This window comes from Gobio gobio (genome assembly GCF_949357685.1).
Source record: "Gobio gobio genome assembly, chromosome: 13".
NCBI classification, from domain to species: domain Eukaryota; kingdom Metazoa; phylum Chordata; class Actinopteri; order Cypriniformes; family Gobionidae; genus Gobio; species Gobio gobio.
Window position 1 is genome coordinate 11,043,227 of NC_137106.1, and position 72,089 is coordinate 11,115,315.

The 72,089-nt window shown below is 39.0% G+C and overlaps 1 protein-coding gene across 2 annotated transcripts; it reads left to right on the forward strand.

Annotated features, from left to right (window-relative positions):
• The first annotated feature begins 866 nt into the window (after positions 1 to 866).
• tmem260 (transmembrane protein 260) lies at positions 867 to 59,032 on the forward strand. 2 transcript variants are annotated; one of them, XM_079832511.1, is made up of 16 exons: positions 867 to 950; positions 8,353 to 8,384; positions 11,061 to 11,212; positions 32,822 to 32,999; positions 34,151 to 34,264; positions 36,589 to 36,768; positions 36,918 to 36,958; positions 39,381 to 39,467; positions 46,302 to 46,410; positions 46,513 to 46,685; positions 50,785 to 50,956; positions 51,096 to 51,235; positions 52,155 to 52,331; positions 55,038 to 55,091; positions 56,405 to 56,489; positions 58,193 to 59,032. In XM_079832511.1, exons 3-16 carry the CDS (start codon positions 11,094 to 11,096, stop codon positions 58,445 to 58,447), a joined length of 1,884 nt encoding a protein of 627 aa, XP_079688637.1. In that variant the 5' UTR covers positions 867 to 950; positions 8,353 to 8,384; positions 11,061 to 11,093; the 3' UTR covers positions 58,448 to 59,032. The 2 variants fall into 2 exon arrangements, with proteins under 2 accessions (XP_079688637.1, XP_079688636.1); XM_079832510.1 differs by having other exon boundaries at positions 868 to 1,432.
• Positions 59,033 to 72,089: the final 13,057 nt, after the last annotated feature.

Genomic DNA, 72,089 nt, shown 5'->3' on the forward strand with positions numbered 1-72,089 from the left:
TCATTTCAGTGCTGAAGCCTGATTGAATGAGTCACACACACACAAACACACTCAGGAATGAGTAAAGACTAATTAAAGGTAATGTGCACAAGGATTTTAGTAAGGGCAGATGTCATTTCATTTGACACTAATTAAAATAAGGCTGTGAGGAATGAACGGTTATGGTCTAGTCTGATTTAAATTTTGGTGATCAAAGATGAGTTTTAAGGGATAAAATGATTGACTACAGCAGGGGGACTTTAAAGTTGTTTTGTCCAATGTAATTACTCCAGTGTTACACATTACAATGCAACCTATATGCCATCTACCATGACCGTTAAAAATGAACATAGTTACAAGCTGTAATTACTGTTATTAAACCATGATAAAATAATATGCAATTTCCTTTAAACAGCATACACTTTCAGGAATATTTGTGCCACTTTCATTTTTTATTTTGATGATATTGATGGATAATACCATGTTTTATTGTATTAACAGTTAAGTAACACTTTTAAGGTAAGTATGTTTATAGTAAAGAAATCCGTATAGCAATCATAATAGTAGGCACTTAGTTTACACATAACCAGATTATAATGGGATTAAAATGGCCCCATTTAAATAAGGTTTAAATAAATAATGTTAGGGTGGGGAAAAAAACGAAAAGAAAGAACAAAACATGGTAATACATGGGAACTTACTAGCTACAGTAAAACGTAACTTATTAACGTTAGTTATTGTCATCAAAGAGAGATTAAAAAGGTTATTATCTTGTTTAATGCAGATCGCGTATTTATTTATTTAGATTTCACAAGAATCACAAGAACTGCAGCAACTTCGGTAATTTGCCGGAAACTACAGTTACTATGGTAATTTTTTCCAAGCGCCCTCCCAACCAGGAAATGAAATCCGGCACTAGTATCCTCGGCTCGAATCCAGGCGGAAAAAGTCAAAAGATCAGCAGTGCAGAAGTAAATGCAGTCAGTGAAACCCGATTGTGCTTCCGAGAAGACTAAAAACGCACAATGACGCGATCTTTATAAGCTTTAGTTCGGCGCACACGCAACATTGTTAAGAGCAACATTTGCAATGCTATCTACATAACGCCTGCCACCGGTATAGTGGGTAACTTAAACAATACCTTTGTTATTTTAACACTTTACCCTCGATAATACAGCTTCCGTTTATTGTCGTACAGTTTAAACATGTATTTATCGGTATATATTGAGTACGCTCCGGATTGCAAACTAGCTGCGCGAAATGAATGGTTCCCGATACACGTTGAGTAAACTTGTAACACACCCGAAGTTTCAAATAATTAACACTAACGTCAAACCTTAGGCTGAAATGTCGTCGGACAAGTTAACGTGGACACTGACGGGAGCGACAGTGGCGTGTGTTTTCGCGGTGTATGTCGCCTCCGCTCCGCGCGCTGTGCCCGGTGGAGACTCAGGTAGGACGACTGCAGTCAGTCACATGTGTTTGTGTTTATGTCACATGCAGCCTATCACAGAACAGCATATTGCAGGCTACTATCACATACGCCATATGACATGAAGCTTTTGGAAGTATGAATTGCATGAGACCTATTGAGATTAATAATCTTTCTAGACACCTGTCTAAATCCATCACATAGCCACCCAAAAATCATTTGGACACTCAAGCCACATCTGAATATCATCACATTATGTAACAAAATATTAAAGGGATAGTTCACCCAAAAATGAAAATCAGCCCATGATTTACTCACCCTCAAGACATCCTAGGTGTATATGAGATTCTTCTTTCAGATGAATACAATCAAAGTTATATAAAAAAAGTCCTGGCTCTTCCAAGCTTTATAATGGCAGTGAATGGCTTTTTCTGTTTTGAAGTCAAGTGGTTCACGAGAGACTGGCGTATGACGTTGAACGCTCGGGTGAGAATAGGCCTATGTTAGTTCTTGCGGGAACCAAGTTTTGTTTCGCTCTATCCTCTGCGCTTCAGAGCTCTTCACCGGTACTTACGCTACACCTTCGCCCTAAGTCATACACTCTAAAAAAAAAGGCTCGTAATCATAGGGGAACCTTTTTTAGTGCTATATAGCACCAATTTTGGTGCTTCAGTGGTTCTTCAGTGGTTCTTCAGCTGTGCTATATAGCACCTTAGTCAAAGAACCGGTGAAGAACCTCTGAAGAACCGCTGAAGAACCACTGAAGCACCAAAAGTGGTGCTATATAGCACTAAAAAAGGTTTCCCTATGATTACGAGCCAAGAACCATTTTTGGTGCCATATAGAACCTTTTTTTTTTTAGAGTGTACGCTGGAACGCCAGTCTCTCGTGAATGCACGTACGACAGTTAGCGGAAATTACAGATTACATTTTGTAAAGTTAAATATGGATATTTTTCTCACACAAACGCATGGCTTCGCTCCAGAAGGCCTTTATTAACCCCTCGGAGCCGTGTGGAGCAGTTATATGATGGATAGATGCACTTTTATGGACTTCAAAACAGAAACAACCATTCACTGGCATTATAACGCTTGGAAGAGCCAGGACATTTAAATAATATATCTCTGATTGTAATCATCTGAAAGAAGAGTGTCATATACACCTAGGATGTCTTGAGGGTGAGTAAATCATGGGGTAATTTTCATTTTTGGGTGAACTATCCCTTTAATATTTTGTTATGTAATGTGAAGATATTCAGGTGTGGCTTGAAACAGTGAACATATTTTAAAACAGTGTTTACAAAGTGCTTTACAGTTTACAGAAGAGAAATACACAGGAAATGATAAAACAATATAAAAAGCATTGGACGCTTTTTTTGGTTGTAATTCAAAATGGCTCAGAAAAGTTGTTTTTGACCAATGTGTTTACAGATGGCATTTTTATTTTTATTATATTTTGGCATTATTCACTGCAGACATTATCCTCTGTGAACAAATGGGAAGGTTATTTACTGCTGGGTCAGACTAGAGGAGTGTGTCTGTGTCCCTCTCAAATCTGTCAAGAGAACAGAAATACTAATCCCTCTGGACTGACGTCAGAGCATTAATCACGAGAGAGAGAGTACATGATGATATTAATGCACTGCAGAATTGGTGAAAACATGCAGCGCTCTGCTTTCTTGTAATGTGTGTGTCATATTGAATGAAAGAATTGAACTGGTTAATATAAAATAGTCAGCAGTGTACTATTTAGATCAGGGGTGTATTATTTTACACCAAGTTACTTTGGCAGGTGTAGCACTACTAAATGTGCAAAATGAAAGGGATAGTTCACCCAAAAATGAAAATTCTGTCATAATTTGCTCACCCTCAAGTTGTTCCAAACCTGTATGAGTTTCTTTGTTCTCCTGAACACAAGAGAAGATATTTAGAAGAAACAAAGCAGAGAGAGCAACTATTGAGTACCATATAGGGGAAAAAATACTATGGTAGTCAATGGTTGCTCTCTCTGCTTGGTTACAAACATTCTTCAAAATATCTTCTCTTGTGTTTAGCAGAACAAAGAAACTCATACAGGTTTGGAACAACTTGAGGGTGAGTAAATGATGACAGAATTTTCATTTTGGGTGAACTATCCCTTTAAGTAAAAATATCACTTAACTGTAAAAAAAAAAAGATAAATAATTTGTGACAACTTATGCTTTTACATTGCTTAAACTCATCCAAATAAGTTTTTCAACTTTTTTATAAGTTATACAAGATTCAACTCATCATTTTAAGTCATTTTAATGTAATTTAAGTTGCAATGACTTAAACATCCTTTGAGGAAACAAAGTTGATGTACTTAAAAATGTAAGGCAGCAACTATCCTGATATCATAATTTAAATTCTTGAAAAGGTTTTCTAATATTAATCAGTTTAATATTTTAATATTATTGCTTAGAAAAAACTGTCACTGCTTACTAATATGTGAAACACCTTTTGTCCCAAAATCCTGTGATATGACAGTCTTGTGGTGCAAACATGCATAAAAAACAAGACAGGAAATTATATCCCTGCTGACCCTCATAACTGTGTGATAAGGTCAAGAAGTCCTTGAAAATATCAGATCATTTGACCTTTTTATGCAAGGCAAGGTTAGCTCAGGTTGTAAAATGTCATATGGTGGGACTCCCCCCAAAAAAACTAATATTTATCTGTAATAGTTCATGAAAAATACATTAAGAATTTACTTTTTTTTTAATTGATAGTTTGACAACATGACATTAGTCATTCAATTATAATTTTTTTAAAGATATAAAACATTTTCAAAACCATAGGAAGCCAGCAAAAATACAAAGTACATTTTTAAGAACTTATGTGTTTTAAACTAGATTTCTTTATTGTGTTTTATAATAGTTAATAATTCATGAAAATATATGAAAACTTGGGTTATCATTTGAAAATAACGATTAACAATTAAGTAAAATAATAAAAATTTTTTTAAAGCTGCAGTCCGTAACTTTTTTGGGTTAAAAATTATCCCAAATTTTTTTTTGAGCAAGTACATAACCAGCCATATTTGATATTTGACCACATGATATTAGTCATTCGATTATTATTATTTTTTTAAAGGTATAAAACATTTTCAAAACCAGCAAGAATACAAAGTACATTTGTAAGAACTAGGCATGTGTTTTGAACTAGTTTTATTATAGTTAATAATTCATGAAAGTATATTAACTTACTATTATCATTTGAAAATAATGATTAACATTTATTCAAGGTTTAAGTAAAACAATTTACACATTTTTAATTGATAGTTTGACCACATGACATTAGTCATTCAATTATTATTATTATTTTTTTTTTAAAGGGATAAAACATTTTCAAAACCATATAAATCCAGCAAGAATATTAAGTATCTACATTTTTAAGAACTTGGCATGTGTTTTAAACTTTTTATTTATACACTCTTTTTCGTCAGTGACCCATGGATGCAGTCTTGCACAATGCTTTAAAAAAAGTTGTCCTATAAACAGCCAGATTCACTAATTGGAATACAAAAATAAATGTTTTTCTTCTGGGGGGTGCAAACAACAAGCTGCTGTTCTGTGAGCTTTACAGCATGTGCACGGGCAGGGTGGCTTTCGGAGGCTTTCGGGGGGGAGGCGGCGGGGTGCAAGAAGCTGTTTGGGGCTTACGGAGAGAGAAAAAAAACAGCCAACCCCTTAAGCGTGGCGTTTTGGGACATTGCAGGATGCTGGTGTGATAGCGCCAGCTGAATGCTCGGCAGAAATTCTCCAGGTCTCCGTCTCGCAGTCCTAATCCCTTTAGGTGTGCTGCGCCCCGGAGAGGCTGAGCGGGCGCCCCGCGGGACCGCTGTTGTCTAGGAATGCGAGTGTGGAAATGATGGGGATTATGAGGGGAAAAAGGCTGCTGTGGGTGCCCGATGGTGTGCTATCACAGAGACACTTCGCTCCTTCTGCCGCTGTCCTGCGCTCAACTGCGTTTGTGCCCCTTTCTCTGTTTAGCCCTCCCTCCATGGGACAGGGCTCTCTATTGGGGTCTAGACACAGCACTGCGATGCCATGAATGAAATTGTGATGCATAACATGAGAAATTTTGATTACAGGGAGATCCACATGCTTTGAAATGCGGTAGACCTGGCCTCACCACACGTGTATTTATTTCTATTCTAAATGAGACTGTGAAAGCAGAGAAAATTCAGCTGCTGAAGTGTGAGGGGTCTGCACCTTCAGATAGAGGACTTCAACATGACAACGAAAACAGACGACCGCTAGTGATACGCAGGAAGTGCCAGCTAACAATTTCAAAATTTTGTGATGCACTGAACATTTCATATTGCATCAGAGAGCACAGATTATAGGATTTTACAGTGTTTAGACAAGTATTGCATCAGGCAGCATTGCTTAGATTTATACAACAGGGCAAAACATTTGGGATTAGTAGGCGAAAGGACTTTTTGCCCATTGATCTCTGAACTGCACTTTAAATACAGATTATTTTGTTTGTTTGTAGATATCTAGATTTTGGTTGTAAATTGCTACCCTTTCCTCCCTAAACCCCTCTGTGTCGATACTGTAATGAGCTGGGTTCCCACAGTCATGGAAAATAACATCTATGAATTTTAATATTCATCTCAAGGCTTGGAAAAGGAATGGAATTGAATGAAGTTTGAAGTCATGGCCACACAGTACTGTTAAAAAGTATCTTATGCTCACCCAAAACTGCATTATTTCAGGACTCTTTGATAAATATAAAGTTTAAAAGAATAACATTTATTAGAAATAGAAATGTCTTTACTGTCACTTTTGATCAATTTAATGCACCCTTGTTGAATAAAAGTATTCAAAATTGACCCCAAACTTTTGAATGGTAGTGCAAATGTAAATAATATATTTGAAATATATATATATATATATATATATATATATATATATATATATATATATATATATATATATATATATATATATATACAGTAAATGTAAAATGGATGTAAATTTGATTCTCAATTGGTTGGTCATAAACCAAAGTTCAATGGTCAGTTGAACTTTGTTACGGTATTTTGGCACAAATCCATCTGTGGCGTAGTTCAAGCCATACCTAAATTAGGCAGTTGCCAACATGGATGGGTTGCGTGAACTATAAGCAATAGACAAAGTTTTTCAGCCACGGCTGGTTATGATTGGCTAACGTCATTGCATAGGAAACAATATCAACGGCCACTCGCTATTGCACGCGAGTAAGTGTTCTGAAAACATTATAAAACCGTCATTTTGCAATGCATTATGAAATAGTTTACTTTTGGTTTGCGATGCAGCCGCTGTCAGGTCCAATACAGCTGTTTCATTTGTGAACTCTACACGGCTTCATTTGCAAAACAATCTGCAGTCAAATTCCCAGAACAAACATATCCTTTCGAGACATAAACCATCCACTTGTTCCTGACACTCGGATCCTTAATGGGTTCTAGTGAAGGGTCAATCATGAATGATTCGTTCATTTTGAACAACGAGTTGTCTCAGAGAGTGATTACTTCGTTTTGTGTTGATTCCTCACTCTCATGTCGTTCCAAACCCGTATGACCTTCGTTCATCTTCGGAACACAAATGAAGATATTTTTGATGAAATCCGAGAGCTCTCTGACCTCTCCTTAGACAGCAATTTAATTACCACTTGAAAGGTAGTAAAGACATTGTTAAAATAGTCTTTGTATAATGTGACTCCAGTGGTTCAACTTTGATTTTATTAAGCGACGAGAATACTTTTTGTGCGCAAAAACAAACTAAAATAACGACTTCATTCTAGCCTGTGTCAGTCTCTTACGCAGTTTTTGCGCACAAAAAGTATTCTTGTCGCTTCATACAACTAAAGTTGAACCACTGGAGTCACATGGACTATTTTAACTATTTTCCTTTCTGGACCTTGAAAGTGGTAATTAAATTGCGGTCTATGGAGAGGTCAGAGCTCTCGAATTTCATCAAAAATATCTTAATTTATGTTCCGAAGATGAACGAAAGTCTTACGGGTTTGGAACGACATAAGGGTGAGTAATTAATTTCATTTTTGGGTGAACTACCCCTTTAAGTGACTGAATGCCAGTGGGCGGGGCCTATGTTGCAATGATGTATAACTATTCGTTGATGTCTTGCTCTGGAGGCAGTCATATGTAAATGTATTTGCCCATGTGACATCACAAATCCCACAATATCCAAACAAGACGTTTTTGGAGCTTGATTAAATAAATGCTTTGTTTATAATGAAGAGGATGTTTTAAGCTCTGAAACTTGCAGGATGTTTTAATGGTACAAAGACCTCTTATATGTCAATAGATCAAGGCAAATTTGATTTATCTTGTCATGACCCATTTAAGGGTCTTAATAGAGTAATAAATAATCTATTAATTTAGGTCAAATACAACTGGAAACATGCTGAACAATCTGTCTGATAATCATGAACGCCTGGAAAGGTCCTGGAAACTGGTCAGAAAGTGTTGGAACCCTGAATGAGTTTTATATGTTGATGGTTGACAGGAAAGATCACAGTCACTCGTAGAGTTTTAAAGGGAGCTTTTTGTATGCGTGTGGCTCTGCACAGAGGGACTCCCAGGCGTTCATGTCCGTTTACGCCATACAGCGACGGATGGAGCTCTGCACATGCACCTCGAGTCACGGAATATGGGAAGAATGAATAGATTTGCTTGTGTATGTGTGCGTCTGTCTGCTCGGGGATCAGGGGAGCCGTGTGCGATGGAAGAGAATGAGCGTGTCGCTTAGGAAATGTCACACTGGGAAGATTTTGCAGGTTTTGATCCGGGCAAATTAATGCAAAACCCAGTGCAAGTATTTGATTTGGGAAAACTTTCAGGAGCGGACTTGTCTCTTAATAATAATTATTGGGTTTACATTAATTTCCCTCTCTGTTTTTCTACCACAGGAGAGCTGATCACTGCTGCTTGTGAGCTGGGGGTAAGCATTAGCTGCATTGTTTAATCAATCCACTCATTAACTCTTATAAGCATTAAGGAAGTTTAATTAAGTATGGGGGGAGAAGAAAGATGATTAATTTACTTTTCAGGCCACAGGTTTTTTTTATCCCCGCTTCTTTTCTATGTACTTCTTTTTTTTTTGACTAAGTTAGGACTAGAGAATGCTATAATTTGCAACCCTGTTCTTCAAATCCAATTAGACTGAATGGTTAGGCGATGGCTTTTGTAAGCTTCGCCTTATGTACGGTATAAGGCTTATTATACTCAACCCCTCTCCTTTTTGTGCATGCGTGTGTGCGCGTGTGTAAGCCGCAAAGAATGAACTAAATCGGGTTAACAGTTATAATAAGTTTTATTATTTAATAAAGTTTATTACGCCGTCACGATCCTTTTAGGGAGGCTGTGGCGGTGTCACTATGCCAGTAATCCCTCCCTCTGTCCGTGTGGCCTGCCTGTCTGCGGCTCTCCCCAGGGTCGGAGGGCTCTCTCCGGGCCGCAGGCCGCCGGCCCTCCCTTCCTGCTCCCTGGAGCTGTGGATCTTTTCTCCTTTAAACTCCTCATAGCAGGACTGCCCCCTACCGTGCTTTATGCTTTTTTCCCACCATGCCACACGCGCTTCCAGACCCGGCGACGTCTCTGCGTTGCCTTCCACACCGTCGTCGGCCTAGTGCAGGCACCAGTTCAGGCATTTCTGCCACACACCTCACACGTCACTTGCGCAGTCACACACACCTTGCTGGCACTTTCAAGCGTGCCCTTCTCGCCCCTGCCATCTGTTTGCCATACTGCCTCTCTCTTTCTTTTGTCCTTTGTCTCTGTGCCCCCTTCCAAGCATCTCTGTTCTTCTCTGCCTTGACCTCTCTTTCTTGTCTTCAAGCTGTCCGTTCTTTCCTCATATTGAATTAGCATCTTTATTCTACACTTTATATTCAGACATTTAGCAGGGTTAGGGAAGCTACTTTACAGATGATTCTACTCGTAATTTAAAGTTGCTCAACTGAAAAAGAAATATGCTACAAGCTAAGTAGCTAACAATATTATATTATATGGTATTTGTGGTATTGCATAAAATGGTATTGTTTTTTACTATTTCAGTTCAATGAATTGAATAAACGAATCAATTCACAAAAAATTAATTTGATTTCCTAATACGTGCTTAATATGAGAGAGTAGGGTCTACACGAAAACCCATTTTTAGTAGTCGACCAATAGTTGACTTAGTCCAGGGGTTCCATATGCAACTTTATGGACCCCCAAATACTGTATAACAATCCCCTTGTAAGGGACCCACTTCCTAAAATATTTATATCTCACAATTTTGAGTTAACAGCTCACAACTCTCAACTTGTGAGTTTATAAAACACAATGATTTATTTCCATCACACTTTAGTTTAGGGTCCAAATATCACTATTAACTACTTTTGCCTCAGTAAACTTCAAATTACTGCTTATTAATAGTTAGGGTAGTTAGGTAGTTGAGGTAGAATATGGTAATGTAGAATAAGGCATTAATATGTGCTTTATAAGTACTAATAAAATATCCTAGTAATATGCAAGCTAATAAGCAACTAGTTCCTATGAGAATTAGACCCTATCTAAAATATTACCTTTATTTCTTGCCATTTCAAATTTTTATTGCAAATCTGACTGATATTTTATATCTCACAAGTCTGAATTTTTCCCTTAACAATTCTGAGTTTACATCTTACAGTTATGATGTTTATATCTGCCTGTTTAATGAATGAAAGTGTCTGTCTGGATCACAAAATGTTTTCGTACATTCCATTTGGTATTCATATTACGTTCTCAAACTGTGTTTTGTGATCCAGACAGACCCTTTCACCCACAAATTAGGCAGGTCACAAGTCCCAGATTGGCCATCGGAAGAACCCTGGTGGTTTTTTATGTTACAATTAAACTATGTTTCCTAAAATCCTTTTTTCCCTATCTTTAAGTTTTGAAGACCCGCTAGAACTCTACTGCAACCCCCTATGGGTCGATCACCCCAATTTGTAAACCCCTGGACTAGTCAATGAATCCATGTTTGTTAACGCAAAGTAAACTGGGTTTGATTTGTTTTTATTTGTCAATAATATGTAGTTGAGTTACTTTTAAGTTTAAGTTACTTAGTCACTACCCAAAACACTGACTTATCACAGTTCCACAAATCTGGCTGACAAGGACTTCAGCCTTACGAAATTGTTTAGAGGGATCAGTTGACTGGGACCCTCTTTCCTGCTTTGATCTTGAACTCACACTAGCTTTTAGACACCCACTTGTCCACCGAATTTCCAATCCATCCCTCAAACAACCTCTTCTCAGAGACGCTTCCTTGCTTTTCGCTCTAGTGTGCAGTGTTTCTCAGCCTGCTGCGCCTGTGTGTGTTATCAGGCCAGTAGGAGTGAGACAGCCTTTAATAGCTCTAGTCCTTATCGCTCCTTAGGGGACTTAGTGCCTAATTGCTGGGAAGGCAAGGAGACAGGAGATCAGGATTTAAGGGAGGGGGAGGACAGTGTGACGCTGTAACCCGCAAAAGTAAGGTCTGCCTTTGAAAGCTGAACTGTATGGTGGTGATGTGGGGTGTTCTTTAGATTCAGTTGCTGTTATCAGAATGTTCCGCGAGATCAGAACAGTTTACAGCTGTGTTTTCCCCCAGGTGGCCCATCCTCCAGGATACCCTCTCTTCACCATGTTGTCTTCTCTGCTGCTCTCAGTGATGCCTCTCAGTTCTCCAGCACACAGTGTCAATGTCCTGTGTTCTGCCTTTGGGGCCGGGGCTAGTGGAGCCCTCTGCTTCACTGTCTGCAGGTAGGCCACTCTCAGATCATTAGACCAAAGTACATCAATAGTTACCATGTATAAGGAACGGGACTGTCTTCTGTTCATATTCTACTACACATAATTAAAGGATGCGTGATGCTCAGGGTTTTTAGCAGTTTCAGAGGTGTTTACAGCTAGATTTTGCATATGCACAAAAGTTTTCAGATTTATAAAACCACGCGTACGCCAAAACCTGGGGCAAAATTCCCTTTCTCCACAAAATTGCATCTCCGCCCCGTCTCCTCCCCGAAATAACCATATATGGAGCTTAGTTGATGAAGATAGTTAACTCCACATCAGCTACATAAATTCAAGATTAGCATATTCTGTCATGATCAGTGTTGGGGAAAGTTATTTTGAAAAGTAATGCATTACAATATTGCGTTACTCCCTTAAAAACGAATTGAGTTACTTAGTTACTTTTTAAGAAAAGTAATGCGTTACGTTACTTTTGCGTTACTTTTTCTCACCTGGGCTGGGCTTGTTTTTTATAACAAAAAAGTTCTATTTGTGTGCAAATGTAAAGACCTCTTCATACCAAAATGTAAATAATAAGCCTCAGGCTGAGGTAAAAATGCAAATTCACGTGTAAAAAGTATAGTAATCTCGTAATTTTTGCTCATGGTTTAACTGAATCATCAACGGTCAGCAGCAAGAAATTGGTCAGTAAAGGTAGATTAAATGCATACAAATATTTGTTTTATTTAACATTTAATTAATAACCATCATGTTTACACACAAAGCCCCTCCATTTACTCTCCTTTTTTTTCAACATGGGGACAGGAGAGCTGTCAGTCAAATAAATGCGAAAAAGTAACTTGCGTTACTTTTTTGAAAAATATATTTTGTTGTAAATTTGAAAATGAATGCGTTACTTTACTAGTTACTTGAAAAAGTAATCTGATTACGTAACTCAAGTTTACCCCAACACTGGTCATAATGATCTATAAATTGCTCGTGTGGTAACTGTTGTAAGAGAATATATGCTGCATGAAGATAGGGTATAGTTTAATTTAGTTACGGTTATAACTTATGTTGTCAGCTTGCTTTTATGACATGGCATTTTTGTTACATACTGTATTGCAATAAATGTGAAAAGTCGGAATGGACAGCTTGAGCAGACACCCAAATGTGCTCGACTACAACAACTCTTCCTCTTCTCAACATGGCCTTTGTTGCGTGTTGCTGGAGGTGGGATTTATGTAAATTTTAGGTTTAGTGATGTCACAACCCATGAATAAGCTTGTTGTAGTCCCTACCAGACATTTGTTGTAGTCCTTAAAATGTGATTTCTTTAAAAGAAAATATCTCCCTTTGCTTTGAACTTTGAGCGTCGTTACTGCAGAAGTTTAAAAAGTGAAATCATAATCAACCACCCCTTTAAGAAAATATGAGATAAGGTATGTGCAATCACATTACATTGCTAAAAATCATTCAGTATCCTTGCCTTGTTTAAGAATAACTAAATCAAAATAGTAATAAATACATTTCAGATAAAGTTTTCAGAGAAGAGTTATTCTCAATCTTTTCCTCTGGCCAAATAGTATTTTTAATTTCTTTAAGCAAATCAAATTTATGCAATTTTGCCTATAAGGTAAACATATTTTAGAATGTTTTATATAGGTTTAATTAAAATAGATTTTTCCCGCAGTGTAAATTAAGTGTCTGACTGTAAATAAGTCACTGACAAAGCATTTTAACAATAAAACATGCATATTTTACAGTTTCCTTCAAATTCTATTCTTCAAATACAATGGTGTTTTTCACATTATTGGAAAGACCAAGAAAGTGGAAATCTGTGCATGACACCAACAGGAGAGCTTGTACAGTACTGTGTCATTCAAACCGGCCAATGGACCGTTCGATCACCGAGATCAGCGAGTACTTCTGCGTGTCATTATGCGGTCTATGTTGCTGAGCCATCCGCTTAGACAGAGTCAAGTGCGCATCATTGATTCTTATTTGCGTGAAAATATTTTCTCAGAACATGAGTTCTGTTTTGTTGTTTAGAACACAATTTAAAGCAGAATTATCATGCGCCAAGCAATCCTCGCTGTAGTTAAAGGGTTAGTTCACCCAAAAATGAAAATTATGTCATTAATTACTCACCCTCATGTCGTTCCACACCCCTAAGATCTCTGTTCATCTTCAGAACACAGTTTAAGATATTTTAGATTTAGTCCTATAGCTTTCTGTCCCTCCATTGAAAATGTATGTACGGTATACTGTCCATGTCCAGAAAGGTAATAAAAAATCATCAAAGTAGTCCATGTGACATCAGTGGGTTAGTTAGAATCTTTTGTAGCCAGTGACGCTGCTGACGTGTTATCTGTTTCACCCGAGCTTCGTTTACAGTCTGAGGGACTCACGTCAGCAGCGTCACTGCGGAGTCGTGAACGCGGATTGACAACAGACCCGGAAGAGAAGACAATGCTGAATAAAGTCGTAGTTTTTGTTATTTTTGGACCAAAATATATTTTAGATGCTCCAAAAAATTCTAACTAACCCACTGATGTCACATGGACTATTTTTATGATATTTTATTAGCTTTCTGGACATGGACAGTATACCGTACATACATTTTCAATGGAGGGACAGAAAGAAATCTAAAATATCTTAAACTGTGTTCTGAAGATGAACGGAGATCTTACGGGTGTGGAACGACATGAGGGTGAGTCATTAATGACATAATTTTCATTTTTGGGTGAACTAACCCTTTAAAGGATTAAAACACTGCATTCCACATGAAAAGTGTTCAAAAGCAGTGCATCCACTACAAATATTTGTACATTTATGTAAAACATTTTGTAACTTCTGGAGAATGATTTCATTAAATTGCAGTTCTTAACTCCATTAATGAGAGTGGATTATCTAAACATCTATGTCAGATGTAAAACATAGTTTAAGTCATTCTGTTAATTAATTCGCTCGCACCAGTAAAAGAGTGTGTATGCACTGCCTAGGGCCCTATCATACACCCGGCGCAATGCAACGCCAGGCGCCATGTAAATAGCAAATCCACAGTTGCAAGCGCAACTGGCTTTTAAAGGGAATGGGAGATGAGACTCTGATTGTTTTATTGCATGTTACGCCCAGGACTCATTAAGAGACTAGGGACAACACTTTTGGACCATGCGCCTGGTGCGCTGACCGTTTTTTCCGTCGTTAAACTAGCAAAAGTGGATTCGGACACACCAAAAGTGCACCTGCGTCATGTGCTTCAGACCATGCGCTCCGATCGTTAAAATAGGGCCCCTAAATTGTTCGTACGGTGTGCACATATTTACGCTAAGTATATATATATTTTTTATAAATCCTGATATGTGCATGGAAATTACAGTGTTTATACATCAGGCCCAGGGCTCCAGACTGCGCCTAAAACGGTCGCAAAAATATTAATTTGTAAGTGATTTTTTTACTAAGATCTTCACATGTCTGGAGTCGTATATTTGTATTTTATTATATTAATAAATCAAATAAGTTATTGCTTACTGTCTCTCAAACTCATTTAAAGCTAAAAGGGATCAGGCCTTTTCGGGTCTGAGGCTCTGGAATAGTCTGCCTCATGAAATTAAATCTTTAAATGCTTTTAAAGCTGGTGTCAAATATTTCTTCTTGTCTTTTAGCCTTTGAGAGATTGGGTTAGTATCTGTTGTTTTAGTAGGACGTGTGTTGTTTTTATGTTTGCATGTTTCTGTTCTGCTAATTTTACAGCGCTTTGGTCTGTAGGTGTAGTTGTAAAGTGCTTTATAACTAAAGTGAATGTGACTATATTATATATTATACTATATATTTTATTATATACATGCATGCATGCATACATACACTACTAAGTTTGGGGTTGATAGAATTTTTAAATGTTTTTAAAAAAGAATTATCTTATGGTCACCAAGGGTTAATTTATTCGATCAAAAATACAGTAAAAATATTAATATTGTGAAAAAAATTAAGTAAATTTTTAATGAATAAGTTAATTTTTAAATGAACTGTTTTCTATTTTAATGTATTTTAAAATGTAATTTATTCTTGTGATGGCAAAGCTGAATTTTCAGCATCATTACTCCAGTCTTCAGTGTCACATGATCCTTCAGAAATCATGCTAATATGCTGATTTAGTGTTCAAGAAACATTTCTTGTTAAAAAATTCTAAAGAAGTTCAAAATAACATTCTATTTTTTAAGTAGAATTTTTTGTAACATTGTAAAAGTCTTTACTATTTATTTATTTATACTTTTTTTCCATGCTGTTGTACTACTCAGCTTGGCAACTATTCAGAAAAATGGAAATTTGTCTCCTCGAACATTAACTGCCATCCTAGACTTGGGGTTCAGTCAGCAGAAAAGTGGGTCTAAACAGGCAGTAGCTGCTGCATGTATTTTAATATCTACACTTGACTTTTGCAAACGCATGCCCTCACTCAGCTGGGTTTGCGAGCCAAATATTCAAGCTGCCCCGAGATTTGGCTGCAGTTACATGTCCAATGCAACCTCTGCTCTTAAGCCTCAAAGGATTTAGATCCAATTTTGGATTACAACAACCTAAAAAGTCATTTCCTTTGGCCCCCACAACCCCGCAACCCATCTTCCTTCTGTGGCTGATGGCAGTGGGGATTTGGTTGCAAACGCACACACAAACACTCTTAGCTCTTAAGTTTCAGTATATAATCTATGTTTTCAATTGAAAACATAAGCGTAATAGGTTTTGATGGTTATCTGTCTGGGCTTAGGCTGGGGTTTGGACTCATGCATGTCTGTTGGGCTCAGAGCAATAGCTGGCAGGCTTGGGATGCCAGAACTGGGAGGAGGGAGTGTTTTAGGGGTTTCAGAGCTTCCGGCACAGTCTGGGACTCCCTACTGGGTTGGCATTGGGGTCCTTAGGTGCTTCGCCCGTGCCCAGTGGTAATGCTGAGGTGGCGTGCCACTCCCAGTAGGAACACTACCGGACAGGCCTGTCCCCAGGCTGCTACCCTGGCACCCTGCACCACTCTGAGGCTGACCATTTTGTGCCCTATACATTATCTGCCATCTTTAGATTTGAGGAATTTCAGTGCATAAATGCTTGAATGCCTGTTTTGTTGTTGCTTGTTACATATAAATTCTTTCCCGACTTTATTGTGCACTATATGGGTCAATGACATGATGCTATTTTTTGTCTGGATCTATTAATTTATTTAAAAAAAAAGATATAGTGGGAGTTATAAAAGTAGATACAAATAGATAAAAAAGTTTGTTGAGACAAACTTTGATGTTGGCTTGAGCTTGTTTTAAATACAAAGATTTTCATTTTCAAATAGATTAAAGTTAAAAGTAGTTTTAAAGCTTAAAGTTTGATGTTTTTTTGAAGGCAATACAGTCTATCAGAAACAGCTATATAGATTTGAGCATGTTTCTAGCATTAATTAGCATGTTGCTAACATTAAATGGCCTGTTTTAGCATGCATCATACTGCTAGCATGAATTAACACATTGTTAGCATGAATTAACACATTGATAACATGAATTAGCATTTTGCTAGCATAATTTAACATGTTGCTAGCATGATAGATAGATAGATGGATAGATATAGACAGACAGACGGATAGACAGACAGATAGATATTGACACTATTATACAGTATGTCATTGGTGTAAAGACAAGCTGTAGATATTCCAAAATACTTAAGAGAACTTGGAAGAATTTGCGAAACTATAGAGCTGTTAGACATTCTCTTTGTGAAAACTCTTTGATGTTCCAAGTTAAATTAGGTAGACAGACTGTTCTACAGTGTCTCTCTTCCCAGACGTAGCACTCCATTTTCCTTTGATTTGTCAATTACAGATTTTTTTTAAACGTCATGGTTTGAGTGCCACAGACACCACATGCCTTTATGCTTCCATTCTGCTTCTGGGTAAGCCTTTGAGGATAGCTGACATCAATAATCATAATCGCTGATTGAATTACAAGCTAGGAAATATTTTTGGAAATTTAGGACTTTTTAAAATGGCATTTCTCTGATGCGTTTAGATAGGTGGAACTTTTCTGAGATTTTGGAATATGATTAACACAATTTGTGCACGGCAGTTGTTTATAAATAATTCAATTGGACGGTAAAGACAGGACACCAGTTTGTGTAGTTTACAAGTTAGCCTACAAGTATATCGTAGAGACCAACAAACATTCACCTAGCAACCACCCAGAATACCGTAGCAACCACACCACAACACTCTAAAAGCCGCTTAAAGCCACTTTCATACAGTATGTCTAAAATACGACTGATCTATTGCAAATGCCAATATTTTACATTTTTTAGTTATCGGCATTGGCCGATACGTTTCTCTGTTTGGCCAATGTGTTGGGAGCAGTACTTTTATTTTGGTTATATGTAGGCTTTGTATTGGTCACCTTGCTCGCTAAGATATTTTCATCTATATCAGCCAAAAATCATTATCAGTGGACCACTAGTAGAGCTGCTATATTAATCGTTAAAGGATTGCAATCTCAATCCTAAATGACAACGATTCGCCTGTGTCTATTAAACCTTTGACAAGGAGAGCAGTTGTCATGTATAAGTTTGAAACTGCTTCACAAATAGTCTTTTCAACCACACAGGATGGTTATTTCTGTTACAAATATTCATATTATACCCTGGTCTGTCTGAATACTCAATTCTGGCTGGAAGGTGTGCAATAAAACCGTTTAATGCACCGCAAAGACTTTCTATATAGGAAGATATTGCACTCCGATTTATGTATGGGAGAAAGTGCAACACCCAGTATGTCGAATAAGCCCCTCCTGCTAAATGAAAGAGCCAATTGTTGATTAGTAAAGTCATTCCATTTGAAGCTCCGGTTGCTATAGAAACAGGCAGTGTTCTGAGACGCGCGTTTCGGACTGCGCATGCGCATTAGCTTTGTCCAGGCTGAAAAAGAAATGACTTTTTTTTGAGGAAAACATTCCAGGATTTTTCTCCAATCCACACAATGGTTTTCAATTGCAACCAATGGGTAGAAGAAGGTCCAAATCAATGCAGTTTCAAAGGACTTCAGAGGGCTCTGCACGATCCCAGCTGAGGAATAGGGTCTTATCTAGCAAAACGATCTGTTATAAAAAAACAAAAACAAAAAAAACATTATATATATATATATATATATATATATATATATATATATATATATATATATATATATATATATATATATATATATATATATATATACATATATACATATATACATATATACATATATACATACATACATACATACATACATACATACATACATACATACATACATATACATACACACACACACACACACACACACACACACACACACACATACACACATACATACATATATATATATATATATATATATTTTAACCTCAAATGCGTGACTTGTTCATGGCGTATGATGTTGTCACGTCGGAAAGGTCATGCGTGATGTAGGCGGAAGTACCGACCCAGTGCCGAAAAAAAACTTGTTTTCAACGCTGCCATGCTAATTTTAATAATAAAATAGCTTCGCTAATCGCAACATTATATTTCTCAGCATCAAGGGCGCATCAAGAGTTTTTGAAGTAATTAAAAACTCATATTCAAATTCATTCAAATAAATGTAATCTTACGCACTTTATTTCTGTGTCTGAATCAAAGCGGGCAGAATGCTGTAACTGATGAAAATAACCGGCAGTTTTACCCTTCCTGTCAAATATTGCGCTGCAAACATCAATAACAGCTTTAAGTTGTGCTGGCAAATGACCATGGTATAAGCGGGATAATCCACGGCAAGCTGTGCATTAAACGATTTTAATGCACTTTGTGTCAGGCGGTTCTTTGCCTCCACGTTAAAAAATATTTGAATGCACAGCTAGCCTTGGATGGTCCCTTACTTATCACAGAGATAAACACTGATGTCTACAATAGAGTAAATTGCCTTTTGAAAGTAAAGCTTCAATGATTATATCGAATACCAGATGGCAACAAGACTTTTAAACAAATGTATTTGTCATTGAGTCATTCATTCAAGAGATTCGTTCAAAAACACTGATTCTTGCAATGAAACAAGTGAAGCATTTATGAGTCATTGAATCATTCATTCAACCCATTTTTTTTTTCATAATTCATTCAGATTATTTCAACATTTTAAATAGACTGCAGCAAATAACATTTTGTCAGAACCTCTAGTCAAGTCAAGCCAAGCCAACTTTATTCATGTAGCTCTTTTAACAATGCCGATTGTTTCAAAGCAGTTTCTCAGAGTTAAACAGGAAAATAATGCAACAGAATTTTATTCAGCCGTTCTGGAGAAAACGGTGATATCATCAGTTCATTTAAATTATCATACGTGACAATGTGGGCTTTAGATCAGTAATTAGATTAGTAATTTGGTTTATACGGTTAATTTAGTTTAATAATTCGATTTATTTAGATATTTAGTTGAAAAATGTAGTGTCCTCCCCAACTGAGCAAGCCAAGCCAGATGCATGCCATCTAGTAAATTACATGTTATGTTGTTTAGTTGTCTGGCCAGAATCGTGATCTCTGTTTGAAACAAAAGAATTGACCTATCGGTAAGCCCCGCCCCCCTTAGTTACTGTTGCTAACTCGGACAAACAAACGGAGTTGCTATATCTTACAATGTACAGCTGTCAGTGTGAAAATCTTATCCCAAGATGTTTTTGGACACAGATTGTAGCGTATATCCCGTCCGAATGATGGCCAAACTTAACTGATGTTTTATCAAGTTTATTGCATCATTATTCACTCCAAAAAATCATCGTAAGAGCTGAACAAACAAAGCATAAGAAGTGCGCATTAACGTCTCATTCACAAACTATCTCTCTCCGTTGCCTTACCATTAACATACACAGCAAATTACACAAAAATACTCATACAACTAACAGTAAACAAACATACACACAGACCGTATGCCTTTTCGAGGGTGCAGTTAATAACTGGTAAACTTTGTTTCTGCAAAACAACTCAGATAAACTGCGTGCAAGCTCTTCCTTGACTATAATACCCATCAAAATAGGAGTTCTCCTTAGTAGGACAGATAATGTAGACCTTAAACATATCTAAAATTAAATTAATTTACATATAAACAGTTTAATATGGAGAGGCACTGAAATGTAGACCTTCGTGTTTTTGACCTACAGTGTTACATGACGTGAGAACAGTTAGTTATTTCGGTTTGTATGTTAGCAGGGACTTTAATCGTTACTTAACGAGAGTATGACAAACAGAAAATCCTCTCAGGATACCTGGAATCAGTGTTACAGTACCTCAGGCACGACGTTTTAGCATTTTTGTAGCATAAACACCATCAAACCGATGAGAGCTTCGGATTTTCCAATGCATCTCTATGGCGCTGAAACCTAAAGATGTGCAAGTTCCGGTCCCAGCGCAACTGATACTCAACTGCTATTGGCTCATCTGCGTTCGAGGGGAGGGGCTTACCGATAGGTCAATTGTGATTCTCAATTTATCCAGAATCATGCAGCTCTACTACTAAGGAAACATTTTGATAGCTTAACATAATGATTACTTATCCTTTTCTGTATTTTCATGATGTCGATTACGTAATAGAAGTGGCGTGCAGCCGCCGAAGGTGACTTCACCCATCCTCCCCAGTCCCGGGTCCACCGCACCTGTGAGGGTGCACACCAGCCAAGAGCAGACGGGTCCAGCTCAGCTGACCGGGCTCCAGTGCCCACCTGTCTCGGTGCTTTTGTGTCCATATAAGGCATTTTACCATATGGTCATGACTGTGCTTTCCTCACTGGACCCTCCACTCGCTCTTAGTCACCCTATGGCTCTCTATGGTGAGCTGAGTTTATTAGCAAGATGGTTGCTTTGCGAGAGCAGCACCTGCGTAAGAATGTGATAGCCTATGCAAATATGAGCATTTAAAGGAGTAGTTCACCCAAAAATTTAAATTCTGTCATTATTTACTCACCCTCATGTTGTTCCAAACCTGTTCAACTTTCTTTGTGGAACACACAAAAACGATATTTTAAAGAATGTGAAAAAAAAGAAGAAGAAAAAAAGTCATAGAGGTTCAGAATGACATGAGGGTGAGTAAATGATGAAATAATTTTAATTATTCGGTGAACTAGACTGTCTTCAAAAAATTTTTTATTTGTTCTGTGCCATATTGATAGTTATACAATGTGGGTTTCATAACTTAGGCTCAATATGTTTGTCTTTGTATTTGTTTCTGTTTAAGACTAAGAAAAAAAAAAAAAAAAAAACGCTATAATTTCCCACGTCCCTTGGCTGCCCCCTCCTGCATACCTCTGTTGTCAGGTAAATCACCGACCCAGAAACAACAGCTCCTGGCAGCTTAAGCATATGCTTTATTAGCCAGTCTAATCTCTAAAACGCTCTGGTTTGCAGCCATTCGTTTTTGGTAAATATATTTCCTCTTTAGCTGTGACACCCACCCTTTGTTTTTCATGCCAAGAACCATTATATCTTGAAATATGAAGGAAAATTCTCGAATAAATACAATTTAAACCCTATCGACAGCTGCAGTTGATTACCACAGACAATAATATGAACTTGTCAGTTTGAAATATCAAACATGCATTCAGTGATGCAGTTATAGTATAAGTCTATGGCCCTGTTTACACCTGGTATTAAAATGCGTTTTGGTTGATCAGATCACAAGTAGATGAGGGAAATGCATACCCATTTACACCTGCTGTCTCTCTTTTGTCCACTTTCAACCACTTCTGTCCTGATTTCTTCAAGGGGAGGGTCTATGAATTGATTGATGATAAATTAATAGGCTTTTTCAGATCTTTTGATCAAATGTACAAAATAAGCTTGCACATATTACATATGAACACACACAGAGACGACAGAAAAACACTGAGAGCATCAGTTTTGGTTTCTGCTCTAAAAGACACAAGACCACACCGAATGTGGTGAGTGTGTGTCATAAATCAGGAATGGAACATTGTGCTTGGTACGTTTTTTGTCTTCAAACCAAACTTGGGTCTTCAGCTGACAAAGCTGCTTCCCGTCTGACTAGTGCACTTCCCATAATGTTTACGCATTAAGTCGGCAGAGAGTAGGTGGACTTTTGTGTGTAGTAGGGGTGTAACAGTTCTCTGTAAAAAATCGAACCGTACCGTTCTCCACCCACGGTTTGGCACGCACTTGCACCATGGTTCATCTTAAATCTGGCGATACATCTATAATATGGTTTGTTGAAAATGACAATGCATAAAACAGACAGACAGAGTTTGGCTAATGTACGTTTCTGTCGATGGATACACATTCTTGCTTCCCAATACATTATAACATAGGGTTTGACGATTAACCGAAAACGAATCGAAACCGAAATTTAGAACCTCTAACCGACGTTATTTTCCCATGTCGGTTATTTCGGTTTTCACGTGACTCCGCCCCATCAGTCACATCAAGTGCAGCTTGCAGGAACACTGAAAGATGCAGGAGCAGTTATCTTTGTTTATAGATGCTCAGTATTACTATGGTAATTGCATGTTTTACACAGTTTATACAGGTAAGTTAATTGCCGTTCTTATATGCGCTGATACACACACAGAGACGGCGCGTGCAAGCCCCGAAGCCAGATTACTTTCACTTGCGTCCTCATGCAGTTTGTCAATTAAATGATTTTTAAGGCCTGCCAGCTTGAACATTAAAGCGATTTTAGACCATCAGATGTGTATTATGTTGAACTAATGCCTGATATATTGTGACACACGAACACTCACAGACAGTAGCTTGCACATCGCGTGAAGATTGCGCGCAGAGAGGAGCGCAGAAACTCATTGTCAACGCCGTCCTGTGATTTTTCACTAAAGTAGCTTAGAAACTCAACCGTTATAGCATAGATTGTAATACCTTTGAAGTAACTACAAACCACAGCTTCATAATGAATAGAGACGGTATGACTAATTCACACACACAATCATTCTCTCATTAATGCATTCAAATAAATGTAATGTAGGCCTACTGTGCTAATTTATCTGATGTACAACAAACGGAAATCTGCCCCATAGACAATAACTGCTGAAAGTGAGCAGTTTCCTTCAAGTATTTTTAAATCACAAAGAAATGCACTTTTTCATTAGAAAAAAATATCCCACCTTTAATAGTAGAAAATATTCACAGTACAAACCTTATCAGTGAACTATGAAGGGAAAAAAAAACCGAGAGCAAAATAATCGTTCATTAATTGTAATCGAGGTAAAAATGTTCAATTAATTGAGATTTCTATTTTTGGTCACATCGTTACAGCCCTATTATAAAAGCAATGATAAAAAAAAAACGTGGACAAAACAGTCACTCTTTGTAAACTTTGTTCAATGCAAGTGCTGTTTGCTCTCAGACGACAACATCTTTGTCCTGTGTCGGCCACCGTAGCTTCTCTATATGCTTCAAAGGGAGGAGTGACCGTTGGGTGGTTGCAATTCGCAACCTCACCCCTAGTTGCTGCTAAAATTTACACAGTGCACCTTTAAGCAGTGCCATTTTAAACATTCAAGAACCAGAAGACACGAAAGAGAACTCGGCCATGTGCTGTGAGAATTGTGTGTGCGCACACGGAAACATGCGTCTCAGACAGCGTGCAAATATCGTCTTAACTTAAATAAAGTCTTGAACTTGAATGGACAAATTCACTCAACAACTATGTCAACATGCCAGTCTTGCTGAGGGTCCTAGCAGACATAGTAGGTTATGTTTTAAGTGAATGTAAACAGTTGAGAAAGACAATGCATGTATGAGTGTACTTCATCTGTGCATTGTCTTAAATTGACAGCAGCCCAATATTCCAGCTCTTTTTAATGTTAATCAAACAAAAAAAGATAAGGAAAATCACTCACTGCTCTAGATTGAACAGCTTTTGTAACTTTAATAAGGATTCATCTTTAATTAATACAGTCAAACATGCAATGTTATTTTACATTTGATTAATTTATTCAATTTCTGTACCTGAAAACTAACGTTAGACCTACCTGAAAAACCTGAAACACTGTTTATTTAATTTGTATCTTTGCTCTACTGTATTTATTTGTGCTGTTCCTTGTGGTTAGATTATTTGTCCAAAACCGTGACATGAACCGAACCGTGACTAATTTGAATGGTTACACCCCTAGTGTTTACACTACAAAGGCAATCCGGTCGAATGCGTTTTTGACAACCTCTGGAAGTGGTCAAAAGAGGTCAAGCTCAAATCTTTTTAGACCCTGTTTACAGCTGTTTAGTGTCATCCACTTGTGATCCAATCGACCAAAACGCATCTTAATACTAGAGGCACGTTCAAGTTCAAAACGGTGCGCAACGTTTTGCTGCGGTTTCCGGGTTGAAGGACATGTTTCCTGGAAACGGTGTGCAACGGGGTTTGAGATACGTTTTCTCTTGTTTGGTGGGTGTGTCAAATATGTCAGCCAAATCAGCAGCAACATGTATATAAACCACGCAGTATTAAAGAGACAGCTTGCACAATGGGTCCAAGTGAAGTCGTTTACAAATGTGTCCGCTGCATACGCAACAAGTGAAGATATTAGAAGACCTGATTGTCGTAAGAGTTTTATTGTAAAAATATAGCAAATCAACATGATGATGTAGTTGTTTATATTTTAGCTTCATTGCAAGGCAAGTTTATTTATATACCAAATTTCGTACACAATGATAAGTGCTTTACATAAAATGAGAGAAAATACAAGGTAATAAAAAAGTAAAAAATAGAAATAAAATTATTTAAATTAGAATTAATTACCAGGAGATAAAAAAAGTTCATTAAATGTGATTGGGAATGTTCTCTTTTATTCTGGACGGCAAGGGCAGTGATTGCATCAAGTGTATTTTGCAGTATTAAACAAATTTATATTGATTTCTGCCGGCTCGGAAAATTCTTCAAAAAGAACACAAATAATGGCCTTCTCAGCTGCCATAGTTTCAACTCTTGCATCATCAGAACAGGGTGTTCAGCGCAGCACCGTTTCTGTTTAAAAAACGCTTTGCAATGTTTTGTCGGGGCTGAACGCAGCCCTGGTGTAAACAGGGCCAAAGTGACAGTTGTACAACAGCAGAATAAGCATTATAAATAACAAATTGGTAAAATAAAATTTTCACCACAACCTTAGTTGTGTTAGAAAACTTTATAGGTAAATTTTTTTTGACTGAATAATTCACAAATTTATTATAAAATTCAATGTTCCCATTTCCGCTTTTAAACCGTTATGATCACCCCAAAGACCTCCATTACAACTGCATTGCCATAAACATGTTTTTATATAAACTCTCAGATGTTTTCGATAGAGCTAAGCTGTATTTAACCTGTAAGGTTTCTTTAAACATCTCCATGCACACTACAGGCCTCATATTCTACAACTCAGCATGACCAATGGCACCATTTAAAGACGTGCAGTAATATTTCCTTAACAGATGTTTAATGAAGACGCTTAAACCCTCATTACCCCATTCAGAACGGGGGAAAGAGGGCCATTTCACTGTGCTATGCCATCACTTTAATTTCCCCTTGCCTGGAGGCCTAAGATTGTGTCTGTTGCATCGGAAGTCAATATTGCTGTAATATTACATTTCCCAAACTGTCTCCACAGGCGTTTTTTAATGGGAGTCATGCAAGGAGAGGATCAGCCTTTCCCGAAAATGCATGTGTTCCATATGGCCACATAATACTACAGTTGATTAATGACTTGATTAAAATAATAATATAGTAATAGTACAATAATGCATATTTGCTGAATGATATACACAATTTTTTTTGTCTATTATGTCCACATAACATGCAGTTGGGGATTAAGAGGGAATTGGGTGGAATTGTTGTGCCATTGGCTGTATTGTTTGAGGTGGATTGGAGTTATTAGTTTTAAACATGCACTGTCCTGTGGAGAGGGACGTCTGAGCCCAGCAGAACGCTGTATATACGTAAAATACATGCACACAGTAAATCTACTGGAAATTGTATTTTGCACAGCTTCCACATAGAATTCAGTTTATGGTAACTCATAATTTACCCATGAAGAACTGCTAATAAATATTACACCTTATATTCTAAACACCATCTAGAAAGAATCACACATTATGCACAGTATCCTCACTGCATTTCTCAATAATAATAAGACCTCACATTATCATAAACACAAGGCTGTCTAGATAAGCGTAGCTCAGCTGTGACATACTTTTGTTAAATAAGATAACTAACAAGATGCAAATTAAAAGTTCTGAAATTTTACCCAAAAGTGTAATCACTCTATGGCACTACCATTTGAGCAAAATTGTCTCAACCATTGGCATGAGTTTGGTGCAGGACTATATATATACAGTGAGGGAAATAAGTATTTGAACACCCTGCTATTACAATGTATGATTTTTTAACTATTTATTTGTATGATACAGCTGCAAATAAGTATTTGAACGCCTGAGAAAATCAATGTTAATATTTGATACAGTAGCCTTTGTTTGCAATTACAGAGGTCAAACGTTTCCTGTAGTTTTTCACCAGGTTTGCACACACTGAAGGAGGGATTTTGGCCCACTCCTCCACACAGATCTTCTCTAGATCAGTCAGGTTTCTGGCCTGTCGCTGAGAAACACAGAGTTTGAGCTCCCTCCAAAGATTCTCTATTGGGTTTAGGTCTGGAGACTGGCTAGGCCACGCCAGAACCTTGATATGCTTCTTACAGAGCCACTCTTTGGTTATCCTGGCTGTGTGCTTCGGGTCATTGTCATGTTGGAAGACCCAGCCTCAACCCATCTTTAATGCTCTAACTGAGGGAAGGAGGTTGTTCCCCAAAATCTCGCAATACATGGCCCCGGTCATCCTCTCCTTAATACAGTGCAGTCGCCCTGTCCCATGTGCAGAAAAACAAAAAAAGAATGCTTCACAGTAGGGATGGTGTTCTTGGGATGGTACTCATCATTCTTCTTTCTCCAAACAAGTTTAGTGGAATTATGACCAAAAAGTTCTATTTTGGTCTCATCTGACCACATGACTTTCTCCCATGACTCCTCTGGATCATCCAAATGGTCACTGGAAAACTTAAGACGGGCCTGGACACGTGCTGGTTTAAGCAGGGGAACCTTCCGTGCCATGCATGATTTCAAACCATGACGTCTTAGTGTATTACCAACAGTAACCTTGAAAACGCTGGTCCCAGCTCTTTTCAGGTCATTGACCAGCTCCTCCCGTGTAGTTCTGGGCTGATTTCTCACCTTTCTTAGGATCATTGAGACCCCACGAGGTGAGATCTTACATGGAGCCCCAGTCCGAGAGAGATTGACAGTCATGTTTAGCTTCTTCCATTTTCTAATGATTGCTCCAACAGTGGACCTTTTTTCACCAAGCTGCTTGGCAATTTCCCCGTAGCCCTTTCCAGCCTCGTGGAGGTGTACAATTTTGTCTCTAGTGTCTTTGGACAGCTCTTTGGTCTTGGCCATGTTAGTAGTTTGATTCTTACTGATTGTATGGGGTGGACAGGTGTCTTTATGCAGCTAACAACTTCAAACAGGTGCATCTAATTTAGGATAATAAATGGAGTGGAGGTGGACATTTTAAAGGCAGACTAACAGGTCTTTGAGGGGCAGAATTCTAGCTGATAGACAGGTGTTCAAATACTTATTTGCAGCTGTATCATACAAATAAATAGTTAAAAAATCATACATTGTGATTTCTGGATTTTTTTTAATTAGATTATGTCTCTCATATTGGACATGCACCTACGATGACAATTTCAGACCCCTCCATGATTTTTAAGTGGGAGAACTTGCAAAATAGCAGGGTGTTCAAATACTTATTTTCCTCACTGTATATATATTGTATATATTGTATATTTAATATATACACTGAACAGGCATAACATTATGACAGGTGAAGTGAATAACACTGATTATCTCTTCATCACGGCACCTGTTAGTGGGTGGGATATATTAGGCAGCAAGTGAACATTTTGTTCTCAAAGTTGAAATGTTAGAAACAGGAAAAAGGGGCAAGCGTAAGGATTTGAGCGAGTTTGACGAGGAGACTGAGTCAGATCATCTCCAAAACTGCAGCACTTGTGGGGTGTTCCCGGTCTGCAGTGGTCAGTAGCTATCAAAAGTGGTCCAGGGAAGGAACAGTGGTGAACCGGCGTCAGGGTCATGGGCGCCCAAGGCTCATTGATGCACATGGGGAGCGAAGGCTGGAAACAGGCTATAACAGACGAGCTACTGTAGCTCAAATTGCTCAAGAAGTTAATGCTGGTTTTGATAGAAGTGTCAGAATACACAGTGCACAATACACATCTCAGTTTGTTGAGTATGGGGCTGCATAGCCGCAGACCAGTCAGGCATATGCATATGTATACATAATTTGCATTGCTTCATGGGAGTGGGCAGGTACTGTAGAGTTCTTTTCGTGCTTTTCTATAAATAATGGAGATTTTTAGATGAAAATTCATAGGTAATGTAGTTTTTCCTTCTGCTGTTTTGACTCCTTTACACAAATTATAAACTCTTCACAGCTGGTCAAAATAGCATAATATCTATGCACATATACAACGAGCGCATTTAGCCCAGCACACAGCGTTGTTTTGGATGTTTAAGTTCCGTCGCAAAACACTTTTTTTGTATCTTTAGGTTTGGTCTTGAAAATGTCTGTGAATGCTAACTTTTTTGGTCCAGACCAAAAGAACCGAACTACAAGTGTGAACACACTCGAAGTGTTCTTTCACACAAGCACTTTTGATGAGCACACGGGTTCACCTGATGTCAGTTATTTGCTAAATACTGATTAACATTAATTAACAGCATGTACTTTACCATAGGGTTAGGGTTAGTTGCTTGTAACTATGCATAACTTACTGTTATTGCAAGCATTAAAGTGTTTTTACGAAAATAATTTACATCGTAGGCTATAACTAAATGTGTTAATTGTGCTAAATTAACACTAAATTACATTGACAGCCCTACTTTTTATTTATTTAAAGGAAAAAAGTTAGATAAGCAGCACATTAAATTTTCTATGCAATCATGCAGCCAAGCATGTTTGCATAGTTGCAGTGTTTATTTTGAAGTTAGTGTTTCTGTTCTAAACTGAAGTACTACAGGGACACTAACACAGCAGACACGATAACGGCAAACAAGCCTGTGATGCTGCACACAAGTGTCACTCTCTCACCTAATCACTGACAAGAGCGAGAGAGAATGAGACCCAGGTGGTCCTACATGTTCTGGAATGAAGGACGTGTCACATGCCTTCCTTCAAACAGACAGACACTCCTAAAGAGGTCCGTGTCAAGCCCCCTCAGAGGGGTAAAGACAGGAGGAGGAGGAGGACAGCAAGCAACTGTCAGGCCGCCCCATTGAAGCAATGACAGGAGGATGTGCTATTTCTTACCGAGGACCCCTACCTCCAGATAGCACCCCTGCTATAACCCTTCCTCTGACGTGTGCTGAGGGTTAATTGGCTCTCAGCGGGAGCAGAATCAAGGGTGCGGGGGGTCCACACCTTCACCGAGCCTCGTCGTCCTCGCCCCCCTCCTTAGCGTGCACGAGTAGTAAAGAGAGCTAGAGAGAAGCAGATATCACCAAGAATCCCCCCGCCTGCTTTTGACAAGCTATTAGTCCAACTGCGCGCACACACGCGCAGCCTCGTCTCGTACGAGACAGGAAAAGAAAAGAGAGGAAAGGCGAGTAGTGTGCAAAAAAGCGGGAGAAGAGAAAAGAGAAGTAGTCAGCAAGCGCGAGTTCCGCACACACCATCCTTCCTCCTTTCTTCCATCCGTATCCTTCTCTCGGCTCCCCTTTTTCCTGACTTACTTTGCTTTCCCTGCGAAAGCTCCATTGTTCCCCTTCCCCTAAGTCTCATCAGCCTCTTTTGTGGCCGACTATCACAGCGGCAGGCAGAGGCGCGCTGGAAACGTCTAAATGGTATCATGGCTCGTGATTAAGCGCGCAAGCTTCGGCGGTGCCGCCGCTGCTTATGAGTCAGGTCTGATAAGGCGAGGGCCCTGCTCTCTACTCAATTTCAGATACCGTTAATGGAATCTGTCTTGTGCGATTGTAATGTGAGAGCGCCTAATTTGCCATGGAGCTTGAAGCTGTCAGCGGCGAGGGATTGCGGGGTCAGGAGGGAGCTGGCAGCCGCTTGGCCCGCGGCGTGTATCTGTGCCGCTGAATAGAGCAGCTCTCCGCCTGTCACTTAGCTGATAGGCTGATGAGGACTCTAAGCCACTCGGCACAATGAGGAGAGGGCCATACTGCCTCGCTTCACCCCCCCTCACCACCCCCCTTTAATTGTCAAGCCCGCTAAAATTTTTCCAAGCCAGTGTGCTGGAGACCGGGCTGAGTTTTTTTTCTTTTCTCTGCCGCTCTCTCTCTTTTACGTCTTCCCAACTTTTTTATTCTCCTCCTTTTCCTTCATTTCTGTCTTCTCTGGTCTCAAACAGATGAGGCTGACCCCACTCGTTCATCCTTTCATCCATCGTTTCTTTTTACCTCGCCTGGCCTTTTGTCCTCATCTCATTCTTCTCAGCTGGAGTCCAAGTCTAAGTCAAGTCTCATGTCTTTTGTCACAAGTCAAAGTCAAGTCCAAATTTGATATGCATTGCAGGTGAATCTGTTCATGCAGAGATTTTTCCTCATAATAAATTATATTATGGTAACCATGAATTGTTTCACATCCCAACTAAACCACGTCATCATGAGGAATCAGATTTCTGTGCCTATGTTTACAATTTGAAGTATAGCAGTCTAGCATGCTTTATGTGGTGAATTTCTACATGAAAGCAATTTTATGGCACTTTTTTATTATTTTTTGGAGAAATTTTTTTAGTGTCCTTGTAAAACTATTGCCTACTATTGTCACAGTAAATTATGCATAATTACAAGCAACTAACTCTATAAGTACATGTTGTTTATTAATATTACAGTATTAGTAAGCAAAGTTGAGTCAATTAAAATGTATGCGCTTTTCACAATACATATTTCAAAGCAGCTTTACAATGTGTATAATATTTCTATCTTAGATTAAAGCAAGGCGATAATATACTTTACATTTTTTTATACTAGTATAGATTACAACACAAAATATTATTAATGAGAGTGAAAAAAACCCTCTTTCCTTTAATGACTTTAAAGTTACCAACTGTACCCAAATAAATATTGATAAACCTATAACGATTTATAGGTAGAGTTTTTGGGACAGATTTTAGGAAATTGCATGCGTCATTCGCCCACGTATGTCACGTCATATCCGTACACCAAGAAAAATACAGTAGCTCTGGTCATAAGATGAAAGTTTGTTATAGCAAATGAGAAAAAATTACCATGGATCATTCATAGCAATAAACAGCTGCATAATCTCTGGTTGTAAAAACATAGAAACCAATATTGTTTCCACACTTGATGTATGATATACATGGATGTATCCTGTATACACCGTTGCCTCAGACCACAAATGTTCACTAGAGAGTGGCATAGTGTAGCTATAAAGGTTATGTATAGGTGTTTTTGGTCCCTAATCGTCCCAATAGTACCAGTGGATTTGGACTCTGTACCGACACCTATTGGTTTGGATGTATTCGCATTTTGCAGGTGATTAAATTAAGCAGAAGAATAGAATACCGCAATGACTCTACTGTATTTTCATTTGGACATTAGGTTTCCTAAAGATCACTGACTAATTTCCTTACCTTTCTACTTATAATAGCCCATTGTTTTATATTGCCAGTGCAAACTTATCTGACACAGTTCTTCACTGTGGCTTGAATTTGATTTGTTTAAACTGTTGTATCTTGTAAAGGATATTTCATCCGTTGATCTGCCATTTTCTGGTGAAATTATTTGTAAAACATACGTAACTGATGATGCAACATCCCACAGCGTTACACCATCATTATTAAATATGTCTATTTAATATTATATTTTATTTGGAATGAATAGTATGTATTTAGCATTCTAATTGAATTGATTTTCATTCAAAATAATTAAAATTTAAAACAATACCGATGATTCAGATTGATTTATGGACATTTAATAACTTTCTTGAGGTAAATGTAACATAAAGTGACATTGTAGAGCCTACAAGCTGTTTAATTGACATCTTCCCCCGGTTGAAACACTGAGCGATTATGTGAGACAGGATTCATTTCGGTGTTCACCCATGTTTATTTCATGCTATAACTAGTTGTAAAGAGGAGAGGAGAGATGAGATGAGCGGTTCACATCGGTGAAATTATTTGTTAAACATACGTAACTGAAGTCAATTGATGCAACATCCCACAGTGTAACACCATCATTATTAAATATGTCTATTTAATATTACATTTTATTTGGAATGAATAGTATGTATTTAGCATTCTAATTTAATTGATTTTCATTCAAAATAATTACAATTTAAAATAATAAAAATTTAAAACAATACAGATGATTCAGATTGATTTACATGCTTTATATTTAAGCATTTAGAATCTTTTTCCTTTACTTGCCAGTTCATGTTGTAGCATAAAAGTGTGTGCAGTGTGCACACACACTATAGTTTACATTATGTCAGAGAACATTGTAAAACCATTCCTGTTTTTTGTATACACCCTAACTCAGGTAAGAGTCCTTCACTGTTGCCTCCTCTGTGCTCAGGGTGGCGGGACCTGGTCCAGGGGCCGTCCTGGCTGGTGGAGTGTTTGCAGTGTCCAGGCTGGTATGGCAGTGGTCGGTCGTGGCTGAAGTCTTTTCTCTTAACAACTTGTTTGTGGGCGTCCTCTTCTCCCTCTCAGCCTGTTTCCACTGTGCAAAGAGTATTCAGCAGAAGAAGAAGGTACTACACTACAGTCTAGGGATGCACCGAAATGAAAATTCTGGGCCAAAACCGAAAATTCAGGATACACTCGGCTGAAAACTGAAAATAAATAATCAATTAATAATCAATTAATGAATCAAACTTATTTAATAATCAACACTCAAATAGCTGAGTTGTGGAAACATTTAAATTGCACTAAAGGCAGTTTTTATATCAACTTTTTAAATAAAAGAATTGTTTCTACTCCAGTTTGTTGGTGAAATATAAACATTTAAATGACAATAAAATCTGTTTTAATGATAGATTTATTCAAATGTCAACAAATAGGTAAAGTAAAAATATTATGAATGTAATACGGTGCATATACGTATTTAACTAAATGCTCTTCTCTAGAGTTATTTTTTTCTATCTAACTTATGAGTTTATGGACATTTAATAGCTTTCTTGAGGTAAATGTAACATAAAGTGACATTGTAGAGCCTACAAGCTGTTTAATTGATGTCTTTCCTCGGTTGAAACACTGAGCGATTACGTGAGACAGGATTCATTTCGGTGTTCACCCATGTTTATTTCATGCTATAACTAGTTGTAAAGAGGAGATGAGATGAGCGGTTCACATAGGCTTGATCCATGCTGTCGCTTGAACTACAGTATCTGTCACGCCATATTATAGCGAGTCAAAAACGACATTTATTGTTTGAATTTCGTAATAAAATTGACAAGATTTTAAAGTTGAGACTTCATATTAAAAGTAACAAAGCAAAAAGATTTTTGCGATTATTGCATGGCAGGCGCTACAGATGTTTAGTGAAGTTTTGTTCACATATCAAACAGAAAACAACACTGACTAAAAGGTTTTAGATTTAAGAAACCATAACAATAAAATCGAGAAATTAATATTGTCGATCTACAGCTAGTGTCTACACAGCTGAATGTTTAACTGTTGTAGCTTATTCATGTGTGCATGAAATAGATGCTGAACACAGTCAAAATGTGCCAATGGATTAAATGTCTGTTTCGGTTACTGATTTCGGCAATCCAAAATCATTAAGCTTGAAACCGAAAATATCGGTCTAAAATGTTTGGTATATGAAATTTCGCTGCTGAGCCTGGTTAAGTAATGCTCAAGATAAGCTGCATATCTTTTTTTCTTCTTTTTTTCTTCTCAGTTTGCTCTATGGGGGGCGCTGTTCTGTGGGCTGAGCCTGTGTAATCAGCACACACTGGTCTTGTATGTTGTCGTCATAATTCCCTGGGCGCTCCTGCACCTCTACAATCATAATGTAAGTATTGATAATCACTCAGCGGCGCAGGGTTCAACGCATCATTTGTCAGCTTTTCACAGTAAGGTAAATAAATTAATAGTGCAATTTAAAAACCTTTTAAAGGGCATATTTGGTGATTATTATGCACTCATATGCCACATCATGTAATAAATATACAGTCTTTAACAGGTCTAGAGAGATGCTTTAAAAAATGAAAATTAGCTTCTGGCGTTCCGCGAGTCGACTTGCGCTGAAAGAGTATCCCCCGGCGCTAAGTTTTGTTTTGCTCTATCCTTAGCGTTCGTCAATACGCATGCGTCATGGGTTCAAGGGTCAAGGGTTACTCTTTTAGCGCAAGTCGACTCGCGTACTGCTGACCGCCAGAAGCTAGTTATTTTAGTCTGTAAAGTTTTAAATATGGATATTTTTCTTACACAAACACGGCAGTTTGCTTCAGAAGGCGTTTATTAACCTACCGGAGCCGTGTGGAGCAGCTATATGATATATAGATGCACTTTTATGGACTACAAAAACGACATAACCATTCACTGCCATTATAATGCTTTGAAGAGCCAGTACATTTTTAGTATAACTCCGATTTTATTAGTGTGAAAGAAGAAAGTCATATACACCTAGGATGACTTGAGGGTGAGTAAATCATGGGCTAATTTTCATTTTTGGGTGAACTAACCCTTTAAAGCCACAATATGTATTTTTTGCCACTAGAGGTCGCTTATTGAAAACAAAGCCATAGCTTGATGACGCCTTGATTTCACAGAGCTTTTATTATGCCGCAGATGACCACTTCCGCTTTTTCCGCTCATGTGTATGTGGGGTAACGCAGAGCTGTTTTGTCATATTAGATACATTATTTGAGTGTGTTGAAAGTTATGTTATAATGCTACTCTGTGCGTTCGCTCGGTGGCTACTATGAGACACTTGTTGCACACTGCAGTAAGCGATATTAGGTGTGGTAAAACATGGTACTCGCGGTAAATCAAGAAAACAAGAGACTAATGCCGAGTTCAGACTGCACAATTTTCAAACTCGTCGGATCACTGCCCTTTTCACACTGCATGACTATCTGGGGTAGCGTTCAGTCACTGCTGTGTTCACACTGCACGATGGATCGGCAACAGGAGGTTTCACACTGCATAACTTTACAATAGGAAGAATCGCCGACAACAACTCTCTCCGGTGCGCAAACTACGTTTCACAACCAAACACATGTGAGATGTGACAAGTAAACAACGCAAGATCACGCGTGCGTCAGACCGGAGTTCTCTCGCCAGACTGGAATTGTTATTAAAAATGATAAACTGCAGAGAGTTTGCAATCAAATAGTCTGTGCACTGATTTGCAGCAAAAAGGAGAAAGAAAAAAAAAAAGATTATGGCGGAGGAAATGGTTGGGGAGACACAGGGAGCAAGGATTGTGTTCTGCAAAGAGAGTTTGAGGTAAATAAATAATGTTGCAATGTACTACTTCCGAGGCTGGCCAATCAGATTTTTGTGCTTTGTTTCTGTTTGATATAACTGTAAATATATCTATTAAAATACTGATATTCTGGTCTATAACTCCTCCCTGAACCTCCTGCAGCCCTGTATCTTGCTCTCTGATTGGCTGTCGGTCATCTGCGATGTATTTTTCAGTCAGAACACATTTCACACAGCAGGAGTTTGAATCCCTGACAGGTCCAGATATTTAGCATGACAAATATCTCACTGGCGTTGGCGACTCGTCACCGATTCTCTCTGATCGTGTCTTTGATCATTCACACTGTGTGATTGTCGCTCGTGTGCACAAGCACCGATTTGCCTATGATTTAAGGCATTTGTCAGCAATTTCCCAAAACCTGTCGGCGAGTCAAATTCGGGCCTAAAATCAGGCAGTGTGAACTCGACCTTACTGTGTTGAGCTATATAACAATGATTAGTTTTCTGTCGATGAATGTATCCAAACAGTTGCTCACCTGCCTAATAAAACACATAATATATTAAAGCATCTTTGGTGTTTCCATGGTTTCTACAAAATAAAGTTGGAAATCGAAGATAACACGAGTATGATGTCGTTGATAGGTGACGCACGGACACGGTCCACGTCCTGGTTAAAATTGCTTATTTCTCTGGATTTAAACATTTGGGATAATGCAAAAACACAAGTCAACAAAAGATATAACATTGTTCTAGTGGTTTTTGGATATTTTAATCCAAAAATCTTACATATTGTGCCTTAAAGGTATTGTTTTAAGCTAGAAATTGTTCCCAGATGATTGTGGCATTGTCCAGTTTTGGTATGCAAATGTGAACATTTGGCATTTAAAAGAATCTTTTTTCCCACAGGGTTTGTCCTTTATTGTACTGGTGTCTTTGGGGAGGTGTTTCCTGGCTGGCTTTGTGCCCTACATCTACCTGCCCATTTCCTCGTACCTCAACAGAGCTCGCTGGAGCTGGGGCGACCAGACGTCTCTCCACGGCCTCTTCACACACCTGCTCCGAGCTGAATATGGCACCTTCAGCCTGGTACCAACAGATTCATTAGCCTTTTATCATTTAAAAAAAAGAAAAATGTTTTCATGATTAAATACAGTATATGTACTAGGATATGAGGTTGTCATGCTGTATTTATTTTCTGAAATTAATGCACCACATGTTGATTTCTTTGGCTTCAGGCAAAAACAGATGAAAATTTGAGCCTCCTAAAAATGTTACGGTGAGTGTAACAAAATTGATTTGATGAATTAATCCAAATTTCCAGAAGGAAATATGAGTATGAGAATTATGTTGTGATCAAAAAACAAAACATAGCTCAGTATAAAAACAAATGCAACAACAACAAAAAAAGATGCGATTCAGTATGCAAATTTTACAATGTTACCATTTACACAACACTATTTTCAACTAAAGGCGGACCACTTTTAATGCATTTTGGATGTTTATTTACATGACAATGGTGTTTTGGGGTTCTGAAAACGCAAACATTTGAAAAAGTGTATCAAAGTGCAAGCTTTTGAAAATGTTTTTCATAGTACATTGTTGTCTTGTAATTCTACCCTTAGATTTTGAATGCCATATAATCTATCAATTAGGGTTGCAGGATTGTGACAAAAATCATAATTGTTCATTATATCCCTTGATATTGTAATTTAATACTAAAATAGATCATTTTATATTAAAATACATATTTTGTGCAAGGCAACAGCTCACCATATTCTGTAGCACTTTATTTTACAGTCTTGTTCTGCATGTACATACTATGTATTTATTATAGTTATTACAATAACTGGGTATTAACTAGGTTCTAAGCCTAACTATAGTTACCTTATTTTAAGGTGTCATTGTTACAGTGTAATTGTACATTTAAGTACGGAGTAATAATAAGTAACTTCATGTACTTACTGTAGGGTTACTGTTAGGATAAACGTTTGGTTTAGGGTTAGTTGCGTGTAATTATGCATAATTTATAGTTATTACTACAGTAGCTACATGTAACGTGTAATAAGGACACTGTAAAATAAAGTGCCCTATCACACGCTCAAAAAGTGGCGCCAGGTGCGTTCAGGCTCATTGTTGACGCGTTTCTATTTTAAGACAACTGAAAACGACTGCTCAATTGACCAACAAAAACCTGCTCTAAAGTCAATAGTGCAGTATTTTTTGTGTTATTTAAAGGGCGCATTAGTAATATGCGCCTATAGATGGGTGCACAACATGTGTACACACTCTGCTTATTACACACAAAGGGATGAGCAGCAGACATTTTCAAATATTAAAAATAAAAGGATTACTCTCTGGAGAAGCGTTCAGTCTTTCCGCTCGCAAATTCCACCATGTAAATAGCGAAATCGCCATGGTGCAAGCGCAACTGGCTTTTAAAGGAAATGGGAGATGAGACTCTGATTGGTTTATTGTACGTTACGCCCAAAACACACCCATGACTCATTAAGAGAATAGGGACAACCCTTTTAGACCATGTTTCCCATCGTTAAACTAGCAAAAGTGGATTCAAACGCGACCTAAGTGCACTTGCGCCTTAGACCACACGTTAAAATATGGTCCAAAGTGTTACCACCTTATATTACTCAGTACTTTCTGGAGTAAGTGTATTATAAAAGTAAGTATGTGCATGTACTGTAAAATAAATTTCAACCACATATTCTTTTTGTAACTACACAATTTATGTAACTAAAACAATCTGAACTTTATTGTTGTTTTGTACATCAGTAATTTAGGAATGGAATGTTATAATCAATACATTTCACAAATAGTTAATCCTGACAGTTGTATTCATAATCACGGATGAATTGTGCAACCCTACTATAAAATAAAAATGAGATTTTCAAATGTAATACCTTAAATCTTGATTTATACAATTTGTAGACAAACTTATCTTACCTTCTCATATTCAACCAAGCAAAACAATGTTTGTGGCAGCTTTAATAATGACTCACCCTTTCCATAGTCAGTTCTTGTAGATCCCCCTTCCCTCTAAAACAGCAAACCTGTTAGGAATAACTAATCTGTTGTGTTGCACTGGCTTTGAAACGATCAGTGACGTTCACAGCACTTCTGATGATACTAGTGTAAGACATCATGCGAGACTCAGGCCGTCTCCTCAGCCCACCCTCATCAAACGTTTGGGTGTCCCCAGAGAGAGAGCTTAGCTTATGTCCCGCTAGTACCAATCAGCCGTTTCCCATCACCCCCCACAGCTGCCACATAGCATGATGGACAGGTGAGAGCGAGAGAGGGGAACACAACAAGCATGTCACAGCATAAACCTGCCATAAGGAGCTCAAACACTCTCTCTTTCTCTCTCTCTCTCTCTCTCTCTCTCACACACACACACACACACACACACGCTTTCACACGACGCTTAAATAAGCTGTCAGAGAGAGATGGGTATTAAGGCACAGGCAGGGCACTATCTCTTTCAGCAGGGAAATTGGCCATTGACTGGGTTTGGGGATACAGATAGAAGGAAAGGCTGTCACAAAACTGCACTTAATGTTGAAAAAGACTTCCTGACACACTCACTCACTCACAGCACTTTGAGTTTGTGTCTCTGTCCATCACATGCACATACACACGCACACATAGTGAATGTATTGATAAGTGTGTCTCTTGTGTCTCAGGGCTCAGTGGAACCACTGTGTGAATGATCTGTCTTCCCCGGTACTGGTGCTGACAGTTCTAGGCATTTTGCTGTCTTTCCGGAGCAGGTAAGACATCGCTGAATGAGATCTGACCATCAGTTTAATGCTTAATGCCATTGAAGTGAAGAAAAACCGAACAATCTGAAGTTTAGTTTTTTTTTTCCAATCACAGTTTAATGTGGAGAGACTGTTGTAAATGTAAACTGTGGCAGTGTGCGGCTTTCAAAACGTCGCTCTGGTTTTTTGAGTGGCCCAACATGTAAGCTTTCGGACCAACCAAACCTGTTTGATATGATCATTTTTTGCAATTCCATTTGGTGCTGCTAGTTTAGAGTTGGTATGATTTTTAAATGTTTTTGAAACATTTAAAACTAAATGTCTTACGCTCAATACAGCTGAATTTATTTGACCAATGATACAGCAAAAACAGTAGCCTGATTCATGCAAAACTTAAATGCCAATAAAAAAATATTGCGAAATGACTGTTTCCATTAACCGATGTTATGTGACTAAAACTTAATTTTTTCCTCTCGCATTGTCATTCCAATAATCATGGCAACTAATGTTGGTAGGTTTACATATATTGCAGCTACCACACTAGCCATTATTTTTAACCGAAGGAGACGTAGGTGTGTTTTCTAAGCGTTAATGGCAATGAAAGCCATTAATTGTGGCATTTCTTTGTTGTTTAGAATCCAGTATTCCCGTAATTCTTTTGTCTTTTATGAGTCTAATAAAGAACTCTGTCTTGTCTTCTGTACGAACATACCGCGCCATCTTTAAAGGAACACGCTGACTTTTTGGGACTTTATCTTATTCACCGTATTCCCCAGAGTTAGATAAGTCCATGCATACCATTCTCATCGCCGTGCGTGCCATAACTCTGTCTGACGCACCCACCGCTAGCCTAGCTTAGCACAAAGACTGGAGGTAAACGGCTCCAGCTAGCCTACTGCTCAATAAGTGACAAAATAACACCCAAATTGATCATATTAGAATGATTTCTGAAGGATCATGTGACACTGAAGACTGGAGTAATGATGCTGAAAATTCAGCTTTGACATCACAGGAATAAATATATTCAATTCAATTCAATTCAATTCAATTCAATTCAAATTTATTTGTATAGCGCTTTTCACAATACACATTGTTTCAAAGCAGCTTCACAGAAAGTGCATTTCATAAATGTACATTGAAAAATGTTAGAAAAGAGAATGTTAAAGAAAAAATGTTAGGATAAGTTAATCAATCATGTATTATTTTAGGCCATAACAACGCTGGCGTTGAGTCGTCTCTTCACAGGCGTCGAGTCGTCTCATCACAGGTGTCGGGGCATCTGAAGTCTCCATCAGAGGCTGGATACAAACTGGAGCTGACGAACTAGTTACCTCGGGACTAGTGTCCCGAGATAACAACAGAAAAGCAGATGGGAAATAATTAGCATAGCTGCTGTTCAGAATATTAATGCTGTTGGTGCGATTTAACTGTAGTATAAAACTTAATTATAATGTAAATGCTTGGCTAAAGAGATGCGTCTTTAATCTAGTTTTAAACTGGGACAGCGTGTCTGAACCTCGAACAATATCCGGAAGACTATTCCAGAGTTTAGGAGCTAAATGTGAAAAAGCCCTCCCTCCTTTAGTGGACTTAGATATCCTAGGAATGACCAGAAGCCTCGAGTTTAGTGATCTTAAAGAGCGCGATGGATTGTAGGGCGATAAAAGATCAGTTAAATACACTGGAGCTAACCCATTTAGGGCTTTATAGGTCAGTAGCAATACTTTGTAATTGATACGGAACTTAATAGGTAACCAGTGTAGGGATGATAAAATTGGTGTTATATGATCATATTTTCTTGACCTAGTAAGCACTCTAGCAGCTGCGTTTTGGACTAACTGCAGTTTGTTTATCGATGATGCAGGACAACCAGCTAATAAAGCATTACAGTAATCTAGTCTCGAGGTCATGAATGCATGAACTAACTTTTCTGCATCAGAAATAGATAGCATGTTACGTAGCTTGGCAATGTTTCTAAGGTGGAAAAATGCCGTTTTTGTAACATATGAAATATGACTTTCGAAAGATAAGTTGCGGTCTAATATAACACCCAGGTCTCTTACTGTAGTGGATAAAGCGACAGGACATCCTTCCAAGTTAAAGTTGTATTGTGAGAGGTTTTGTGGGCAATTTTTTGGACCAATAAGTAACACCTCCGTTTTATCTGAATTTAATAGCAGAAAATTACACGTCATCCAGTGTTTAATATCATCAACACACGCTGTCAGTTTAGATAATTTAGCGTTTTCATCTGGTCGTGATGAAATATATAATTGAGTGTCATCAGCATAACAGTGGAAATTAATTCCATGTTTTCTTATAATATTACCAAGTGGCAGCATATATATTGAGAATAGCAGAGGGCCTAGCACGGATCCTTGCGGCACCCCATAGTCTACTGATGTTATCTTTGATTTTTCCCCATTTAGACAGACAAAATGGTAGCGGTCTGATAAATACGATCTAAACCAGTTTAATGCCTGTCCCTGAACACCAGTGTAATTTTGAAGTCGATCTAATAGTATTTTATGATCTATAGTATCGAACGCAGCACTAAGATCGAGTAGAACTAGTATTGAGATACAGCCTTGGTCAGAAGCTAGAAGTAAATCATTTGTGATTTTAACGAGTGCAGTTTCTGTGCTATGATGCTGCCTGAATCCTGATTGAAATTTTTCATAGATATCATTTTCTTGCAAGAAAGAGCACAATTGAGCGGACACAACTTTTTCTAGTATTTTAGACATGAATGGAAGATTTGATATTGGTCTGTAATTTGCTAGGTTATTATGATCTAATTGTGGCTTCTTAATGAGAGGCTTTATGACTGCCAACTTGAATATTCTTGGAACATGACCTAAAGATAAAGACGAGTTAATAATATTGAGAAGAGGCTCTTCCACTACAGGTAACAACTCTTTCAGTAGTTTAGTGGGTATTGGATCTAATAAACATGTTGTTGGTTTAGATGCAATGATAAGTTTATTTAGCTCTTCCTGTCCTATGGTTGTAAAGCGGTGTAGTAGTTCTTGAGGGGCGATAATTGCGGTTGAATCATAAGACATCATTAATGATTGTACATTTACAATTTTGTTTCTGATGCTTTCTATTTTGTCAGCGAAGAAGTTCATAAAATCATTACTACTAAACTGTAACGGAATATTTTGTTCAGGCGATGCTTGTTTATTTGTTAGTCTAGCCACAGTGTTAAATAAAAACCTTGGGTTATTTTGGTTATTTTCTATTAGTTTGCGGAGATGCTCAGCCCTGGCTGCTTTTAGGGCCTTTTTATAACGTGACATACTTTCTTTCCACGCGATTCTAAAGACCTCTAAATTAGTATGTTTCCATTTACGCTCTAAGTTACGAGTTTCTCTCTTGATAACATGTGTAGCACTGTTGTACCATGGTGCTTTAGTTTTCTCTCTAACCTTTTTTAATCTAATTGGTGCTACAATTTCTAATGTACTAGAGAAAATGGTGCTCATACTGCTAGTCATTTCCTCTAGTTCATCTGTTTGTTTGGGTTCACTTAGCAGCTGAGCCAGATCAGGTAAGCTATTTGAGAATCTATCTATAGTGGTTGGAAGGATTGTTCTGCCTGGTCGATAACGTGGCGCAACATGACAGATTTCAGCAGTACGCAGTATGCAAGTTACCATGTAATGGTCAGTGACATCATCACTTTGTGGTATAATATCTATATCGGTTGGGTTGGTTCCATGTGATATAATTAAATCTAGTGTGTGATTAAGACGATGAGTGGGACCAGTGACGTTTTGCTTGACCCCAAAGGAATTTAATAGATCTGTAAACGCAGCCCCTAACGCGTCATTTGTGTTATCTACGTGTATGTTAAAATCTCCAACAATTAATGCTTTATCGACGTTGACCAATAGATCTGAGAGAAAGTCTGCAAACTCTTTTAGGAAAGCAGCATAGGGCCCTGGAGGTCTATATACAGTAGCTAAGGCTAGAGATAATACAGATTTCTTTCTTACATCTAATAGCGTGACATTTAGCACTAGTACTTCAAATGAATTAAACCTGTGACCTGTTTTCTGGGTAACATTAAGAATATCTCTATAGATTGTTGCAACACCGCCGCCACGACCAATCAGACGGGGCTCATGCTTATAACAGTATCCTGGCGGAGTAGACTCATTTAGACCGAAATAATCATTTGGCTTAAGCCAGGTTTCAGTAAGGCAAAGTACATCGAAACTATTATCTGTGACCATTTCATTTACAATAACCGCCTTAGGTGTGAGCGATCTAATGTTTAGAAGACCTAGTTTTAGAAATTGTTTTTGTTCACTAATATTGAGATTTTCTGGTTTAATCACAATTAGATTTTTCCTAGATCCTACAGTAGATTTAATGTTTGACCTCACTAAACGAGGAATAGACACAGTTTCTATATAATGTTCTACATTGGTACTTATGTCAATTAAGTTAGTACAAAATTGGTTTTGTTCACTAATATTGAGATTTTCTGGTTTAATCACAATTAGATTTTTCCTAGATCTTACAGTAGATGTAATGTTTGACCTCACTAAACGAGGAATAGACACAGTTTCTATATAATGTTCTACACAGTTATGTTCAGACACAGTTTCTATATAATGTTCTACATTGGTACTTATGTCAATTAAGTTAGGACAGCAAATACTGTTATTTGGACTTTGACTTACTAGTCATATGATGGCGGTGTGCAGCGCTCTGGAGATGTTGTCCGACAGAAGAGCCGCTCCGATTCTGCTGGGGTGAAGGCCATCAGGACGGAAGAGCCTAGGTCGCTCCCAAAACAGATTCCAATTACTGTATTCAAATGCAGCGGCGCAATGGTATTACACAGCGCCTGAAAATAGTCCCCAGCACACTCTCTGTGCAAGGAGGTTGTCACGTTGGTTATGTTGACGGAAGTTAGCCTATTTTCAGGCGCTGTGTAATATCATTGCGCCGCTGCATCCATGGGACGGCAGCAAAGTTCCTTTATTATTACGCAGGAATGAGAAAATAGTTCCTAGCCATAACGGTCTAGAAAATCACAACTTTTCATTTTCTGTCAGTCTTAGTATACGATGTAACTATATAGAATCACAACATGTAAATAGGAAAATGTTGGCGTTATTTTGTCACTTATTGAGCAGTAGGCTAGCTGGAGCCGTTTACCTTATGGCATGCATGGAGATGAGAATGGTATGGACTTATCTAACTCTGAGGGATAAGATAAAGTCCCAAAAAGTCGGCGTGTTCCTTTAATGAATGATCATGTGACTCATGTATGCCAGGTGCACTGTAAATGCAAAAAAACATTGCATTTTTGAAAAATATTTCTTTTTTGAATTGCCTGAAAAAACACTGGAAAAAACTTTTTGCGATTATATGGACGTTTTGTTACGAAATGTACGCGTTTTCTTTGGCCGCATTTTCAATTCGCAATTTAAATTTCCTCAATTTGAAGGGTAATGGAGACGCTGCTTGTAATTTTGTGAAATGTTATTAAATTTTTTAAAGATTTATTTTTGGCATTTTTGCTTTTTATTGAGATAGATAATCGACAGAAAGAGAGAGGGGGACGAGATTGGGAAAGGTCTCGGGACACCCGAAGTGCAATCTGCTCCGACACATTTGAATATATTTATTCCTGTGATGTCAAAGCTGAATTTTCAGCATCATTACTCCAGTCTTCAGTGTCACATGATCCTTCAGAAATCATTCTAATATGATGATTTGGGGATCAAGAACCCCCCAAATCAAAAGAATTTTATAAGTATTTATAAATTCTTTTAAAGTATTTATTTGAAATATAAATCTTTTGTAACATTATAAATGTATTCAATGCATCCTTGCTGAATGAAAGTATTAATTCCTTAAAAAAAACTTACTGAAATCAAAGTGTTGTAAGTGTATTGGACAATGGCTTATTCTGGACCAGTAATCAAATTGGAAATGTGGTGTTGAACGTTTTAGTGTGTTTATAAAGGTAAATATTACTGTTATTGTGTACTATTATATTGTTTTACGTATAATAAAATTATTATTCTTTCATTAACTAATTTAGTTTTACCATTTTGACTAGATTTAGTTTTTGAATTAAAGAGTTAGTTCACCCAAAAAATGAATTTACTCACTGTGTTGTTCCAAACTCATAAGACTTTCGTTCATCTTTGGAACACAAATGAAGATCTTTTTGATGAAATCTGAGAGCTTTCTGTCCCTCCATTGACAGCTACGCAACTACCACTTTGACGCTTTAAAAACTTCATAAAGAGATCATTAAACTAATCCATATGAATTGAGCGGTTTAGTCCATTTTTTCTGAAGAGACTCGATCGCTTTATATGATGAACAGATTGAATTTAGGCTTTTATTCACATATAAACATTTATCAACTCACACATCAAATATGGTAGCAACAAAATGGAGGGAAAGAAATATCTCAGATTTCACTTAAATATCTACATTTTTTGTTTTGAAGATGAACGAAAGTCGGCGGGTTTGAAATTGGTAAGAAATTGATGAACATTTTTGGGAGAACTGTCCCTTTAAACATTGTCGGCATGGCTAAAAGCAACAAATGAGCTAACCCTACTATGTTTGAAATGTTCATTACTAGATATTATCTCCTTGTTTATGAAAGCAATATCAATATCACATCCATTCTGATATTCAGCACAAAAGCAATTATGCTCATGTGATGGCTATTACTTAAAAAAAAAAATCACAGGCAACTGAAAAATATACATGCTAATAGTTTTACTATCATATTATATTTCAAATGTATATTTGATGTATTCAATATCATCATAATATGTTTTTTACTGTATGTGCCCCCAGACTGCGCTGTGTTTTTGTCTGGTTGATTGTCACCATGGTGAGCATCTACTCTCTGTTCTTTGCATGGAGAGCAAACCTGAACATTGAGAAGCCTCTTCTGCTGGGAGTGGTGAGTTTAAAGTTTAAGACACAATTATTTCAGATATATACATTATTTAAGATATTTCTAATGCACTTCAGTGTACTGTATATACTGCATGTGTGTATGTAGGTGGAGCGCTTCTGGCTGCAGGCTGATGCTGGGGTGTGTGTTCTGGCTGGTCTGGGTCTGAGCTGGACCGTGTGTTGGCTGAACAGACGTCTGAGCCAGGGGCCGGTGTGGAACACAGGAGCCTGGATACTCACTGCAGGGCTCATCTCACACATGATCAGCTTAAACCACAGGTAAACCGCTTACTCAGGCTGCCAGTGGATGCTATAAATCTATTCAGACATCTTTTATTCACTTTTCAAAATTTAAGGTTGCAAAAGTCTTAAAATACCATTAATACTTTTGAAATAGAGGTATTTTTATTTATTGGAAAGACTGTAGGCCTATGTAATTTTTTACTGTACTAAAGCATAAAATACCATAATATATTTGCAAAGTTTTAGGAAACATGCTATGTTCACATACTCGTTCCTCTGAAAAACAATGCTACAGCCAGTTATTCTAATGTGCGTTCACGGAATGTCTGTTTTTGTTTTGGTCTGTGTGATCCCGCCAATTTACGCAATCGTATTTCAACACCCTGGGTTCCCAGTTGGCGGAAAACTGAGTATTTTAACGATGGAAGCCAACAAATAAACTAGATTCTACCTCACCTAAAAAGCCTTGACATTCATCTAAACAGCTCTATTACCAGAGGCATATTAAAATGCATATTAAAACGCAGATAAATATACAATGTAAGGCTCGTTGCTTTCCATTTTTGGTTGGGCTTGTTGCTATTGCGTGTCCTCAATCTGGCAACCCACGTGAGCATCCGGTCCGATGAGGAGGGGGCGGGAGAAACAACCCTCTATAATATTTAAAATTGTAACTGCAGTACCCAGTTCAACCCCTAGCCGTCAATATTACTTACCGCATCTTTAATGCAGCTTCACACATGCCGGCTAGATGGCTATAGACATTTTATTTTTCATACAGTGATTTGTTGAATGCCACAACAGAAAGAGATTTCATGTGTGAAAGTTTTAAGATGAGGAGGTTTCTGGTAATTGGCTTACTCAAATGTGTTCACAGAAAGTCCCCAGGTGGCCTTTTACAGGAAGTGTTTTGTGTATGTCTGTAGGTAAATATGGCCAGGCATTTATGATTTCTATTTGAAATATTCATCAATGAATCCTGAAAAAATATATAAATAATGGTATAACATTTCCATAAACATATTAAGCAGCACAACTGTTTTGAACATTGATAATAATAAGAAATGTTCTTTGAGCAGCAAATAGGCATTTGAATGATTTCTGAAGGATCATGTGACACTCAATAGTAATGATGTTCATGAATGAAATTCAGCTTTGCATTACAGGAACATATAGAGTTTTAAAATGATTAAAATACAAAACATTTTTTAAAAATGTATCCATAGTAGGAAAGAAAATACCATGGAAGTCAATGGGGACCCAACTGTTAAGTCAACTGTTTGGTTACCGACATTCTTTAAAAGATGTGCTTTTTAAGTTGAGGGAGAGTAAATGATGACAGAATTTTCATTTTGGGGTGACCATTCCTTTAAGAGACAGTAGTGGATGTATTTAGACATGGTTACATATAAAAAAAAAATATATATATACATATATATATATATATATTTATATTTATTATATATATATTTATTATATATATATATGATTAAAATAGTTTGCAATGTAGTTTGGTCCAAATGATGGTACCTCTGGAAAAAATAATCACCCAGGTCATCTCAGAATATCGAATATCATCAAAAGGCTAAAAATATCAGATCAAATAGTTTGTATAATTGTATCTTAGACAACCATAGTTTTCCTACATATAGAATCTGTGCTATTTCATGTATCACTTCTTGCATTGCCTCTTTTTTTTTTTTTGTAGACCACATGCCATTATCCCTTACTTATAATATTTATGTCCTTTCCATCTATTGATTTCAACCATGATTTCTCCCCATAATCCGTGCAGAAAATAAAAAAAGCATAAATATCCAGTTTTGTAATCAGATAAATCTTTTAATCCTGTCTAAATACTGATTTTTTTGCAGTGGGCCTATCAATGTGCATTACTGCATTATTTTTAACCTTTATACATCACAGACCCATTGAACCCCATGAACGTTTGAGTTTTTTGTATATTTGTGGTCGATCATCCAGACCATGGCAGTCACTCTCTGAATTCCTCATTTCCTCCATGCTTCAACACACATCAAAGCAAAAGCTCTTGCACTCTTCTGCAGCTTTGACTCTATGCTTGATTAGCCGTCCTGGCCACGCTCGTCATGCAGATTAAAGCAGCTGAGTTCTGTGCTTGATTAGACATCCTAGCCACGGCAGTCATGTAGATTAGAGCGGTGAGGTTTGGTACATCGCTGCCACAAACGGTGGCGCTTTGATCAATGGTGAGACTGACGCTCTTGTCAGCGCTCATCACACCTGTCCGAGGCTGATTACAGCCGAGAGATGTTCCACCTCATCACTGCTCACCTCGCTGCTCAGAGACAAACACAGAACAGCTGGAAGAAAGATAATGTCATGGATCCTTACACTTTTGTGCAAACTCTTCAAAGTAAACATCACTGCTGATGCGGTTGAAGTATTTGTGAATGAATGTGCATGTACTTTTACACACTCAGCTCACAAACATTTGTATCAATTTCAGATCACTTTCAGCAAACTTCCTTCCAAACATACTTTTACAAATAGGTATTATTAGCCAAAAATGTGCCCTATGACTCGACTCCACAATCAAACACAAAACATTGTACAATTACCTATGTAAACCCTTTTGTTGACCATATACACATATTTTCTATGAAGAATAAACAAATAAAAAGTTCAGGTATGTTTTCCCCCTAAATTAGTTTTTAAAAGAACAGTATTTAATCATATTTATGTATGTGCAGCAATATATGTATGAATAAATAAATGGTAGGTGGTGTTTTAGGGCTGTCAAAGTTAACATGTTCATCTAAGATATTAATAAAATGTGTTTAGGATAATATTTTAACAGTTAGCTTTTGTAGAATAACATCTAAAAGGCAATTTTTAATTTATGAAGCAATATGTAATTTTGTTCTCTTTGCAATTTTGCATTAATATGTGTTATATAAAGCAGTTCATATTTATATATTACAATTAATAAATATATTTTTTCTCACACAGTATGACTGTTTTTATTAGGGCTGTCAAGCAATTAATCGCATCCAAAATAAAATTGTGTTTACATAATATATGTGTGTGTACTGTGTAGAATTATTATGTATATTTAAATATTATATATTTAAGAAATATTTGCTTGCATATAAAGTGTGTGTGTATGTGTATGTATGTATTTATGTATGTATGTATGTATGTATGTATGTATGTATATATATATATATATATATATATATATATATGTGTGTGTGTGTGTGTGTGTGTGTGTGTGTGTGTGTGTGTGTGTGTGTGTGTGTGTGTGTGTGTGTGTGTGTATATATATGTGTATATATATGTATATATATATATATCATATATATATATAATTTATATTATATATAAATAAAATAGTTTATATATAAATGTATTTTTTTCTTAAATATATACATGTATGTGTGTGTATTTACATATACATAATAATTATACACAGTACACACACATATATTATGTAAACACACTTATTTTGGATTGCGATTAATTGCTTGACAACACTACTTTTTATACATTAAAAACATTACAATATTTAGAGTTATATTGTAGAAATATGTATCATCAAGAGGATCATTATATTTGGGGCAGTATTATTGATATACTATTATAGTTTTTATTAATAATAACATTAATATGCCATTTTAATTTTAGTAAAAAAAATTGTCAGTATGTGCTTTTGTCACTTATTTTTTAGTATTAATTTATTTTATTTCAGTTTTAGTTTAGTTCAGTTTTATTTATTTCCTTTTATTTTAGTTTTACATTTTTGTAAATTTTTTCTGTGAAATATTAATTTTATTTCAGCTTTTTCTTTCAATTAGAAAAAATGTTTTTAATAATTTACATTTTTAGTTAATGATAATGACTGATTTGGGGTTCTTGGCATCAAAAAGTAAAAAAAAACCTTCTGTATATAGATAAATAGCCTATACAAAATGCTGTTGTCACACAACTCAAGCAACATTGAACATAGTGTTTTCATGCTACATTTTATACTAGTGTTTTTGTCTCTCTCTGTGTGTGTGTGTGTGTGTGTGTGTGTGTGTGTGTGTGTGTGTGTGTGTGTGTGTGTGTGTGTGTGTGTGTGTGTGTGTGTGTGTGTGTGTGTGTGTGTGGACAGAGAGTGTAATCAGAGCGGTAATGACGTCGTGGACAGCTTTGCTCGTGAGGTTGTGATGTCATTGCCGGAGGGCTCGTTGGTCCTGACTCGTGGTGATCTCCCGGGCAACACGCTGCGCTACCTCCACTACTGCCAGGGTCTCCGGCCAGACCTCAGCCTTGTTGACCAGGAGGTCCGTAATCCAGCATGACACATGTCTAATTTATTACAGCCATAAATATGCTTCTCTATCACTGTATAAAGTTGATATTATATATCTATATATTATATTATACATTTATCATGTCATATACTGACATTATATTATGCAGATGATGACGTATAGCTGGTATGTGACAAAACTCCAGAAGCACTTGCCTGGAGTCACGTTTCCTGGCCGCTGGTGGGATACAGTCAATGCCACAGAAAAGAGAACTTTCAGCATTGAGCAGTTTCTCAATCACAATATGCAGTAAGATTGACACACATTGGTCTATGTTCACATTCATATGCCCTCTATGTATGTATGCACTGTTGTTCTCATTTAAATTGTAATTTGTGTATATTCTGAACTATTTGACCAATTATAAACCAATTACACATCTTCTATTGGCCTTTATACCACACTGGAAGAGCAAAATAAATGCACAATCTGTTCTGCCTCCCTCCACCAGACGGCAGTATTTCCTTGGTAAAGCCCCCGGACTCTGAGAGGGGGGCAATAAACACAACAGTCATTTCCCTGGGAAGCAGAACAGAGAATAAGGAATAAATACTTGAGAAAAAAACAAGCAGCAACCCGCTTGTTTTGTTAAGAGAGACAGTTTTATGTTCCTGCCAGGTGTATCCCATGATTCAAGATCTTTTATGGCTCTAACAAAACAGACAGGCTTAGAAGCTTTTACTCAGTTCTACTTTCAAATACTCCAATTTTTATATTACATGTAATAGTACTTGTTTCTATAGTATCTTTTTCATCTATTTTAATATTTTTTATTTTGTTCGATTTTGGCTGGATAATGCAGATAATGAAAGTATAAATTTATGCTTTTTATTGAACCAATTTCATTAGGTTTCCTTGAGGAGTGCTATTAAACATCAGCAAAACACCATAGCAGCAATTTTTAATAATTAGTTCATTGGTAACATTATTTGTAACAACAACAAGCAGTGTTAATGTACATACCAAATAAAGAGATCTTTTGGTTTATATACTATTAATAATGAATATATATCGCAACTAAATTTGCAATTTGAATGTACATTAACTAGGTCAGTAAAGCATTATAATAGTTTTACTAATGAACATTATTATGAAGTTTTACCCGCTCATTAAAAACTCTACACTCTACTTTGCTGATGGTCAGTTTTTGCTCTGGCTTTGTCTACAGCAGGCCTGTGTTTGTATGCATCGGTCTAACTGAGGGTGACCCCAGCTGGGAGAGGAGTTTCTCTCGTTGGCCCTGGGGCGTCTGTGAGCAGTTGGTACCTGTCAAGACCCCTTTTGACCCTGAAAAATGGGCCCAAAAAACTCTTGACCTTTACAACTGGAGCCAGCCACATGACAGGTAGCACATCACTTTTGTTTGTAGTTTAGTTAGGGTATGCCTTTATGACCTTGTAGGCCATAATATGTTCCGTTTATGTAGACTAAAATGTCTGCAGCTGAAATGAACACTAGATGCAGTAAAATGCCAACAAGTTTGTTTCTGTTTCAAACTAATTATGATTTAAAGGAGCAGATTATTTATAAATAAAGACTGTCAAAACACTTTTAAAATAGTGCATGATTTATAAACTAATACATTTTGACTCCATATATATATATATGGCTTTTCTGATGTAGTAAACTTGCTCAGTAGCTCACATGGTACAGCAATACACTTTCAATTCAGAGCACTGTCTGAAACACAAGTCATGACACTCCACAAAAGAGTGCAAAGCATTGTAGAAGCAAGTTAAAATTGCATGGTTGGTTTTTATCTCACTTTGCTTGTGTTAACACTATCAGTTAGGTTTAGGTTAGGATATGATCATTTCAGACACAACAGAGAATTAACCTTTTAGGGCCACTCATCAGGAATTTAATTTCCAAACTGCCATGATAACAACCAATGTAACGTCAGAGAAAATTGAACAAGCTATTTTAGTGCCAGTCACTGGACATTTCACTTTGAAAGTGCCGTGAAACATGCTACAAGCGTTTTGCCAAAAATGATTTTCTGTTCATGACACTAGGGTGTTTATTAAACCCTCATCTGCAAATTATATCACTTATAGCACCTCTTATGTCACGTTAAAAGTGCAGAAATGTACCCGGAGCGTCATATTCCAGGTTTAGCAGAAGTGTAGACAGTCACATGTTTCCAGCCTGGGTTGATAATATATACCATGATACTAAATATTTACTTTTTTCTTGTACCATAGCATTCACATGAAACTCCAGTGTTGGTATTTCCATGGTGCATGTCCAAAAAACATGGCTATGGTACTTTTTGGTACTTATATGATTACAGTCTATGCTCCAGTTGTTTATAACCATTTAATACGAGCAAAAATATTATGACAGTTTAGAGATTAAGGCCCTGTTTACACACTGGTATTAAGATGCGTTTTGGTCGATTAGATCACAAGTGGACGGCGCTAAATGCAGGTGTAAACCGGGTCTAAAACGTTTTAAGAGTTTTAAGACTTCCAGAGGTAGTCGAAAACACATTAGACCAGATTGTTTTTGTAGTGTAAACGCTTATGTGGTCAAATGTGTTCAGACAGCCACAAAAGACTGTCTACTCTCCGCCTACTGACCTAAACATTATGGAAAAAACTTTAAACTTTGTCAACTGAAGACCCAAGTTTGGTTTGAAGACGAAAAACAGACCAAGCACAATGTTCCATCACCATTACTGATTTTTTTAAACCCACTTGCAGCGTTCGCCGTGGTTTAGATGCTATCAGAGCAGAAACGCAAGCTGATGCTCTCTATGTTGTTCCATCGTCTTCGGTGCGTTCATATGTACATCGCGGGAGCTTGTTTTATCCATTAGATCAAAAAGCCCATACATTTACCCGCCCATAGACCCTCCCCTTGAAGAAATCAGGACAGAACAGGTTGAAAGCGAACAAAAGAGAAGGTTTAAAACAGCAGGTGTAAACGGTATATGTCTCCCTCGTCTACTTGTGATCCGAGCAACCAAAACGCATCTTAATACCAGGTGTAAACAGGGCTTTAGGTTAGCATGCACGGATGTTTAGTATCCTGCATATGCAAGATGATCAATTAAACATTTTGTCAGACAAGTTGAAGTTGACCAAAATTCAGTTCCAAAACTTCTCAACTCCAACGTCAGCCAGCTTGTTGCCTTTTTAGGGCAGTGTACTGTAGAGAACTGGTATAGCCTGTGGCCAGCAATACGTAAGTTATGGGTTCGATTCCAAGGCTATGCGCATACCGATAAAATGAAGCATGTGCCAAATGAATGCATATGTAAATAAACGTTTGAAATGATACTAGTCAATTTACCGTAAGGTTCATCACTAGTCTGAGCATCATTACCAGGTGCGCCCCAGCATAATTTTTATACCTCATGCAACTCCATTGAAGTGTTGTTGCTCCTCAACGATATTAAAGTGTACTTAAACACTGCTCTGACTCCATGCTGTGCAGGCAGCCTTCGTTTCCAGCTTCAAAGTCGTTATTAGTCCGCTGACCCCACCCTAATGACTTTCTAAACTGCGCCGTGTCAATATCTGTGTATAAAGTGAAATTAGTTCTAGTCTCCAGCACTGAGGCTCTCTGCAGCCGGCTGGTATTCAGCAAGTTAATCGGGGTTGAATGGTGTGACATTACTCTCCTCTCACCCAGTACAAGCGTGTCCATCCCTGCCTGCCAGCCAAATATTAGCGGGGAAGTCACACGCTAAAATATTCCTTTGAAGGAGAGGCCGCACGTTTATGAGCGATGTAGTGGAAAGGAAGAAATGCAGAAATATATGGGTTGTTCACCAGCGAGAGAGAGCTTCCAAAGACAGGCGAGGTTGAAGATCAGCTGTTGTACGGTTTGAAGATATGCAGAATACGATTCGCTGGATTACTGGCTGGTCTGTACTCGGCAAGACTGCTTTGATGCCATCTGAATGTACATAAAAGAATTTCTTTATTTACACATCATTAACTTGGTTATTTTATAAAACGTATCACCTAGAGGAAGTTTAGACGTAATATCCAAAAGTTTAACTAAATAGCAAATTAAATGACAATGATTTTCTGCTTTTTAGCTTCCATCCTGGCTCCTGGGAGAGAGTTGCCAATGAGGAGATGTGGCAAGCCAGGTAATACAGTTATGTTGTATACCACGCCAAACCTCCATATACACCGATTGGGCATAACATTATGACATTATAATAACATTATAATAAAGGCATGGACTCCACTAGACCCCTGAAGGTGTGCTGTGGTATCTGGCACCAAGATGTTAGCAGCAGATCCTTTAAATCCTGTAAGTTGTGAGGTGGGGCCTCCATGGATCGGACTTGTTTGTTCAGCACATCCCACAGATGCTCGATTGGATTGAGATCTGGGAAATTTGGAGGCCAACTCAACATCTCAAACTCGTTGTTGTGCTCCTCAAACCATTCCTGAACCATTTTTTGCTTTGTGGCAGGGCACATTATCTGCTGATAGAGCCACAGCCACCAGGGAATACCGTTCCCATGAAAGAGTGTACATGGTACAATGCCTAGGTAGGTGGTACGTTTCAAAGTAACATCCACATGGATGGCAGGACCCAAGGTTTCCCAGCAGAACAGCAGCTGGTCTGCGGCTATGCAGCCCCATACACAACAAACTGAGATGCACTGTGTATTCTGACACCTTTCTATCAGATCCAGCATTAACTTGGTAAATGGTAAAATGGTAAATGGACTGCATTTATATAGCGCTTTTAACAGACCTACGGCCATCCAAAGCTCTTTACATTTTGCCTCACATTCACCCATTCACACACTCATTCACACACCGACGGCGGTGTCAGCCATGCAAGGCGCCATCCAGCTCGTCGGGAGCAGCTGGGGTTAGGTGTCTTGCTCATGGACACCTCGGCACTTGGTCAGGAGGAACCGGGGATCGAACCACCAACCTTCCGGTTTGTAGACAACCTACATGAACCACTGAGCCACTGCCGCCCCTTCTTGAGCAATTTGTAGCTCATCTGTTTGATCGGACCACATGGGCCAACCTTCGCTCCCTCATGAACATGAGCCTTGGCCGCCCATGACCCTGTCGCCGGTTCACCACTGTTCCTTCCTTGGTCCACTTTTGACAGATACTGATCACTGCAGACCGGGAACACCCCACAAGAGCTGCAGTTTTGGAGATGCTCTGACCCAGTCGTCAAGCCATCACAATTTGTCCCTTGTCAAACTCGCTCAAATCCTTACACTTGCCCATTTTTCCTGCTTCTAACACATCAACATTGAGGACAAAATGTTCACTTGCTGCCTAATATATCCCAGCCACTAACAAGTGCCGTGATGAAGAGATAATCCGTGTTATTCACTTCACCTGTCAGTGGTCATAATGTTATGCCAGATCTGTGTATAGCTACATGTTTATACTTAGGTGCTTTTACTCCATCACTTTTTAGGATGAAGACAGCTTTCTTCCTGTTTGACCTGGCTGAGAACATGGAAAGAGAACAGCAGGCCCGTCTCTATGAGCTTTCTTACTATGTAAGTAGTCATCATATATTTTTGGAATTGCAGTGCAAAACAGCGCTATATTAATATTTCATTGTTTTCAAAATTTTCTTAAAGTTGGCATGAAATGAAATCCTTATCTCCCTTATCATTTTCTAAATGCATGTTATAGGTCTTTTTTTTTACCTTGTAATGTTTAATCAAAATGTCATAACTGGACCTTCCAGTGACTTCTCTCTGGTGATGTATGTAGGACTTCTCCATTTTTTTGTGCAGCAATCTCCCAATTCTGACTTTTTCCCCCCTACAATTGCAAGTTTATATCTCACAATTATGAATTTTCTTGCAATTGCAAGTTTATATCCCTTTTTTTCAGAATTGTGTGGTATAAAGTTAGCCTAGAAATCTAGACCCACCCTATCGATAGCAAATCTAATTTGCAGCCAGTGTAGTCTAGCAACCCTCTGTTGGCTTGCGAGCTGGAAAAACTAAACTCTGGTCAGGCCAATCACATCGTGTATAGAGTCGGTGGGCGGACTTAACATAATGACGGCAGAATTGCGGTGGTTCTGCGTGCTATTCGTAAACAAAGAACCTGGCGAATAGCGGTCTTTTGAATCGGCTTTGGCCGCGACTCTGGAAGACTTGGAGTTAAGCTTTTCTTTGAGAAAAGAACAAAGAACGGCACTGAAGTCATTCTGAAGAAAGGAAGATGTGTTTTTCAGATCGGATACGGCGAAAGTTATTAACTAGCTCCGCTTCACCTTCTTCAGTGCTCTGGTTGGTTGTAGCGCTATCCTATGGCGTGCAGAGGGAATTTGAAAGACAACCGTTTATCCCGCCCCTCGGATTGAGCCCTGCCAATGGTGTGTTCCCAGACCCAACATCTTGATGTGGGTCTGGCTTGTCAGGCTAGTATAAAGTGACAATTGAAAGCTGTCAAAATTCTGAGGGAAATTATATATTGCAATTCTGACTTTATAACTCACAATTCTTCAAAACAATTCAGAATTATGAGAGAAAAAGTTGCATTTACCTTTTAAACTTATTTATTCCATGGTGTAAAAGAGCTTCCATAGTTTTACTTGGATGAACATAAAAATAGGAATAGTACTTAGTCGTTACTTTTTTCTTTTTTTGTTTTTCCTGAATTTAGTTTGGCTTTAACTCTTTCTTTTTGTGTGTGTGTGTGTGTGTGGTTTTCTTTGTAAATAAATATTTCATCAAGAAATTTAAGTTTGAATATTGAAAGTCTCCATTTGGCATACTTTACTATCCAAAATTCACCCAGTAGCAATTTGCATGTTACATTTTTTTCATGTTTTTAATGACAGAAAACGATGCACACTGAGCGCCATTAGAGCGGCAAAGCAGCACTAATGCAGCATTATACACAGAATCAAAACCTAAAACCTAAGCTTACCTAAAACCTTTAACACTTTTCTTTTGCTACCTTGAAAGCTCCGCTATTACCTTTAGGAAATGAAAATGAGATTTGTCAGCATGATGTGTCATGTGAGATTATTTGTATACTAAATGCAGTTTTTTAAAACATGACAGTTTTTCTATTATTTATGTTAACTGTTGACTCAATGTTGTGTTCTAAAAATATTTAAAGTCTTATACAAATAAGCTTTTTAAAACACAACATTGAGCCAACAGTTAACATAAATTGTAGACAACATTTATCTTATAAGTTAAATTAATTAAAATCTTTGTGTTCTTTTTATCAACAGCTGTATTGTCACATAGTGGATGCCCAGGTAGACTACCCAGCGAATTGGGATAAAAACCTGGCTCTTGCCGCAGAACGTCTGCTGCAATCAGGGGGCAGAGGTTACGATCTAGATTCCCTCCTGAGTCGCAGCATCCGCCACTTCAGCCGCTACCTTCAGAGAGAACCCACCGACCCCCAGAGCAAAGCCATCCGCTCCATCATCACACACCTCATGAAAGAGCGGGAGAAACTCAGAGACAAACGCAAAGGTTGAGACAGGAAGTGACCGAAATTGTCTGAGAGACTTCAAAACACTGAAAACACCTATGACACGTGTGTGTAGATAGCACAAGAAGGTAAGAGGGAGGGTTGCAAATATAAAGACAGAGAAAATACGAAAAAAAAACGTGTTTAATGTGTATTTTACATTGATTCATCTCACAGTAAAATGAACTCAAAATGCTGAAATGGACCAATATGTCAGAACAGGAGTTTTATAATAAGATGTTTTATATTGTAGGGCATGAACTACTGCTCCATAACCGCATCATTGTAACGCCAGAGTTAACCATTCATTTAGTTTACTGTCATGATTTCATTGGTCAGTTATACAAAAATCATGGATTCATCATATTTTTCAACACCCAAGAGTATAGAGTATGCTCATAGAGTACGCTGCTGTTATTTCTTAGTCATTTTTAACCTTTTAACCAATTTGTGTCCTACACAAAGTGAAGGTAAGGGACTCAAACTTTTTAACTGAATCTGAAGTGGAACTCTAATAGAATTTGCTATGTTAGTGTGTGTGTGTGTGTGTGTGTGTTTCTTTTTTAATAAAATTTCACACTTTCAATATGTTAATATCCATTGAGTTGATGATCAAAGGTGTGCTGAACCACTCACCCCACCTCTCTCAATCTTTCTCTCTCTTCTCTTTTTGAATAATTATGCTTTGCCCCCTGCTGTCATGCATCTCTCTCTCTCTCTTTAGGATCACAAAGGTCTGAGATTGAGATTGAGGGGGCGGGTGGGTAATTGTGGGCACAACCATAAGAGATTAAGAATGACCCATTAATCTGGGACAGATTTGAAAATGCAGCATCCTTTTCCCTGTCTCTTTTTTTTTCTACCCCGTCATCTTTTAAAACGGCTAAATTCTCTTTAATGCAGAGAGGATGTGTCCGCCAACCATTGTTTGATTCTAACCGATTGCATTTTTGTTTACTGTAAGATAAAAAAAATGTATACTGTGTTGTATCGGCACTTGATGACCAGTGCAAAATACAAAACCACTACAGAAACAATGATGTACATTATTAATGGGAGGGCAACGGCAATCAGCTGGTTTTGTATTCTTGAAGAATGGTTTCATCCTGAGTTCAGGATGTCGGCTACACCTTATCACAATATATATATAACATCTCCCTTTCTCGTGTACATTCATCTCTTCTTCCACTGAGCTGCTTTCTCTCAGTCCTTCCCCATCCCTGTTTTTGCCTCTCTCTCATCTGAGGGATTGTGTGAACCCATGGAATCGCCGTGACCGTGGATGCAGGCAGGGAGCCACGGCAACACTGGAATGTGGGGTGCCTGAGCAGATAAGAGCTGAGAACCCAGCCAGAGAGAGGGAGCAAAGACAAGCAAGCGAGAAGTAATAAGTACATAGGATGGTGTATATGGCATGATAGGACAGAGTTAGACAGGAAGTGCTAGAAAGAGGCGAATGGATACTGACAAGACAGAAATGAAATCGCAGCACAGGGACTTGGAAACAAAAGAGGGAAGGTAAGAGAGAGGCCCACGATGGTAAACTCATAGAAGGAGCCAAAGAGAGCCGTGCAGTTGCGCACACACACACACACACACATAACATGGGAAGCCAGCCTTATTCCTCTTTGCATTTCATTTACATCCCTGGCTGTATCGACCAATCGGATTGGGAGCAAAGCCCAAGGCTTAGGAGGGGAATAAAAAGACAAAAATGCCTTCGCTGCTCTCATCCCTCTCTGATAATACCCCGTCTGTTTCTCCTTTCTCCTCCGCACCCGGAGAGAAGTAGATACTGTCCGAAATGCCATAGCAGAAGCGACACCTCCGCTCCCTGTGCTTTGCCGATAGACCTCGCCAGCAGCGGGCCTGAAAAGGGGGCTTTAGCTGCGGGGCCAATCTCCTCTACTTCCTCCTGCTGAGGGAGTGGAGGAAGGGATGGAGTACAGTGGAGGAGGATGGAAGGGATGGAGACACAATATGTGGAATTGGCCACAAAGCGTGTGTCACATTACAGACTGGAGTAAATGAAACTTGTCCAGTATGGCAGATCGTTCTCTGTTTCGATATGCTTTTTTATGGTGTTGTGTCTGAAAACGGAGGCCACTGTCTTGCTGCCCTGTGTATGAATTTGTGTATGAAGGTACCTGAGGTTGTCCTGTTCTGCTCTAGTAGAATCTTCCTGCAGGGTTTAGCTTCAACCTGCTCTAAAACATGTGCTTGAAAGTTTTTAAAAATCCCGAAGACATTGATTTGTTGGTCTAGATGTGTTTACTTCGGGTTGGAGGACGGTGGCCCTTCAGGTGCAGGACTGGACATCTCCTCTCCTAAGGCAACTCGACCAAGATCTCAGAAACTGTGCTGAATCCCTTTCTGTCAGAAGAAAATTACTCTTAGGGATGCCCCTTATCTTCTCCCTGCGCCCCAATATAACCCTTCTGTTTTTGACCCTACAAACAAACCCCAAAGACCTGTCATATGCCTCACTATCATCCCTCTTCCTAAAGTCTGCCTTCTCCATCCCCTCATATCTTTCTTCATTAAACCTCTGAACAATGGAAGGAGATATGAGAGGGATTAGGCTGAGGCAGAGATTGTCTCCATTTCTCTGGATTGATTCTTGAACCTGTGTTTAATCCCTGGCCTTGGACCCACATAGCTGTGGTTGACTGTCTCGGATAGGCTGTTGGAAGCTGGTTAAGGGGGTGGGGGGTGAAAACTATGGGCTGCTGTACTGGGGGTGACACTGAGCAGCTCATGTATGTGGTGTTCCCGGTGTCTTTGGAAAGCCCTGATAGGAATGAGGCCATGGAGGAACCGTTGAGGGAATAGATGAATGGTGTCCACTGGCTAGAGTGCTTCTAGGCAGTAGCTTGGGTCCTTTTGATGGTTACAATGTAGGCAATTTGTGGATTGTATGGGATTCTGAACTTGTGGAGTTTGGTCATTTCCAGCAGTGACAAGTGCATTCAATCAATTTAACTCCCAAAAGACCCCCACATTTTCATAGTGTAGAGTACTGAACCAAGGTATATCTTGTTTTTATTCATTTATCAATTCTCTCTTCGCCGTAAAGGCTCGTGCACACTGAGACGATTACAGATTATTATGTGTACCGGAGTATTTCTGTTTTCAAATAGGCACCATCTACTGTTAGGGAGTGAATTTGCACATTCACTCAGCGCATCACCAGTGAAAATCATTTGGGTATGAACACAGAGATGTCACAAGATGACGCATGTTTTGACACAAGATGTCAAAACATCTTGAAAAACTCTAGCGATAAGTGTGCGATAATCGTCCCGGTGTGCATGAGGCTTAAGTTTCTCCCACCAGCTCTGGGGTTTAGAAAAGGCCCTTAACTTACATTTGTAGGGTCCATGACAGAAGTTGTATATTTGTACTATAGATAGTAGGGCTGGGTATTGACACAAATTTCCCAATTCGATTCGATTTCGATTCACAAGCTTTCGATTCGATTTTCGATTCAATTCAATATCGATTGTTTTGGATATTTATCAGGTAGGCCTATAATACATGGAAAATTTTCTCTAGGAAAACAAATTTCTGAACTTATGTTGTAAACTATGGGAGTCAGTTGATACTACATTAGCCTACTAATTTTGGAGGTACAAATTAACAGATTTGTACAAACACTTAAATGACACTAAATTATGTTTTTTTTATATATAATAATGAAGTTATAATATTAACTTTACAATTACACAATCATAATTCTACTCCAATTAGGTTTTTGAAATATAAACATTTAAATGGTGGCTGTCATAAAAACTCGCCAGATTTATACATAGGCTACATGCATTAAATATTGAAGAACATTTGTCAATGAATATCCTATGTAACATGGTGCATTTAATTAGCAAAATGCTCCTCTCTAGAGTTAATTTTTCTAGCTGACTAAAGAGTTTATGGACACTGGATATGGTTTGGTTTTTCTGAGGTAAGTTAAATGTGACGTTACATGATATTGTTTACAAGCCGTTTTACTTACATCTTTCTGCGGTTGAAACACTGATTGAGCTTTTCTATGTGACATGATACGGATTTCGGTAAGTTGTCCTGTATCTTTTAACACACTTTCAGAAGCTCCTTCATGTTTATTTTGCGCTGTTACTGGTATAAGGCGGAAGAGAAGATCCGTTCATGTTTGCTCCGCGCTGCTAGTTCCCCAGAGCTGAGCTGCGGCAGAGCGATGTCGCGCCACAGCGCCAAAACGGTATATGTTTTTGAATTTCGTAAAAAAAAAATGTACGTAATTTGAAATCTGAGACTTTTTTTCATATCAATAGTAATAAAGCACAAAGATGATTGCGATTTATTGGAAGGGAGGCGTGCTACAATGTTTATTTCATTAATTAACTGACAACAGGATGACTAATCAATTCTTGGGATTTAAGAATCGATATTGTTTTGTAAAAGTGAGAATCGATTAAAATTGAGAAATCGATATTTTTTACCCAGCCCTAATAGATAGGTCCTTCTCCTTGGCACCAAACAATTGTTCTTCAACACCTGGAGGGACATTGTCCTTCATAGTTTACTTCCAACCCTGATCAATCTCACCTGCTTGTAATTTTCGAATAATCCTTAGGACATTGATCAGGTGTGTTTAATTAGATTTGGAGCTAAAGTCTACAGGACAGTGGCCTTCAAGAAACACATTTGAACAGCCCTGGATAAAACGGTTCCATGGAGGACCTTATTGTAGTAGTCCTAGTAACAGGACTAGAGCTGCCAAAAGATTGCTATTGTTTTGGCTGTTCAGATTATTTTCTAAATGTGGAATATCAGATTCAAGTGTGAACAGGTCGCGATCCTAAACTGACCGACATGCGCAAAAGAACAATAACAAAGATGGCACGCAGCACGCTGTCATACGCAAGTAAACATGGAGGTTACCGAAGTCAGCGTTGAAGCGATAATTTTTAAGGTGAAGTGCCGCTGAATTGTGCCATGATGGCGATGATGAGGAGAAAAAGAGAAACGTTTTTCTCATGCAGTTTTTCCAAGTTTTGTCCAAGTGACTCCCATCAGTCCAGAATTGTGATGAATGTTGATTTGCAGTGTGAATGAATGGCGATATGACTGTTCAGATTCCAGTTTGCACTGCAAAGCTTCGAACCTGTATCTGATTTAGGACCACGTATGGAAGTCACTTAAATCAGAATTGAAAAGAACAGATTCCATGTGGTTTGTGCTTTTCACACTGTTATGGGGAGAAAAAAAACAGATCCAAGTCACATATGAGCGAAAAAACTACTTTTGCCTGCAGTCTGACCGTAGCCGTAACATATATCACTCATGCATACTGTTTAAGACCAGCTTATGTGTAATATCTGTCTACACTCAATCATTTGTACAACTGAGCAACAGGCCACACTGTGATAAGACCACTGTGATCCTTTTGGAATATCAAAAGATGCTAAAGAAACTATGACCAACAGCCGTTTCATAAAAGATCCTTAGCTTTGCAGCTTAACATAGGAATAGCCTCATTTTCTGATACTTGTATAGATCTATTTAAATAATGGTGAGGTAAACTCACAAATTAAACACCTTTATGAATGCCTGCAGGCTCTGAAAAAAGATGTCTCATTGTGCAGAAGAAACCCTCAGAAAGGGTGAGATGATATCTTACCTTTCATGTGATGAGTTGCTCTAAGTGAGTGGATGTGTGTTTGTGTGTGTGCCCAGAGCAGTGTTTCCAATTAAACGGACCTGTCTTCCTTCTCCCTCCGGTTCTAATTTTGTGCCACATTAAAGGAGTGCGACGCCATTGAGGACACAGAGCCACATTTTCATAATTTGCTGCCTCAATGTGCTTGCATCCCCTTGCATCTGTGGCTGTGAATGCATGCCTGAGGAAGAGGAACAGCCACCATCCACTGAGAAAGAGAAACAATATTCATATGTAGCTGCAATATCAAGTATGTTTTCTCTAATTTACTGGTCGGTGATGCGACGAGTGGTAGTTGGAATATCAGAAGTGCGAACAACATTTGAAAATTACAGGCGGCGGTGGGGGAGAGAACGATCGGTTTCAGAAGAGTTTTAATTTTGGGTGAACTATTCTTTTAAACTGTTTGGATCCAAACAGCATGTTTTAATAAAATACCAAGTCCAGCTTGTTCATTACAGCCATGTTGATCATCAATCATTGGATTAACTTAGAAGGTACTGCATACTGTAGTTTCATTGGTTTACAATTCATATTGCAACAAACATTTAATCAGGGATTGCTTGGTTGACACTTTTTCATCATTTCTTGTGGAAAATATTTGTGAAGGGCTTAAACGGATGAATCGCGTTCTGAAAAGTTTACATTTCCACCCTGACAGACAGGAGCTAATCGCAGCATTGGGGGAACATTGGGAAAATGTTTCATAATGGGCAGACACCGGCTAATCTAAAAAGCTCCCCATTTACAAATGGAAATCCCAGGATCCAATTGGGCTAATGAAGAGAGTTGAGCGGGATAATACGATGTGCTGTAATGCTGTGTAAGAGGCCTGTAATGTTGTGTTGGTGGTGAAGCCTCTGTGCTATGAGTTGTGTGACTGACTGGAGAGACTTCCAGAGCCCGAAGGCCTGGCTGTGACTCTCAGCGCCTGCCTCAAGAGACCTCTTCCTAGTAAGATCTGTCTTTCTCACCCTTTTGGAGGAGGAGGGAATTCGGCATGCTGAAGTGGTGCAGAATGGACTCTCCTCTGATCTCTTGCCCCATCCGTTCCTACTGTTCTCCATCTGTTTTTCAGTTGCAGACGTGGGTTCGAACAGAAAATGAACTGAATGAGTATGTACTGTAAATTTTCAGTCTTTTTCCATGTGTGACTCTCGCTTGTTGTCCCGCTTGCATTGGTTTATCTAGTACTACACTCTGTTGGTACCATGGAACTGTGGTGGTATTAGATCACGGGTGTCAAACTCAGTTCCTGGAGGGCCACTGTCCTGCATAGTTTAGCTCCAATCCTAATGAAACACACCTGAACCAGCTAATCAAGGTCTTCAGGATTACTAGGAACTTCCAGGCAGGTGTTTTGGAGCTGGTTGGAGCCACACTCTGCAGGAGTTTGACGTGTGTATTAGATGGTAATAGCATAGTACTTTTAATCCCTCTGAGATTTTAATTACTAATCAAAAAGGGACAATTATCTTATTGTTTCTATCTACTTAAAGGTGCAGTGTGTAATATTTACGTATACAATATAATATACATATCTATGTTTTCAGTGGTGTATAAAGACCTTACATAACCGTTATGTTTTTATTACCTTAGAATGAGCCATTTCTGTGTAGATACACCGCGGGTCCCCTTACAGTGAAGTCACCATTTTGCGCATGTTTCTACAGTAGCCCTAAACGGACAAACTGCTCTACTGAGCGCTAGCTACTCTCTGTTGTCTCAGACGACGACATCTTTGTCCTGTGTCGGCCAACGTAGCTTCTCTATGTGCTTTGAAAGGGAGGGGTGAGCAATTCGCAACCTCACCACTAGATGCCTAAATGTACAGTGCACCTTTAAAGGCTACTTAATATATTTTTAGAAGAAAACTGCATTTTTTAAAAGAGAGTTAAGCGAAACACATTAGCGAACTTTTAGTGAATTTTGCATGCAAAAACAGGTCCAGTGTCCATTTCCATTAGTATAGAGTTGTTTGAAGCTCCGCTCAAGTCACTTTCAAGCAGCTTTCTCTTGGTTAGTGCAGCAAATTTGCGTGACCAACTTGAACATGAGCAAAATCTGTGTGGAACTTTTTTGCCCCTTGCAAATATTCCAAACGCATAACTGGTCCTACTCGACTGCTCCAAGCGGGATTCAGGGTCTCCGGTGTGGGAGGCGAGTGCGCTAACAAGGACGCTAAAGGCCTCAAGTGTCAGTCGCCTGAGCGACAAAACCTCACTCCCATCCGGATCATGGCACCAAATGTAACTATTCCTACTTGACCCGCTCCAAGCGGGATTTCGAACCGGGGTCTCTGGTGTGGGAGGCGAGTGGCCATAAAGGCCTCAGTGTCAGTCGCCAGAGCTCCAAAGCCTCACTCCCATCCGGGTCACGGCACCAAATGTAACTAGTCCTATTCGACCTGCTCCAAGCGGGATTTCGAACCAGGGTCTCCGGTGTGGGAGGCGAGTGCACCAACAAGGACGCTAAAACGGCCTCAATGTCAGTCGCCAGAGCACCAAAACCTCTCCCACCCGGGTCACAACACCAAATGTAACTAGTCCTACTCGACCCTCTCCAAGCGGGATTCAGGGTCTCCGGTGTGGGAGGCGAGTGCACCAACAAGGACACTAAAAAGGCCTAAGTGTCAGTCGCCAGAGCGCCAAAACCTCACTCCCATCCGGGTCACGGCACCAAATGTAACTAGTCCTACTCGACCTGCTCCAAGCGGGATTTGGAACCGGGGTCTCCGGTGTGGGAGGCGAGTGCACATAAAGGCCTCAGTGTCAGTCGCCAGAGCGCCAAAACCTCACTCCCATCCGGGTCACAACACCAAATGTAACTAGTCCTACTCGACCCGCTCCAAGCGGGATTCAGGGTCTCCGGTGTGGGAGGCGAGTGCACCAACAAGGACGCTAAAAAGGCCTCAGTGTCAGTCGCCAGAGCACCAAAACCTCACTCCCATCCGGGTCACGGCACCAAATGTAACTAGTCCTACTCGACCCGCTCCAAGCAGGATTTCAAACCGGGGTCTCCGGTGTGGGAGGCGAGTGCACATAAAGGCCTCAGTGTCAGTCGCCAGAGCGCCAAAACCTCACTCCCATCCGGGTCACGGCACCAAATGTAACTAGTCCTACTCGACCTGCTCCAAGCGGGATTTGGAACCGGGGTCTCCGGTGTGGGAGGCGAGTGCACATAAAGGCCTCAGTGTCAGTCGCCAGAGCGCCAAAACCTCACTCCCATCCGGGTCACAACACCAAATGTAACTAGTCCTACTCGACCCGCTCCAAGCGGGATTCAGGGTCTCCGGTGTGGGAGGCGAGTGCACCAACAAGGACGCTAAAAAGGCCTCAGTGTCAGTCGCCAGAGCACCAAAACCTCACTCCCATCCGGGTCACGGCACCAAATGTAACTAGTCCTACTCGACCCGCTCCAGGCGGGATTTCAAACCGGGGTCTCCGGTGTGGGAGGCGAGTGCACATAAAGGCCTCAGTGTCAGTCGCCGGAGCGCCAAAACCTCACTCCCATCCGGGTCACAACACCAAATGTAACTAGTCCTACTCGACCCGCTCCAAGCGGGATTCAGGGTCTCCGGTGTGGGAGGCGAGTGCACCAACAAGGACGCTAAAAAGGCCTCAGTGTCAGTCGCCAGAGCACCAAAACCTCACTCCCATCCGGGTCACGGCACCAAATGTAACTAGTCCTACTCGACCCGCTCCAAGCGGGATTTCAAACCGGGGTCTCCGGTGTGGGAGGCGAGTGCACATAAAGGCCTCAGTGTCAGTCGCCAGAGCGCCAAAACCTCACTCCCATCCGGGTCACGGCACCAAATGTAACTAGTCCTACTCGACCTGCTCCAAGCGGGATTTGGAACCGGGGTCTCCGGTGTGGGAGGCGAGTGCACATAAAGGCCTCAGTGTCAGTCGCCAGAGCTCCAAAACCTCACTCCCATCCGGGTCACGGCACCAAATGTAACTAGTCCTACTCGACCCGCTCCAAGCGGGATTCAGGGTCTCCGGTGTGGGAGGCGAGTGCACCAACAAGGACGCTAAAAAGGCCTCAGTGTCAGTCGCCAGAGCACCAAAACCTCTCCCACCCGGGTCACGGCACCAAATGTAACTAGTCCTACTCGACCTGCTCCAAGCGGGATTTGGAACCGGGGTCTCCGGTGTGGGAGGCGAGTGCACATAAAGGCCTCAGTGTCAGTCGCCAGAGCGCCAAAACCTCACTCCCATCCGGGTCACAACACCAAATGTAACTAGTCCTACTCGACCCGCTCCAAGCGGGATTCAGGGTCTCCGGTGTGGGAGGCGAGTGCACCAACAAGGACGCTAAAAAGGCCTCAGTGTCAGTCGCCAGAGCACCAAAACCTCACTCCCATCCGGGTCACGGCAGCAAATGTAACTAGTCCTACTCGACCCGCTCCAAGCGGGATTTGGAACCGGGGTCTCCGGTGTGGGAGGCGAGTGCACATAAAGGCCTCAGTGTCAGTCGCCAGAGCGCCAAAACCTCACTCCCATCCGGGTCACAACACCAAATGTAACTAGTCCTACTCGACCTGCTCCAAGCGGGATTTGGAACCGGGGTCTCCGGTGTGGGAGGCGAGTGCACATAAAGGCCTCAGTGTCAGTCGCCAGAGCTCCAAAACCTCACTCCCATCCGGGTCACGGCACCAAATGTAACTAGTCCTACTCGACCCGCTCCAAGCGGGATTCAGGGTCTCCGGTGTGGGAGGCGAGTGCACCAACAAGGACGCTAAAAAGGCCTCAGTGTCAGTCGCCAGAGCACCAAAACCTCACTCCCATCCGGGTCACGGCACCAAATGTAACTAGTCCTACTCGACCCGCTCCAAGCGGGATTTCGAACCGGGGTCTCCGGTGTGGGAGGCGAGTGCACATAAAGGCCTCAGTGTCAGTCGCCAGAGCACCAAAACCTCACTCCCACCCGGGTCACGGCACCAAATGTAACTAGTCCTACTCGACCCCCTCCAAGCGGGATTTCGCGTGAACAAGGACGCAACCCCTAGCATCAGTTGCTAGAGCGCCTCTTGAGATCAGAGGAGGAGGTTCACACGCACAGCTCTTACTGGCCTACGTCTGTTACATTAGCATGACTGGAATTTGCCCACAAAATTTAGTGCAACGGTAAATGTGACCATACCTTTGCACATCTGTCTACTGAAAAGAAGATGGTAGTAAAATATTCCAGAGTCACTTGTTTCATTAACAGTTTCATCAGCTGTTTTTAATTTATGCTGTCATGAGGTAAAAAAACATGACATATGAAGAGGACTTTACATTCTGCATCATGGTACTGAATGATTATTATATTAAGTTACCATGGTATTGGTACTTCAAATAATGTTCTTATGTCCATAATAAAAAGTAAAAACCATAGTATTACTATGGTACCTTGCACAAACAGTGCCCTCTCTTCTAATACCTGTTTCCTTTCTACCCCTTGTTGTCACTCGTTTTCACTTGCGACAGCCCCTCCCCCTCTCTCGTGCAGTCGCTCTCGCAGATGTGCACAAACAAGAAGAGATTAAAGCAAAACGAATCTAAACAGACAAACGGAATTAGACTGACGGGTGTTGGTGGCCTGGGTTGGAGTGATAAACACAGTGATGCTGAGTGTGTGTGTCTGCGTGCGTGTGTGTTTGTGCATGTGTGTGCTTTCTAGTGTCTAGAGGATTAACAGTGGTTAGGTGTGTATGCTGGGTTGATTGCTTTTGGGTGCTGCAAAGTGTTTGTATAATGCATTCTGTTTTTGTAATTGTTTCTTTTTAATTTCTATGTGACATCAGCCTGAACCCAGTGTTTTCACTGGCTTATAAATACATACACATTTAAAATATATTAGCACATATACTGTATACAAACTAAATGCTAACATATACTTTGATGGATGATGCAGAACAAGTCAATGGAATTTTTTTGTAATAGCAATATTTGAGTCTCTTAGTTTTTCATGACTTTTGATAAATGGTCATGAAAATGGTCATTTGGCTTGATTTTTAAAATACTAGTAATCTATATGTTCTCCTGATTAATGAGAGGTAAATCTGCATACATAATGATACACCACAGAGCATTTCTAAAACCATTTATTTCATCAAAATATGAGAGATAATAAATAGTCCAGTGAAGACACTACTACTTTTTCACACATAAATCAACAGAACACATGCTTGCATCATTGCATGTAGAGTCACTGCAGTGCAAGTCTTCAAAGTGTCTCATACTTGATGTGTGTGTGCCCAGTCAGCAGGCATAAGTGTGTCTGAAGGTGAGAGTGTGTCAATGGCCACTAATGGGTTGTTTTGATCACCTGTCTGTGTCTGATTTCAAAGCTGCAGGCTACAATTCCATAGGAGATGGAATGTGCGCGCGCGTGTGTGTGTGTGTGTTAAAGAGTGTGTGGAACATTGGTCTGGCAGACACATTTTAGATCAGATGTTTGGATGGCAACCTGCTTCCAACTTATCGTCACTTACAGAGCTGCCAATTACTTTAAAAGCTTAAATATTTACAGCTGCAGTGTGTAATTTCTGCACTACTGATGGCACCAAATGAAAGTCAAACAAATGACTGTTTCCAAACTGGTTTCCATCTTCCATTGGTCGGACAAATGCCATTCCAAACTCAATGCCATTGGTGTTGTTTATGCATTTTTAGCCAGAATGTGATAAATTGGATAAACGTTGAAAAGATTGCATATTTCAAAAGTTGTAATGAAAGTAGAGACCGGGAATTTCTTCTGTATTGTGACGTACATTTGAGTGTAACGGATTATTGAAAAGAGAAAAAAAGGTGTAGGGCGGGTCTTAGTTCTATTCATCATCGATTGCAGTTGATTGTAAAGGCCGGAACACACCAAGCCAACGGTCGGCCATCAAGCAATGTCTGGCCGTTTTTGGGCGTCGGTTTTTTCCGATGTGTTCCGGAACCAATGGCTCTAGAGTTGTTGTTTTTTTGTCTTACACTCTCTAACATCTTTTATATCATCTTACCTGAGCATTTGACTGCGCATATATTTTCATAACATGAGCCGACTGGAATGAAGAAAGTGATCAGCGTGACTGATATTCAAAATGATAAACGAGTGCTGATTTGTATACGGTTTGTATATCTGCAGTCCTAGTTTTGGTTTCCCGTTTTGAATGACGGAAATAGACTATTGATACCTGCAGATATAGAACGTAAGTCGCCTTTAGTCCTTTTGGTGTGTTCAAGCACAACTTTTTAGCCGAGACGTAGCTGACGAGAGGTGAAAACACAATCGGCTTTCATCACCGCAAGTTCTTTTGGCGGGTTTAAGCCGACGAAATGTTTAGAGAAGTCCGGCATACATCACCAGAGAAAAGTTTCACTGGAAGAACAAGTTATTACAATTTGATTCAAATGAAGAGACAAATAAAAGAATGACATATTTTAATTGATTACATTTGATTTTTGGAGGAATTGTGCACAATAACATAATTTAGAATCCATTTCATGCTGACTTTAATGATCTTTTTATTGTATAGAATGCCTATTCTCTGCTATCGTATATCTCTAGATGATGTATAAGTTGTTGTCGGTGTATTGCTACATGGTTGCTAAGGTGTTATAAGTGACCATGGTACTATGCAGTTGCTAAGGTGTTCTGGGTGGTTGCTAAGGTGTTGCTTGGGTGTTTTGGGTGGCTATCAAAGGGATAGTTCACCCAAAACCTGCTCACTTACTTGGTTTATTTATAATGCACTATTTTAACAACGGACCATTGACCAAAGTGCTGTACAGTAGTAACAATTTCAAAACACAAAATATCTAAAGAAACAAGACACCTCAAAACAGTACTGGCAAAAAACCAATGTCTCAACACACTGCAGTCTCAAAAGCTAGAAAAAGAAGATGTGCCTTCAAACGTCTTTTTAAAAATGTTTAGAGTTTGGGCGACTATAATGTATAATGTAATTGTATCT

Coding starts and splice junctions, on each gene's coding strand:
- tmem260 (XM_079832510.1), top strand. CDS start 1,327: ATGTCGTCGGACAAGTTAACGTGGACACTGACGGGAGCGACAGTGGCG. Junction 33,000..34,150: donor GTATTCAGCAGAAGAAGAAG/GTACTACACTAC, acceptor TTTTCTTCTCAG/TTTGCTCTATGGGGGGCGCT. Junction 55,092..56,404: donor GAGGAGATGTGGCAAGCCAG/GTAATACAGTTA, acceptor ATCACTTTTTAG/GATGAAGACAGCTTTCTTCC.